The sequence below is a fragment of the Musca vetustissima genome, unplaced genomic scaffold (assembly GCF_032173495.1).
Source record: "Musca vetustissima isolate MV318-11 ecotype Yass unplaced genomic scaffold, APGP_CSIRO_Mvet_v1 utg12113, whole genome shotgun sequence".
Classification (NCBI taxonomy): Eukaryota; Metazoa; Arthropoda; class Insecta; order Diptera; family Muscidae; genus Musca; species Musca vetustissima.
This window is the reverse complement of record NW_026879200.1, coordinates 1921-65651: the sequence shown is the minus strand read 5'-3', so window position 1 is coordinate 65651 and position 63731 is coordinate 1921. Positions and strand designations below refer to the sequence as shown.

General features: G+C 34.9%; 2 protein-coding genes across 2 annotated transcripts; both read left to right on the top strand.

Annotated features, from left to right (window-relative positions):
• Nucleotides 1-4243: 4243 nt before the first annotated feature.
• LOC133323991 (transient receptor potential protein-like) lies at nucleotides 4244-32170 on the top strand. The gene is made up of 15 exons (XM_061532890.1): nucleotides 4244-4377; nucleotides 7682-7922; nucleotides 8019-8161; nucleotides 12630-12831; nucleotides 18889-19065; nucleotides 21585-21819; nucleotides 21890-22042; nucleotides 22103-22248; nucleotides 22313-22680; nucleotides 22742-23099; nucleotides 27403-27628; nucleotides 27779-27935; nucleotides 30703-30863; nucleotides 30939-31102; nucleotides 31547-32170. Exons 1-15 carry the CDS (start codon nucleotides 4244-4246, stop codon nucleotides 32168-32170), a joined length of 3489 nt encoding a protein of 1162 aa, XP_061388874.1.
• Nucleotides 32171-53538: 21368 nt separating this feature from the next.
• LOC133323987 (cardio acceleratory peptide 2b-like) lies at nucleotides 53539-58409 on the top strand. The gene is made up of 3 exons (XM_061532887.1): nucleotides 53539-53563; nucleotides 57286-57462; nucleotides 58180-58409. Exons 1-3 carry the CDS (start codon nucleotides 53539-53541, stop codon nucleotides 58407-58409), a joined length of 432 nt encoding a protein of 143 aa, XP_061388871.1.
• The last annotated feature ends 5322 nt before the right edge of the window (nucleotides 58410-63731 follow it).

Here is a 63731-nt window from a genome sequence, read left to right as displayed (position 1 = left end):
CCATCTATTGTTGCCTAGAAATAACATATCTTTGAATTGTGAAGTGGTTGCTTATTTAGTACTGCAATTTTTCTCTGGATTGACACTACCTCCTGTCACTTATAATATGTATCCAAATTTGATTTTAAATCCAATTATCTGTTGATACGTCAATATTCAATCGAATAGCAAGGCAAACGTGCGGTTATTAAACATTTATGAATTGTTGTGAAACAATGGGGCAAATGTTCCTCCAAAGCTGTTATAAACAAACATTTTTATTCATTTATCTTTCTTTTTTCTGTTGCAACGAACACACACAAAAACATGCAACATTTCCTGAAACGTGCAAAATATCAAAATAGAAACAAGAAAAACACAATTTCTAAGGTTTCGAATCAATCTTTCTGAGGTAGATAGACAATGGTCAGCCAGCCAGTCAGTCCATTGGTCTTTGTACGACATATAAGTTCACGTGTTGCGACTCTTGGCAAGGTAACCCACCAAAGAACACAATACATTCCAACAATGACAAAAAAAAAAATCGTTGATGTTATGTCGAAATTGTAATAGATTAAACGGCAAGAGGTCATTTACAGAAGCTAAACACCCACAAACAGCCAGGTTGGCCACAGAAATGTGACCGGCATTTAATTCGTTCTGAAATGTTTTCATGTTTTTTATTTACACTCTTCGCTGTCTTCTTGTTCAGCGTTTCGTAGTTGTACCTTCAACATTTCCAATGACCGATTTCATAGCTAATGCTAATGTAATTAATGGCATATACCAAGGCGTTATGACCAATTTTGAATAGTTCTTCGCGAACTCTTAAAGAGTAACCATCGTTTGTGGGAAATGCAATTCTAAAGTAAAGAATTTAAAAGAAAGAAAAAAAAACAATTGAAAAAAATAGAAATAGAAAAAAGGATATTGAAAATGAATTTTCAAATCGAGATTGATATAATGACTTTGTAGACATCACACCCTACAAGGATACACCAAGGATATTCCAACCCAACCCCAAATATTTAAAGGTGTCTAATCAAAAGAAGATTACAACATTATTTTAATAAAATTAAAAAAAAAAATACAAACAACAACAAAAAAAGTATAACAAAGAAAAAAATGATTACACAATTGCAAATTTTTTAATGAAACCATAAAAGTGTTCGGTGGAATTTTATTGAAAAAAAAAAAATTGGAATAAATTTATTGGACTGCGAAGAAAAAAAAAATGTGTGGTGTAGAAATTAAAAAAAAAAAAAAAATTTTCATTGCCTAATTCAAGGACCTGTACCCAAGGTCCTTGGGACATGTAAGCAGCGAATTCAAGGACCTCTACTCAAGGTCCAAGCGAATTGAATTGCAGAAAAATTGTTTATACCCATAGCCCTTATGGCCAATGTGCCTAATCGAAAAATCGTGTTTTGACCCTAATTCGTTTTAGGAAATTTGGAGTCTATTTACAAATGTCTGGCTGGAGTGCACGGTAGCTCTTGAAGGGAGCAGCCATCGTTGCATATCATAATTTATCTTACAAATATAGCGGTGCACTTTTTCGGCTGCCTCTCCCATTAGTCGGGGAAGGCAATATCCGGAGCATCCGATTTTAATAAAACCTTGCACATGCGAATTTTGGATCAAATTCGAAGAAAAGAAATAGCGTTGCACTTTTTCTCCCATCCGATTTAAATAAATGGGAACTTTAAAAACCCAAAGAACAATGGGAATTTTAAACCAGTGAGCGGAGCAGTATAGTCGGATGGGGCCGACCATATGATACCCTACACAACATTTACGGAAATCTAACTTTGTGTGGTTCTTTATTCTGAGCTTGGATATTTCGCGATATTTGCAACCTCTTAACCGACTAGAGGTCAGCCAATATTACAAATATCCAGTACAGCCCTTCTAATCACTTGTCCAGATTCCCTGCACCGTGGGTTGTGTTGTGATGATCGGCTTTCAATTGCGGTCTATATTTCTTCTCAAAAAAAAAAAAAAAAAAAAAACACACACACACAGAGACAAAAAAAAATTAATTTTCGGTCCACTGCATCCTAATATTATTATCTGATCATCACCGAAAATTATAGGCCTTATCCTTGATCATACCTAGATCCTCATGGAAATTTTCAAAGCTATTAGCGCAATATTTCCGTCTCTAGTGTGCTAATGTGTCACTAAATAATATCGGAGCACGTAAGCACCTGTAAATATTTAAGTGTAACTTCCATATCCGAGTACATACGACGATATAATTGTTATCAATTTAAAGGTCAACCACTCCTCGGTCAACTTCTCGGGTCTATGTCCTTTAGGACTAAATATATACGTCGTAGAATACAAATTTTGTCATTTTCACAAAAAAGTCAGGGTCTATTTGACCCGCTATATATATTGACCGATCTTTATCAAAACAGACATGCTTACTCTTTGACCCAATCCTCTTCGCCATGTAAAAATTCGGGATGTTTGGGCCATAATTGCGGCCTCTAGAGCGACCAGAAAATCAGAAAAAAAATTAAGTTTTTGGTCCATTTCATCCCCTTAAATGTTAACCGATCTTTACCAGAACCCATCTTCATTGACCAGAACCCATCCTACATGCAAAATTTCGTGAAGATTGGTCCATAACTGTGGCCTGTATCGTGTTTACAAATTATAATGGTCAGACGGACACACATGTGTAGATCGATTCAGCTAGTCGAGATATGACGATCGGTATACTTAAAGGTGGATCTAGGACCAATATTTCGCGGCGTTACAAACTTCTGGGGCTGCACAAAGCTATAATACCCTGACAATGTAGTTGTGTAGGGTAAAAAACCCTAGAACAACTTAAAGGATGGGACCAATCGGTACCTATCCCACAAAGTTGTCGATATTTGTAAATCCAATTTTATGCAAATGGACTGATGATCGTTTAATTAATCTTTAAAATTTGGTTTCAATCGGACACAGCAATATTTAATCTATTGGTGTATATTCAGATCCCAAAATATGATCAATCATTTTATAAGGTCTAAACTTGGCCGATCTTACTATCTTTACTACCCGTAGATTTAGTATAACTATCAGCTATATATGTTCATTATGTCGGATACCTTCCAACACAAATATTAATAAATTATAAAGTTAATAAAAAAAATTCATCCACCTCCATAATAATCTCTCTTTTACTAATTAATTGAATGACATCGGAATCTATTTTCTCTTTCAAAAAAAAAAAAAAAAAAAAAATCAAAGACCTGTCAATGTCTTGCATTTGGGCTGTACATTGAAATATTCTTGCTTATACAGTTCCGATAAACAAATGCTGAACAGAGTTCGGCTAATTTGAAATAGATTCCTTATTTAGACGATCACTTTTCTCTTTCAAAAAAAAAAAAAAAAAAAAATCTTACTCTGACCCCACAGACTTGTCGATGTCTTGCATTTGGTCTGCACATTGGGCTGCTTATACAGTTCCGATAACAAAATGATGAACACTGTTCGGATAATTTGAAAAAGATTCCTTCTTTAGACGATCAATTTTCTCTTAAAAAAAAAAAATCAAATCTTACTCTGACCCCAAAGACTTGTCGATGTCTTGCATTTGGGCTGCACATTGGGCTGCTTATACAGTTCCGATAAACAAAAGCTGAACAGAGTTCGGATAATTTGAAATAGATTCTTTCTTTAGACGATTTTTATAACCTCAGCCTGAGAGCAAAAAAAAAAAATCCATTTCAAAAAATTTAAATTTTGGTATGAAACGGTTAGAGAATCAGATTTCTTAAAAAATTTTACGGACCTTGGTAAAAATTCTGTAAATTTCGAGTGGAAATTAAATTTACCACTATAATGTTGAATGTATATTAATTTCTTTTATGGTCCCTGGCGTATCTTCCAAATGATGTGGCTGTAATTAGAGATTTCGGGTTCTTAATTCATAGTTCCAATCTGTAGGCCCCCAAAAAATATTCACATTTTTAGAATCTTGAATCGTCTCTGGTTGTAATCGGCTAGTGATATATTTTGAATTGAAAATTGTACATCACACTAAGTTTATTGTTCGCAAAAAACACATGTTGTCGGATAAACGACATGAAATGCTTCTTAAATTTTGAATTGATTATTTTTCATGAAAAATAGAAAAAACTGAAATTAATTAAAAAAGCTAAAAGAAAGAGAGGTGATAAGCCTAGTCTTTCGAAATAAAAAAATACAAGCAAAAATAAAATTACCAAAAAATAATACTTAATTAAAACACAATATTAAAATGGCAACCGACGCTGAAAAAGGTGAAAAGGAGGAGCAATACGATATCCAATACGCCGAGGAGTATATTCTAACGGATATCGAAAAATCATTTATATTGGCAGCGGAGCGTGGTGATCTTGCTGGTGTTAGAACGTAAGTAATTTGTGTAACATTCTTTAAAAAATCCACGCCTTATTTGACTATTGAAAAAATATTCTTTAGAAAATCCACGCCTTATTTGACTATTGAAAAAATATTCTTTAAAAAATCCACGCCTTATTTGACTATTGAAAAAATATTCTTTAAAAAATCCACGCCTTATTTGACTATTGAAAAAATATTCTTTAAAAAATCCACGCCTTATTTGAATATTGAAAAAAATATTCTTTAAAAAATCCACGCCTTATTTGACTATTGAAAAAATATTCTTTAAAAAATCCACGCCTTATTTGACTATTGAAAAAATATTCTTTAAAAAATCCACGCCTTATTTGAATATTGAAAAAAATATTCTTTAAAAAATCCACGCCTTATTTGACTATTGAAAAAATATTCTTTAAAAAATCCACGCCTTATTTGACTATTGAAAAAATATTCTTTAAAAAATCCACGCCTTATTTGAATATTGAAAAAAATATTCTTTAAAAAATCCACGCCTTATTTGATTATTGAAAAAATATTCTTTAGAAAATTCACGCCTTATTTGACTATTGAAAAAATATTCTTTAAAAAATCCACGCCTTATTTGAATATTGAAAAAAATATTCTTTAAAAAATCCACGCCTTATTTGACTATTGAAAAAATATTCTTTAAAAAATCCACGCCTTATTTGAATATTGAAAAAAATATTCTTTAAAAAATCCACGCCTTATTTGACTATTGAAAAATATTCTTTAAAAAATCCACGCCTTATTTGACTATTGAAAAAATATTCTTTAAAAAATCCACGCCTTATTTGAATATTGAAAAAAATATTCTTTAAAAAATCCACGCCTTATTTGACTATTGAAAAAATATTCTTTAAAAAATCCACGCCTTATTTGACTATTGAAAAAATATTCTTTAAAAAATCCACGCCTTATTTGACTATTGAAAAAATATTCTTTAAAAAATCCACGCCTTATTTGACTATTGAAAAAAATATTCTTTAAAAAATCCACGCCTTATTTGACTATTGAAAAAATATTCTTTAAAAAATCCACGCCTTATTTGACTATTGAAAAAATATTCTTTAAAAAATCCACGCCTTATTTGACTATTGAAAAAATATTCTTTAAAAACTCCACGCCTTATTTGACTATTGAAAAAATATTCTTTAAAAAATCCACGCCTTATTTGACTATTGAAAAAATATTCTTTAAAAAATCCACGCCTTATTTGACTATTGAAAAAATATTCTTTAAAAAATCCACGCCTTATTTGACTATTGAAAAAATATTCTTTAAAAAATCCACGCCTTATTTGACTATTGAAAAAATATTCTTTAAAAAATCCACGCCTTATTTGACTATTGAAAAAATATTCTTTAAAAAATCCACGCCTTATTTGACTATTGAAAAAATATTCTTTAAAAACTCCACGCCTTATTTGACTATTGAAAAAATATTCTTTAAAAAATCCACGCCTTATTTGACTATTGAAAAAATATTCTTTAAAAAATCCACGCCTTATTTGACTATTGAAAAAATATTCTTTAAAAAATCCACGCCTTATTTGACTATTGAAAAAATATTCTTTAAAAAATCCACGCCTTATTTGACTATTGAAAAAATATTCTTTAAAAAATCCACGCCTTATTTGACTATTGAAAAAATATTCTTTAAAAAATCCACGCCTTATTTGACTATTGAAAAAATATTATTTAAAAAATCCACGCCTTATTTGAATATTGAAAAAAATATTCTTTAAAAAATCCACGCCTTATTTGACTATTGAAAAAATATTCTTTAAAAAATCCACGCCTTATTTGACTATTGAAAAAAATATTCTTTAAAAAATCCACGCCTTATTTGACTATTGAAAAAATATTCTTTAAAAAATCCACGCCTTATTTGACTATTGAAAAAATATTCTTTAAAAAATCCACGCCTTATTTGACTATTGAAAAAATATTCTTTAAAAAATCCACGCCTTATTTGACTATTGAAAAAATATTCTTTAAAAAATCCACGCCTTATTTGACTATTGAAAAAATATTCTTTAAAAAATCCACGCCTTATTTGACTATTGAAAAAATATTCTTTAAAAAATCCACGCCTTATTTGACTATTGAAAAAATATTCTTTAAAAAATCCACGCCTTATTTGACTATTGAAAAAATATTCTTTAAAAAATCCACGCCTTATTTGACTATTGAAAAAATATTCTTTAAAAAATCCACGCCTTATTTGACTATTGAAAAAATATTCTTTAAAAAATCCACGCCTTATTTGACTATTGAAAAAATATTCTTTAAAAAATCCACGCCTTATTTGACTATTGAAAAAATATTCTTTAAAAAATCCACGCCTTATTTGACTATTGAAAAAATATTCTTTAAAAAATCCACGCCTTATTTGACTATTGAAAAAATATTCTTTAAAAAATCCACGCCTTATTTGACTATTGAAAAAATATTCTTTAAAAAATCCACGCCTTATTTGACTATTGAAAAAATATTCTTTAAAAAATCCACGCCTTATTTGACTATTGAAAAAATATTCTTTAAAAAATCCACGCCTTATTTGACTATTGAAAAAATATTCTTTAAAAAATCCACGCCTTATTTGACTATTGAAAAAATATTCTTTAAAAAATCCACGCCTTATTTGAATATTGAAAAAAATATTCTTTAAAAAATCCACGCCTTATTTGACTATTGAAAAAATATTCTTTAAAAAATCCACGCCTTATTTGACTATTGAAAAAATATTCTTTAAAAAATCCACGCCTTATTTGAATATTGAAAAAAATATTCTTTAAAAAATCCACGCCTTATTTGAATATTGAAAAAAATATTCTTTAAAAAATCCACGCCTTATTTGACTATTGAAAAAATATTCTTTAAAAAATCCACGCCTTATTTGACTATTGAAAAAATATTCTTTAAAAAATCCACGCCTTATTTGAATATTGAAAAAAATATTCTTTAAAAAATCCACGCCTTATTTGACTATTGAAAAAATATTCTTTAAAAAATCCACGCCTTATTTGACTATTGAAAAAATATTCTTTAAAAAATCCACGCCTTATTTGAATATTGAAAAAAATATTCTTTAAAAAATCCACGCCTTATTTGATTATTGAAAAAATATTCTTTAGAAAATTCACGCCTTAGGATGGCCCTTGGATTTTTTTTTTTTTTTTGTAAACTCAACGCCTCAAATGGTAGTTATGCCTAAAAGTAGGCAACACTTTTTAATTGTTGTCACCATTTCTTGTTCTATTTATTACATTTATATTTTTAATGCTTTCCAGAATCATTCACGATAACAAAAACAATGCCAAAGAATTCAACATCAATTGCAAGGATCCGATGAATCGTTCGGCTTTGATTTCGGCCATTGAAAATGAAAATTATGATTTAATTATTTTGTTGCTTGAAGAGGGCATAGAAGTGGGGGATGCTTTGCTGCATGCCATTTCGGAAGAGTATGTTGAAGCTGTTGAAGAACTACTGCAATGGGAGGAACAAAATCACAAGGAGGGAACACCCTATGTAAGTAGTAATGCAGTCAGTCATCTATGCAACTACAAAAATATGTGGCAAGTTTATTTATTTTGCACATTTTCTATTTTTTTTTTTGTCAAACAGAGTTGGGAGGCTGTGGATCGTGCCAAATCAACATTTACACCGGACATTACACCCCTCATATTGGCTGCACATCGTAATAACTATGAAATTCTAAAAATTCTATTGGATCGTGGTGCCACCTTACCAATGCCTCATGATGTCAAGTAAGTTTTTTGTGTGTGTGTGTGTGTGTGAGTTCTCGGAATTTAGATGCGACCTAGTAATTTAGCTGGTCCACTAAAGAAATGACACGTCCATGTGATGATATGTATCGAATGAAACTAGTAGAGAAACGTGATAGTCATAGTCAAAGTAGAATATGTGAATGGGTCCATGTGTACGCAGGGCAAATTTTCATGTATACATAGTTTGGACATAAAACTGAAAATTCTTCTGTAAAGATGGTGTCATTTGTTTTGTGACAAAATGCCAGGTGAAATATTTGAATAATCTGTGTATCTGCTAATGGGGTCACGATATGTATCGCTAAAATGTTAACTATTAAAAAGGTCAAATAAGTAATCAAATGTTATTGCGTTGTCAATGAATTGCATTTAATTTAGGTACTATGGGGCGTATAGTTCTTAAAATGTATCTCATACGACCTCTATATCTGATAACATAAAACAAATTAATATGACATTGGTACCCCAAACAACCCACTAGCACTATTCAAAATTTATATTTTAATTAAGTATTCCTCAAATACTATAATGCATTTAAAAGTATTGGAAGAAATCCAAGACTTGAAAAAAATATTAAACATATATAGTCCACCAAAGACTCAAAGTTAAGCCGATTGGGACAAAATTTTGCACAACGTACTAAAGTTACTATAACATAACGTGTGTAAAGTTTTCTTGAAATCTTTTCAGATTTGGATATAGCTCCCAAGGACCCAAAATATGACCGATAGCAACACAATAAAATGAAATTAGTATAACCTATCCTGTGACAAGTTTCTTTGAAATCGATTCATATTTGGATATAGCTTGCATATATTCTAAGCAAATGGTGCACCAAACTCCTCATGTTTGTCAGATTGACATGCAATTTTGCACAACGTACAAAATTGAGCATAGAATGACGTAGTTGCATTTTGTAGAAGTACACACATAGCTCAACGGATGTCCGATTGATTTTTGCTTGAAATGGATTGATCTAAGTCAGTTCATATTTTGATAAAGATAGTATATTTTGGTTCATACAATTTGATGTTAATGGTTCTTCAAAAATGCTATGTCTGTTGGGATGCATCTGTTTAATATACCCATAGTGGTGAAGGGTATTATAAAGTCGACCCCGTCCGATTTTACTAATTTCCTAAATCAGTGTGGAAAGTTTTGTATCTAAATACCTTCCTTAACGCTAAATATTAAATCGGTAGGTGCTTTTATATAGGGGCTAGGCCGATATAGTCATTCTAGAACCTGACATTCTAGTTTTTTATCTCGATATCCTTCAAAGGAAGATTAATTACAACAGATAGAAAAATTGTATAAACGGACCGTTATATGGGGGTTACCAGAAAAAGTGGGCCTTTACTTATAATTTTTTGTGGAGACATTTATTACCTAATAAGAACCCAATCTACCAAATTTCTGCGAATTCGGCTGATAAACGCGCTCAAGAACCCCAAAATACCGAAAATTGGGGGGTACCCTTATATGGGGGCTACCAAAAAAAGTGGATCTATACTTATAATTTTTTATGAAGACATTTAGTACCCAATAACAATCCTATGTACCAAATTTCAGCGAATTCGGCTGAAAAACGCGCTCAAGAACCCCAAAATACCGAAATTTGGCGGGTACCCTTATATGGGAGCTATGCCTAAACGTGGACCGATATATCCCATCTTCGAACTTGACCTGCCTGCAGACAAAAGACAACCCTATGCAAAATTTCAGCACCCTATCTCAATTCCTTCAGAAGATAGCGTGATTACAACAGACGGACGGACGGACATGGCTAGATCGTCTTAGAATTTTACCCTGATAAAGAATATATATACTTTATAGGGTCGGAAATGAATATTTCAATGAGTTACAAACGGAGAGATTTGCCACGTAATAAGCACTCAAAGTACCAAATTCGGTTGAAAAACGCGCTCAAGAACCCCAAAATGCCGAAAATTGGAGCTACTCTTATATGGGGGGGCTATCCAAAAAATGGGACAATATTTTTGTACTCAATAAGAACTCAAAGTAATAAATTTTAGACAATTCGGGGAAAATACGATCAAAACCACGATAATACTGAAAATTTGGGGTGCCTTTGTATTGGGGCTAGCAGAAAAAGTGGACCTATATTTATAATTTTAGTAGAGAAATTTTGGTACCCAATAAGAAACCAATGTACCAAATTTCGGCGAATTCGGCTGAAAACGTGCTCAAGAACCCTAAAATACCCAAAATTGGGTGGCTAGATCGTCTTAGAATTTTACCCTGATCAAGAATATATACAGGGTTGCCCATATTCGACGGACCCATGTTTTTTTTTTAATCAAAGAAAAAAATAAAAATTTGGCGGTTGGCAACCAACTTTTCTGCCGGAATAGCGGCTATTTCTTCACGAATGTTGTCCTTGAGCTCTTCTACGGTCCTTGGCTTGTTAACGTAAACCTTTGACTTCAAATATCTCCACAAGAAGAAGTCAGGCGGCGTCAAATCGGGCGAACGCGGTGGCCTGTCCAAATCACCGCTTTTCGACATCAAACGGCCCGGAAACAAATTCTTCAGAAAATCGATTGTTATGCGAATTGTGTGCGGTGGAGCGCCGTCTTGTTGAAACCAGAACTGCCTCATACGCTTTCGACGAATAATTGGCTTCACAAAATTGGTCATCATGTCGCGATAACGCTCCTGATTGATGGTAACAGCATGGCCATTTTCATTTTGGAAGAAAAACGGCCCAATGACCGTTTTCGCACTAACGCCGCACCAAACTGTGACTTTTTCGTCATGAAAAGGCACTTCTTGAATCTCCTGAGGATTTTCAGTGGTGTAAAAACGGCAATTTTACTTATTTACGGTCCCATTCAATGTGAAATGGGCTTCATCGGACATGATAATTTTGTTCCAAAATTGCTCGTCATCTTCGACCATTTCGATGACTCTTTGGGACCATTTCAATCGGCTTGTCCGCAGGCAACATTCTCTGCGTCAAATGAATTTTGTACGGGAACAAATGTAAATCAATGCGAATAATCCCTTGTAAAGTGGACCGAGCCATGCCCAACTTCTGAGAACGTCGTTTTTGGGATGTTCTTGGGAACCTCTCAACACTGGCTCGTACGGCAGCCTTAGAAGGCGCACTTCTCATATTTTTTAATGTTTTAAAAGCACATTGAGTTTTCACAATTGACCTCTTCTGTTAAATGTAAATTTCAACTATTTCAGAGCGCTCGCGTGGCGTGTATTTGTTCGTTGTAAAAATCTTGGACTGACGCTTCAAACGCGGTATGTCATTAAGCGATGTGACATCTCTGTCAAAAGTTATGGCGTTGCCAGATGGGTCCGCCGAATATGGGCAACCCTGTATACCCTCCATACTATGGCGAAGGGTATAAAAAAGGAACATTTTTTTTCTTTTTGAAAATAGTCCCAATTTAGATTAGGCGAGTTTACTTGCCGCAAGTTTTTATTTGCTAGAGAAAGGGCAAGTGGAATAGAAATGCAAAAAATTGCTCGTACCGACAATTTTCTCGCAATTCGTCTTGTGTATTTTATTTGTAGTGTAATTTCAGAAGAAATAATTCAATTCAGAAAATATATGTTTGCAACCGAATTGTCTTGTATAGACGCATGAAGCAAGTTCAAAAGAGAACGATAAGGATTGCCGCAAGTTAACTCGCTAAATCTAGACAAAAAAACATATTTCTTCAAAAAGTCAAGCCTTGAACAAATTGTTTAATGGAAATCCACGCCTCTAATAAATAATTTTATAATTTTTTTTTTTCTTAATTTTTTTGTCGTCATTAATATAGATTTTTTTATCCTCCAGTTCTCCATATGGAATATTTTCACATATTTGGTAGGAAATACATACACCAGCATTAGTACCAGATTTATTTCCTAACAACAAAAAAGTGAAACGAAACGAATTACAACATCCATTACTTCATCAAAAGAAAAAAAACATTGTAGGTCAGTTCTCTGGTTTGCATTTCTGATAATATTTTGTTAAAATTGGATTATCTGTTGCGGTTCAATGCTATCAACATACATACATATATTGTCATTTTCGACACCAACATCAAATTGCCGCCATTTAGATATAGGGTGAGATATGGAACTTCAGGCTTAAAAAAACACAAAAGACCTTCCAACAAATGTTTGTGGGGGAGGTTAAAATGAAACCACCTAATGGCTATTAGGCTAAGTGAAAAAAACAACAGCAAAAAAAAAATCCATAAAAAGCTAATTTTATCCTTGGTTGTTGTTAAGAAAGTGTAATGGCCTTATGGATGAATATAAATTGGATTAATTTTTTTTTAGACCAAGAATAACTAGAGATTATTTTTTCATGTTTTTATATTTGTTGAAGTTGATGCATATTTTATTATCTTAAAAATATTTCGTGGTATCTTAAATCAAAAAAAATAAAAATGTTTTTGTTTTCTCGTTACAGATGCGGTTGTGATGAGTGTGTCACTTCACAGGAAACCGACTCGTTGCGCCATTCTCAGTCACGTATTAATGCCTATCGTGCCCTATCGGCTAGCTCTTTAATTGCTCTGAGTTCACGTGATCCAGTCCTGACAGCATTCGAATTGGCTTGGGAATTGAAACGTCTACAAACTATGGAATCGGAATTTCGTTCTGAATATGGGGTAAGGAAGAGAGGGAGAGAGAAACAACAACAAACAAATAAAGAGATTACAAAGCGAGATTGAAGCAAAGTTAACCTGTAAGGAAAGTAGTAAAGTCGGACTGGGCCGACTATATGATACCCTTCACCACTTTGGGTACATATGTATCCGAAAAGACGTCGCCTTTTTGAAGGAATTTTGACATGAAATTGAACGAACTTATATATGTGATTTTTATATCTTTCTGGAACCTACGTTGTGTCAATCGGCCTAGCTGTGGATCTTTAGGGCACAATTTACTTAAAATCGGACGAAAATATATATAGGAGGTGTACACATCATTCTAGACGTAATTCAATACGCTATGCCAAAATTCGTGCAAATCAAATAATTTTCAGAGACTTTGGTGCACCATTTACCTAAAATCGGACGAAACTATATATGGGAGCTATATCTAAATCTGTACCGATTTTCACGAATCTTAGCACACATCATTCTAGACCTAATTCAATAGGCTATACCAAAATTCATGCAAATTGAACGATATATAGGGACTTTGGTATACCATTTGCCTTAAATCGGACGAAACTATATATGGGAGCTATATCTAAATCCGGACCGATTTTCACGAAATTTACCACACATCGTTCTAGACTTAGTTAAGTACGCTATGCCAAATTTCGTGCAAATCGATGGATATATAGGGACTTTGGTACACCATTTGCATTAAATCAGACGAAAATATATATTGGAGCTATATCTAAATCTTAACCGATTTACATGAAACTTAGCACACATCATTATATCCTTAATACAGTATGCAATGCCAATTTTCGTGCAAATCGAAATATATATAGGGACTTTGGTACACCATTTACCTTAAATCGGTCGAAACTATATATGGGAGCTATATCTAAATCTGAACCGGTTTTCACGAAACTTAGCACACGTCATTCTAGACCTAATTCAATACGCTGTGCCAAAATTCGTGTAAATCAAATGATTTTCAGGGACTTTGGTGCACCATTTACCTAAAATCGGGCGAAACTATATATGGGAGCTATATCTAAATATGAACCGATTTTCACGAAACTTGGCACACATCATTCTAGACCTAATTCAGTAGGCTGTACCAAATTTCGTGCCAATCGAAAGATATTTAGGGACTTTGGTACCTAATTTACCTTAAATCGGACGAAAATATATATGGGAGCTATATCTAAATCTGGACCGATTTTTCCCAATTTCAATAGGGTTCGTGCTTGGGCCAAACAAATGAGCTGTGCCAAATTTCATCCAATTCGGTTCATAAATGCGACCTGTACTTTGTTTACAATTTAACATGGACAGACGGACGGACGGACATGCGTAAATCGACTCAGAAAGTGATTCTATGCATATTCTCAAAAGGAACCATGGGTCTATATCGATTATTTTTGCCTGTTACAAACATATGCACAATAATACCCTGTACCACAGTGTGGTGAAGGGTATAAAAATCCACTTCTATAGCCAGTTGTCCTGGAATCTGTTCCCCAACCAAATTGTACCAATTTTGGTACCATTTAGTACACATAAGTACGAATTTCCAATCCTGCACTCCAACAGAGAGGGTGAGGGTCACTTTTGGTCCAAATGTGACAGATAAGGCTGGGTTTTTGGAAATTCGTACTAGAACGGTACGAAAAGTACTAAAAAGTACTAAATGTGATACCATTTGTATTTGGCGAACCGGTAAAGCTAGAACTCTGAAATTTGGATTGGTGGTCGCTGATGGAGTATAGGATAGGTGTTGCAAAGGGTTTTTAGAAATTCGAACTATAACTATCCGAAAAGTACTAAAATGTACTTAATTTGGTACAAATTCGTAGCATGTGAATGGATAGAGCTAAAAACTTGAAATGTGGAATGCGAATTAGGGTTGAGATGTAGAGTCTATTTAAGAAGATGGTTTTGAAAGCGTGTACTCATGTGTATGAAAAGTACTATATGGTACTATATTTGGTACAAATTTAATCTATATTAATCTATACTAATAAAAGAGTAAAGTGATTGACTGACTGACTGATTTAACGATTCATCAAACGCCCAGACGAAACCGCTGAAGCTAGAATCTTGAAATTTTAGGTGAGTGTCACTTTTGGTCCAAATGTGACAGATAAGGCTGGGTTTTTGGAAATTCGTACTAGAACGGTACGAAAAGTACTAAAAAGTACTAAATGTGATACCATTTGTATTTGGCGAACCGGTGAAGTTAGAACTCTGAAATTTGGATTGGTGGTCGCTGATGGAGTGTAGGATAGGTGTAGCAAAGGGTTTTTAGAAATTCGAACTATAACTATCCGAAAAGTACTAAAATGTACTTAATTTGGTACAAATTCGTAGCATGTGAATGGATAGAGCTAAAAACTTGAAATGTGGAATGCGAATTAGGGTTGAGATGTAGAGTCTATTTAAGGAGATGGTTTTGAAAGCGTGTACTCATGTGTATGAAAAGTACTATATGTTACTATATTTGGTACAAATTTAATCTGTACTGATAAAAGAGTAAAGTGATTAACTGACTGACTGATTTAACGATTCATAAACGCCCAGACGAAATGGCTGAAGCTAGAATCTTGAAATTTTAGATGAGTGTCACTCATGGTCCAAAGGTGGCAGATAAGGCTGGGTTTTTGGAAATTCGTACTAGAACGGTACGAAAAGTACTAAAAAGTACTAAATGTGATACCATTTGTATATAGCGAACCGGTAAAGCTAGAACTCTGAAATTTGGATTGGTGGTCGCTGATGGAGTGTAGGATAGGTGTAGCAAAGGGTTTTTATAAATTCGAACTATAACTATCCGAAAAGTACTGAAATGTACTAAATTTGGTACAATTTCGTAGCATGTGAATGAATTGAGCTAAAAACTTGAAATTTGGAGTGCAAATTAAGGTTGAGCATTAGGGTCGATATGAGGAGAGTTTGGAAAGCGTGTACTCATGTGTACGAAAAGTACTATATGGTACTATATTTGGTACAAATTTGATTTGGAGGTACAAAACAAGCTGGAATCCTGAAAATTGAAAGTAACATTACCGTCGGAGTATAGGATTGGTATATGTACGCAGTTTTGGAAATTTTTATTTATGTGTACGAAAAGTACTAAATCGTACTATAATTGGTACGATTTGGATTTGGTTGAACCGATAGAGCTGGAACAATGATGTTTGGAGTTAGGATCATTGTAGGGATGTAGGATTAGGGTCAGAATTCAGTTTAACATATTAATACTTATTGGTACTAAATGGTACTAAATTTGGTACATTTTTATTTTATGTGAACCAATAGAGCTAGAATCATGAAATTTGGAGTTAGGATCACTGTTAAAGTGTAAGATTGAAATATGTAGGAAGTTTTAGAAATTTGTACTAATGTGTACTAAATTTGGTACAACGGATAGAGTTAGAATCCTGAAACTTGGATGTAGGATCACTGTGGGTATATAGGAAGTTTTGGAATTGGTACCACTGTGTACAAAATTTGGTACAATTTGAATTGTGGATGAACCTATGGAGTTGAAATCATGAAACTTGGGTTTAGAATCACTGTCGGGGTGTAGGATTGGGGTATTTAGGAAGTTTTGGAAATACATACTACTGTGTACTAAATTTGGTACAATTCAAATTGTTGGTGAACCAATAGAGTTGGAATCCGGAAATTTGAATCTGGAATCATTGTATGCATGCATTTTTGTTGGATGGTTGAACAGGGTACTTATGGAAATAATGTGTGATAAATGGAAAATTTGGATTTGGGTGAACCTTTAGAGCCCGAATCATGAAATTTGGTAATAAATTTAATTTATGGCCGATGTTAATACACGTTTAAATATTTCCTACATTCGCTAAAGAAATTGCGGGCATATGCTAGTTTCAAATATTAGGATTCCAACTTTGTCGGTTCATCTAAATTGTATAAAATTTAGTACCATTTAGTACATTCGCTAAAGAAATTGCGGGCATATGCTAGTTTCAAATATTAGGATTCCATCTAAATTGTATAAAATTCATCTAAATTGTATAAAATTTAGTACCATTTAGTGCCAATAAGTACAAATTTCCTAAACTACATCCATACCCCAATCCCATACTCTGACAGTAGTCTTAATTTCAGGATTTCAGCTATAAGATCACCTAAATCAATATTATATCAAATTCAGTACCATTTAGTTCACCTATGTAGTACAAATTTTCATTATTACCAACATCATTCAATCCAATAGAAATATTATTTCCCAATTTCAGCCCTATCTGTTCACTTTAAATCCAAATTTTATCAAATTTGGTACAATTTTCCAAACCTACATCCATAGCCCAATCCAAAATGCCAACAGTAATCCTAACTTAAAATTGCAGAATTCCAGCTCAAAAGCTTCATACAAAAAAAATTGTACCAAATTTAGTACTATTTAGTACACATATGTACGAATTTCCAAAACTACCTACACACCTCAACTCTACAATACAGTGCAAGTTTTCTGTGTTCCAGCTCTATCGGTTCACTCAAACAAATTGTACCAAATATAGTACCATATAGTACCTTTTGTACACATAAGTAAAACTTTCTAAAACTACCTACATATCCCAATCCTACACTCTTATGGTAATGTTAATTTCAAATTTCGAGATTCCAGCTCCATCCGTTCCTCTAGATTCAAATTGTACCACATTTAGTACTTTTCTTACACATGACTACACACTTCCGAAACCACCTCCTTATATCGAACCTATTTAGTAACATTTAGTACACATATGTACGAATTTCCAAAACTACCTACATACCTCAATTCTACAATGCAGTGCATGTTTTCAGTGTACCATAGAATACCATATAGTACTTTTCGTACACAAAAGTAAAACTTTCCAAAACAACCTACAAATCCCAATCCTACACAAATTTAAGGATTCCTGCTCCATTCGTTCGTCTAAATTCAAATTGTAACAAATTTAGTACTGTTTAGTACTTTTCGTAAACATGAGTAAACACTGACTCCTTCAGGCTAAAACTTATCTGACTCCTTCAGGCTAAAAGTTACCCTCACCCAAAATTTAAAGATTCAAGTTTCAGCTTGCCTGTTCTTCAGTTTGTCTATAAAACGAGTAGGTAACTCATCAGCTAAAGTTATTTCTGGTCTACGGCTCAACAATTTAAGAATTTCTGCGTTCAGCTTACCTATGACGACCATGCTGTCCTTCAGCCTTTCAAAGAAAAAAATCTTACCTTTGAATTTGTATAAGAAACAATTCCTGACATTCGGGTCATCTATAAAGGCCACACAGTCTTGAGAAGTAGACTCCCTGAATATCAACTCGAGTACTGAGGCATTTCTGCCCTCAGTTCTTCTGTAGAAGTCTTCAGCTACAGTGTCTAGTTGACCTTCGGCTCAACTATGTTAAAATTTCCTACCTTCAGCTCGCCTATGACGGCCATTCTGCCCTTTCTACACTCTTTGAGGAAAAAATTCCAACCTTTCTAATATGTAGTGCATGAAAAACGTTCTGGCATTCGAATCATCTGTAAAGTCTACCTAGTCTTCAGATCGTTAAGAGAATCTTCCTGGATTTTAGCTCGTTTACGAAAGTGTCCCTGGCCTCAGTTTATCTATAGAATTTTAACTCTCATTCAAAGACTAACCTTCTGAATGGAGTCTCAATAAATTCAGAATAAATTCCAGGGCTTCAGGAAGTACTATCTCTGACCTTCATAGCGTCCGTAAAAAACTCCATGTCCACTGATTCTCAATATTTTAACTCTTATAGAGAAAGGCGAAGTATTTCAAATCATCTAAGAAAGAATCCCTGCCCCTCAGCAAGTCTGTACGAGATTATTCATTTAAGCTTATCCATGAAAGCCTTTGTGAGCTTCAGCTCCACCCCTTAATCTATAGAAATGAAAGCCTATGAAAGTTTCCGTGGCCTAGAGGACATCTATGAAGGACTCTCTGGACTTCAGATGGCTATGGAGGACTTCCAGTTATGAGAGTGACACTGATACTGATTATTTTTATTTTTTTTTTATTTTTTCTTCTTGCAGGAGATGCGACAAGGTGTACAAGAGTTTGTGACGTCACTGCTGGATCATGTACGAACCTCTACGGAACTGGAAGTAATGTTGAATTTCAATCATGAGCCATCGAATGAAATTTGGTTTCCTGGCAAGAGGCAAACATTGGAAAGATTAAAGTTGGCCATTCGTTTTAAACAAAAAACGGTAAGACGGTATATCGGAAGGAGAAGGGAGAATCACTTAAATGGGTCCTCTATAGATCCGCCAAAGCTACGAAGAATTTTGAGCTGAAGATGGGAATTTATTCGTAGTTTACGTAAAGGGCATTGAATATCTTTGGAGTATTTTTGAAGGATGTGGAAACTTCGATTAGGACCAGCAGATTTTTTAAGACTTGATAAAGATTAGTGATTTGTTTATAAACGATTTGAAGGTCAGATGTGACTTTTCGTAGAGTAGCTGAATGCAAGATAGGCTTTTATGGATAATCTGGGGGGCAATGACTATCTCGTATATAAGCTGAAAGGCAGGCAATCTCTCTAGGCTATTTGAAAACCACTTAGTCTTAATAGACGGACTGAAGAAGAGCATAGAACCCTTCATAGACAAAATAATGTCAAGAAAAATCTTAAATGAGACTACACAATGGGGACTAGAGCCTGTAGAAGTCTCCTATGGATGGGCTGAAAGCACGGGCAATCCTCGTAGATGAGCAAAGGTCATCGAATAAAAGGTTAGGAATTCCCTATAGACAAGTTGAATGGTAGGGATTTTTTTTGCAAACGAGCATTCGGAAATTCTTTTGTAGATAAAGGTCGGAGATTCTTTTGTAGATGAGCTGAATGTCAGTAAATCTTCTTGATAGTTAGAGACTCAAGGCAAAAAAAAATTGTTTTATGTGGGTTGAATATGGAGGGAGTTTCAATAGATTCCAAGGACTATAGGGCATGGAATCTTTTACACAGGATCTAGCAGGCAGGGAATATTCCGTACACAAATTTAAGGGAATCCGACATTGGCGATCAAAAAGGAGTCTCTATAGTCGACCTAAAGGAAGTCTCTTAAGTCGACCTAAAGAATGTCTCTATAGACTGAGCTGAAAGGAGTCCCTCAACACAACCATGATGTAATCTTTATAGACGGCCTGGAGGAAGATTCTGTAGAAAAATAGATGGAAGTCTCTATAGACGAACTAAAGGGAGATGAAGGAAGTCCCCATGGACTAGCTGAATGTAGTCTCTATAGAGTCACTGAAGAAGACATGGACTCAGTCTCTATAGTTAATTTAAAGCGAATCCCTATAAACGACCTTAAGGAAGTACCTAGGGACGTCATGTAGGGAGTCTCTCTAAACGACCTGAAGGGAGTCTCCTCAGACAATCTGAAGGGAGTATCGCTAGACGACCTGAAGGTAGTTGCCCTAAACGACCGGCATGGAGGGAGTTTTTATAGACTAGCTGTGGGTCTATCTCGATGAGCTGAGGATAATCTCTCTCTCTAGACTGGCTGAAGGGCGTCTCTCTAGACGACCTGAAGGATGTTTTTATAGTTTCCCTAAATGAGGTGAAGGGAGTCTCTCTCTCTCTCTCTCTGCTTGTGGGATATTTAAAAATATAATACGGAATGTTAAATAATATCAACTAAACTTAAATTTCGGAACTTTCATATGAGGCTATGTGAAAATATGAACCTATATCGAATATTTGCTGAAATTTATTCTTCATCTTCCAAGGAACAGTAATGCTAAATTACAGCTACTGTAGTGAGAAAAATAAAATACCAAACATGTGGCGGGATGGCTTGTATCGAAAATATTCCGTAAATATATATTGGGCAGAACATCGAGATGGAAACTATGTCAAAGTATGGTCGGTAAATATGTTTTTAACACTCCGACAACCCGAAGGCTACTTTAGTGAAAAAATGTGGTTAAAATACCTTAAATACGGGGTACTCTCATGTACCCGAACATGGACCCATTTCGGAAATAGTCTTCCAGGTGGATTCGTATCATATCTTCAGACATTAAATTTGTATGAAATATTCGGAAATACCTACCAAAAATACGTGATGCCAAATTACAATCATTTCGGTTGGAAAACCCCCATCAATATGCATACAAGGGACGTCCAAAAATGGACATGTCCTCCATGAAGGATATAAAAACAATTGGGCGCCATAACAATAATACCTACATATCTTTGATAATTTGATGATATACTTCCATCATTGAAGGACTCCAAAGGGAGTATTTTCAGACTGCGAAGAGAATATCCACTTTCTTGGAATACCGACTCAAAAGAGAAGGGTTTTTTTTTAACGTGGACCGGGTAGGAGTAGGAATTATTTTTAAAGATTGTGTCATTTTTTATTTTATATGATCGGAAATGATTATTTCAAGGAGTTATTCTCACTGCTATGGTGGCGGTGTAAAAAAGATAGAGCACCATTGTATGACTAATTTTGCTAACTGGTTGGTGTTGGAAGTATGTAAAGGCTCCGAAGAGAGCTTTTACAGACTTCGTAAAAAGCATTCGAAAGAATTGGAAAACTGTATGTAACGACTGTAAGGAATAATTTTTGTTTATGGAAGAGTAAAGACGATTTTTTATCGACGCCGAAGTCAGCAAACAGAGAGCCTTTGTGAACAGAATGAATTTCTCTTATCCTGAGCGGAAGCATTTGTTTTTATTGATAGTCGTGTAACTTTTCCTCTTTTTCAGTTTGTGGCCCATCCCAATGTACAACAGCTGTTGGCCGCCATTTGGTATGAAGGTCTACCCGGTTTCCGTCGCAAACAAACATCCCAGCAAATTGCCGAAGTCATCAAATTGGGTTGCATGTTTCCCATCAACAGTATGAATTATTTAATGTCCCCCGATTCGGATGCTGGTAAATTTATGAAGAAACCATTTGTCAAATTTATATCACACTCTTGTTCGTATATGGTCTTCTTAAGTGAGTATCCGCAATGAGGATATTTGGGATGAAAAAAAAAACTTATAATCGGAATAATATTCCATTTTAGCGCTTTTGGGTGCCGCTTCTCTACGTATTGTCCAAATCATGTTCGAATTAATTGCATTCCCTTGGATGTTGGCAATGCTGGAGGATTGGCGAAAACATGAACGTGGCTCCCTACCCGGTCCCATTGAATTGGGTATTATTATGTATATTAGCAGTAAGTATTGGGTAGCCACCTCCTTGATAACATTTCTAACATATCCACTTTTGTCGGCAGGTTTAATTTTTGGCGAATTGAAATCTCTATATTCTGATGGTATTTTCGAGTATATACAAGATCTTTGGAATATTGTGGACTTTATATCGAACATGTTCTATGTTACGTGGATTCTTTGTAGGGCCACGGCATGGATTGTAGTACATGTACGTATGTCAAAATTCCACAACCTAAAAAATTCCTAATTTTCCCATACGTTTTTTTTTGTAGCGTGATCTTTGGTACCGGAATATAGATCCATTTTTCCCACGAGAACATTGGCATCCCTTCGATCCTATGCTGTTGTCTGAAGGTGCCTTTGCCGCTGGCATGGTATTTTCCTATTTGAAATTGGTACACATATTCTCCATAAATCCACATTTGGGTCCGCTGCAAGTATCTCTCGGACGTATGATTATCGATATCATCAAGTTCTTCTTCATTTATACTTTGGTTCTGTTCGCCTTTGGTTGCGGTCTCAATCAGTTACTATGGTACTATGCCGAATTAGAACAGCATAAATGTTATCATCTACATCCAGATGTGGCCGATTTTGATGATCAAGAAAAGGCCTGCACCATATGGAGACGTTTTTCAAAGTAAGATCCCTCTCGAAGTTACGACTGTAAAATTTATACTGAATATATTTTTCGTTTTCAGTCTCTTTGAAACATCGCAGTCTCTGTTTTGGGCCTCTTTCGGTTTGGTCGATTTGGTATCCTTTGATTTGGCCGGCATTAAAAGTTTCACTCGCTTTTGGGCCCTACTCATGTTCGGCTCTTATTCGGTAATCAACATCATTGTCTTGCTCAACATGCTGATTGCCATGATGTCCAATTCCTATCAAATTATTTCGGAACGTGCCGATGTTGAATGGAAATTTGCCCGCTCCCAGCTATGGATGAGTTATTTTGAAGATGGTGGCACCGTGCCACCACCATTTAATATGATGCCATCGGTCAAGCTGATGAAGAAGGCATTCGGTAAGGTGTCACGCAAACGTTCGAAGAGTTTTATGGTAAGTTGGAGGATTGAATGTTTATATTAAAAAAAATTGTTATGGAATATCGAAATTAATTGGGCGCCATCTCTATATCATTTTTATGTACATTAGTTATGACTGAACGAGTATTGCAGTTTAGTGTTACCAGAAATAATTGGGCGCCATATTTTGTCGCTCAGTCGTCGGCAGTGCAGTTGTAATTTCATAAATAATGCTAGATAGAACATAGACGTTAAACTGACCCGGAGAAATTACTCCACCTTGGGTAACTCTGTGTTCGATTTTACTGGTCTTCGACTTTCTGTTTCTAAATATCCAACGTTTAAAACACAGTCGAAGGTTGGTCTTCTCTATGTCCTATGCCTTCGATAGGTAAAGAGTTGCCATACTGTTCCAACCCACCTCCTGTTCTGATTAAGTCCTCTAGTAATATGTGAGTCTTCTAGTATGTCCTGAAAAATTGTTCTCGTCGATAGGAGGAATAGAGCCTCAAATATGTTTGCCGCTCGCGACAGATGTGAAATCGACCTTTAGGATACAAATCTGCTGACGTTCTTACCAGTTTTCGGTATCGGGACCACCCTGCCTACATTTCGGGTCTCATGACCTATATGGGTGGCTAACGGCAATATCAGATTTGATGTTTAGTATGCTCGGTCCCAACGCTTTGGATGAATTATCGTTTTAGATGACGTCTGCAACATCTTTCCTCGGTTGCGACGGCTCCCATATGGCATTCGCCTCTTGGACCCTTTCAGGATGATGTGTAAACTGCCGGTTAAAATAAAACACACCTCTTCGGATATGTTACGCTTATATCGACCTCGAGACTGACAGCCGTCATTCGAAAGTAACTTAACCTTTCTCCACAATTTACTTGTTCCGATCACAATATTTTTTATGGTCGCATAATAACCTCTTAAATAAAGCTATCATACCTTCAAAATAAAGCTATCATACCTTGGGTCGACTTCATTTGCCAATACCCCCACCTCTGCTGGTATGATTGATCTTACTTCGCGTATTCGTCCAGCCAAATTTTTCGGAAATTCCTCTCAGCTACCCGATGATCTGAGGGGATGAACTGTTCCCTCAAGAGTAATTCGAAAACCATCTGAAACCTTGATACGATACAAGTGGCCATGATGATACGAGTGACCAAGTTCAGCTTATCGACCAAACTTTCTTCGTTTATCTGCTCCGCTCCTGTGATCGCCGGGTACCTCTTCTAAGACGGAATTGTCGCCGTTTGCATCTCGGCAAACCATTTTCCATTGGTTGTTAATCATTTCATCGACCCGAGGATCTGAGGGGATGAGATTCCCTCTGAAGCTGTGATTGGAAAAAAAACCTCTGAAACCTTGCCGATAGGCTTTCCTATAGTTTTGGAAAGAACAGTATTCCAATATTATGAAACCGGGTGTTGATGATAGGGAAGTCGTGTGATCCCAGGAAACTGACCGGTTGCCATGTTCAGCTTATCGACCACACTTTCTTCGTTTGTCGGCTCCGCTCCTGTGATCGCCGGCTACCTCTTCTAAGACGGAATTGTCGCCGTTTGCATCTCGGCAAACCATTTTCCATTGGTTGTTAATCATTTCATCGACCCGAGGATCTGAGGGGATGATCATCCCTCTGAAGCAGTGATTGGAAAAAAACTCTGAAACTTTCCGATATTATGAAACCGGGTGTGGATGATGGGGACGTCGTATGATCCCAGGAAAATGACGGATTGCCATGTTCAGCTTATCGACCACATCTTCTTCGTTTGTCTGCTCTGTTCCTGTGATCGCTGGCTTCATCCAAGCCGGAATACTCGGAATTGTAGCCTTTTGCATCTTGGCAAACCATTTTCCGTTGTTTGTTCATCATTTCTTCGACCTGAAGATCGATTTTCTGAAACGTCAACTTCTTCTCGGAAGCATCATCATTCTTCGACGGCTTACTCTTCCGGCATTGAAGTGCATAATCCTTTATTGGCTTTTCTGTTTTCGTGTCTCTTATCCACTCTCAAGCCTGACCCCAAAAATTCATTTGAGCGACCCAATGATCTGAGGGGATGTACAGCTTACTGAATGTTTCTGTAAAGTACGGCGTTCAGATATTATGAAGTCGGGTAGCCTATTAACGTAGACGATTATATTGAGGTGGTCTATTCCACCGTGTTGTCCCTTACCTGTTCCGCTTTTTCCTCCTAATCTATGGAACGCGAAAACAAGCAGAACGATAAAAGAAAGATATTCCAATGAACTCTTTAGGATTCGGCAGCAGGTGACGATGGGTACCATTCGAACTATACAAGACTTGTGTTCAGATGCTGATTAGTATAATTTGGCTAGAGGAATACATGCCCAATGACTGGTGTTCAGATGCTGATTAATTCAATTCGGCATGCTGTGTCCCGTGCACAAAGACTACAGAGGAATAAGTCTTCTTCCCATCGCATATAGAGTTCTATCGAGCTTGCTGTGTGAACGACTGAAGCCAATCAATAACAATTTTGGACCATACCAATGCGGCTTCAGACCTGGTAAATTCAATATAGACCAGATTTTCACACTGCGCTAAATCCTGGAAAAGATCCACGAAAAATACATTGACGCATTCTACATTTTCATCGACTACAAAGCCGCATTCGACAGCCCTATCCGCTCAGAGGTATTTAAAGCCATGTCTGCGTTTGGCATTCCTGCAAAATTAATACGGTTATAAAATATACCTTTAACTGGCACAAGGTCAACAGTTAAAGTTTGAAAGGACCTTTCTTAGCCCTTCGATACCAAACGAGGATTCAGAAAAGGTGACAGTTTTCGTGTAACCTTTTTAATATCCTTCTGGAAAAGGTCATACGAGATGCAAATGTGAACAGAAATGGCATTCTGTACACAATCGAAATGCACCGATGACATCGACATAATAGGTCTAACATTGAGAGCGCTAACCTTTGCCACCTTTGAACAAATTTAGAAGAAGTATGCCAAAGTGGGCTTGGCTGTAAATGGCGAAAAAACCAAGCTGATGGTATCAACGCGCAAGACGTCCAGTAGACTCGGACCAACTGTGGACATTGAGAACTACAGTTTCGAGGTATTCGAAGATTTTATATACCATGGTTCCGCCATAAACAAAAATACTGACACCAGTTTTGAAATTCGGAGAAGTATAGTATTGGCCAATAGATGATATGGTCTAAGTAAGAAATTTCGAAACAAGGCCACCTTCCCTTGGGCCAACATCACATTCTACAAAATGGTGGTACTACCCGTGATGTTATATGGATCTGATGCATGGGTACTTGCACAGGCAGATGAGGCAGCTCTTGGAGTGTTTGAGAGAAAACGTCTCCAAAAGATCTATGGACCGATCTGCATCGATGGTGAATATCGTTGACGAGCATTGTCAGACATATCGAGCTGCAGCGACTACGTGGGCTAGGTCATTTTGTGAGAAAAGGTATATAAAAGCGAGCCAACTGATGGCTCACGCAGAAGAGGAAGACCACGAATTCGATGGAAAAATCAAATGGAAGAGAACATTTCGAAACATGGTCTTTCAAATTTGGAAGAGCTGAGCGCAAGACCGTCGCGCCTGTAATTCTTTTTAAAGCTTGGGTTGTGGAACAAATGTTCTGTATGCAAGTAAAATAATCTAGGAGTCGGAACTGTATGGAGCAAATGAACTAGTTCCTTTCTAAAAAATGCACGAGAATGATCGATCGCGCTTCGTAATAGATTAAAATCTTCACTTGATATTTTATGGACACTTTATTAAATAATGTTAGGTTCCAACGAAATAAAAATTAAATATGCCGATTTTGTTAACTAAGCATAGATTGGGTGTTCTCCTAAATATCCCACTTCTCCTCCCATTAGGTCATGCTTAGTTCCACAACAAAATACTGCCACAAAGGTATTTACATTGTAGTTATGTTCATACGAACAGCAAATAAATGATAATGTTTTCCGTTCTGCTTCTCCCGTAATGAAATACTGGGCGTCAGAATAGCTATGTCTCCGGAACTAAACAGAAACGTATTGTTTGTAAATAATTTTAAAAGGGATTATCGTTAATAAATTGAGGACATTTATTGTAATAAAGCAAAAACTCAGCACGATGTGAAGCTGTTGGTAAACAATCTAACACTACGGGACAATAGACGTCATTGGCAAATGCTGGGGGAATGATGTGCGAATGCAAATCTTTGCATTTGTGATGTCTTATCTTTGATGCTTGGGGTGGACAGGATGATTGTCTGATGACAGCTTTTTTTTTTTTTAATTGTTCTAACCTCTCACCCTCTTCTCTTTTTTTCTTACAGCGCAAATCAATGGAAAAGGCATTGGCTCTGCACGAAAAGGTAATGAAACTATTAATACGACGTTATGTCACTGCCGAACAGCGACGTCGTGATGATTTCGGTATTACCGAAGATGACATCATTGAAGTGCGTCAGGACATTAGTTCATTGCGTTTCGAATTATTGGAGATTTTCCAGAATAACAACTATAATGTACCGGATATTGAGAAGAAGACAGCAGCAGCAGGTGAGTTTGTTTTAGAAATGCACACCAATACAGGCAGAAATACACATAGACACAAACACACACACACAGTGGTCATGTGGCCTTGTGCTAATTTAAATGAAAAAAATTATTGAAAATTTGTGTAATTAAATTTCCTTTGTTTGATTTCAGCTGGCACCAAAAAGGGCAAAGTAATGGAACGACGTATTCTCAAAGATTTCCAAATTGGCTTTGTTGAAAATCTTAAAGAAGAAATGGCTGCCGAGGGTGGTGTCGATATATTCTCATCCTTGGCCAAGGCTATGGGTAAAAAGAAATCACAAAAGGGGTAAGAATTGAAAAGTTATTTAAAAAATGCTTTATAAATGATACCCATAATCAAATTCCGAAATATGCAAAATCGAATTCCCGAATTTGATAGGAAGATGATAGGAAGATTTGACAATGAGAATTTGAACTTTTTATCCAAACTTCCTAAAATACCGAATAATGAGGGAAAGCGTTATAAGGGGACTATCCGAAAAGTTGACCGATATATCACATATACCCAAGGAGTAATGTCAATGTATGTTCAAAGCTCTATATTAAATACTGCGAGCACTATCGTGATTTCAACAGACGTTCGAACGAAAATACAGACGGGCATGGCTGAAACGACATAGAATTTTATTCTGATAAGAAATTTAGAATAAAAACCAGTGAGCGGAGCAGTATAGTCGGACGGGGCCGACCATATGATACCCTACACAATTATCACGAAAAGCAAACTTTCTGTGGTTCTATATTCTCAGCCTGGGCCATATTTCGTGATATTTGTACACATTTTACCGATTACAGATCAACAACTCCACGTTCTAACCCTGTCATATTTTCCAATTTTTTTCTTGAAGTGATGTTTACGCCATAAAATAAAAAATTGGTCACCGGTCATCAGTATTTGATCAGATCCCCTTCACCTTGTAAAATATGTGATGTTCTGCATATAATAATTGCCTCTAGAGCGACTAGAAAATCTGAAAAAAATTAATGTTTTCGGTTCATTACACCCCCTGAATGAAATCTCAACTTCACCGAAAACTATAGGCGTCGTCCTTGACCATAACTGGAACCTCATGTACAATTTCAAAGCGATCAGCGCGACATTTCCGTCCTCTAATGGAGTAATAGTAATACTATGCACATAGTCACCTTTACCGAATTACGTATAACTCCCACATCAGAGTGTCATACAGCCATATAATTGGTATCAATTTGAAGGTCAACAACTCCTTTTGGATATACTATCAACTTCTTAGGTATATGTCCTTCAGGAGCAAGTATATATGCCCCAAAATAAAAATTTTGTAATTTTTCACACAAAAGTCAGGGTCCATTTGACCCGCTAAATATTGACCGATCTTGATCAAAAAAGGCATGCTCATTTTTTGGCCCGCTCCCCTTCTCCATGTAAAATTTCACGATGTTCGGACCATAATTGCGGACTCTGGAGCGACCAGAAAAACCGACATAAGTAGTTGGTCCATTTCATCCTCTAAATATTAACCGATCTTTACCAAAAACAATCGGGGTCTTCATTGGCCAGAACCCATCCTACATGCAAAATTTCGTGAAGATGGGTCCATAACTGTGGCCTGTATCGTGTTTACAAATTATAATGGACAGACGGACGGACGGACACACATGTCTAGATCGACTCAGCTACTCAAGATATGACGATCGGTATATTTAAAGGTGGGTCTAGGACCAATATTTCGCGGCGTTAGAAACTCTTGGGGCTGCACAAAGCTATAATACCCTGACAACATAGTTGTGTAGGGTATAATGATTGGGCGCCATATTTGGTTGCTTGCAATAATGAAGTAAAAACCTTCAATAAACGTTAGGTCCCCTTTAATGATCATAATATGACTATATTCCTCCCATAATTTTAAAAGACAAAAATTCGACATTCCAATGTTTTGATTGTCCTTTTCCATTTTTTTGGTTCGTATCTCAGAAATCCTTGTGTTTGCGAACACTATGTTAATATTGATAATTTTTGGTAGGAAGACTTGCTACCCAATAAAAATCCAAAATACAAAAATCGAGCCACTTTGGTCGAAAAACTTACCCAAACTCTACATAATACCGAAATTGGGAAGAATCGTTATATGGGGTCTAAAGGAATCAATTGTAATCCACAATAGATTCCTTTTTGGAAGGAAAATATATTTAAAAAATCCACGCTTATTGGTCGGTTAGTTCTTGAAAAATATTATTTAAAAAATCCACGCATGTTGGTCGGTTGGTCCTTGAAAGTTGATTATTTACAAAATCCACACTTATTGAAAAAATATTATTTGAAAAATCCAGGCTCATTGGTTGGATGGTCCTTGAAATAAAAATTATTTAAAAAATCCACGCTTATTGGTCCTTGAAAAATATTATTTTAAAAATTTACGCTTATTGGTCGGTTGGTCCTTGAAAAATATTATTTAAAAAAATCCACACCTAGTGGTACGTTGGTCCTTGAAAAATATTATTTAAAAAATCCAAGCTTATGAGTTGATTGGCCTTTAAAAAATATTATTTAAAAAATCCACACTTATTGGTCGGTTGGTCCTTGAAAAATATTATTTGGGAAATCTACGCTAATTGGACGATTGGTCCTTTAAAATATTTTTTAAAAAATCCACGCTTATTGGTCGGTTGGTCCTTGAAAAATATGATTTAAAAAACCCACGCCTAGTGGTCGCTGGGTCCTTGAAAAATATTATTTAAAAAATCCAAGGTTATTGGTCAGTTGGCCTTGAAAAATATTATTTAAAAAAAATCCAATCATATTGGTTCTTGTAAAATATTGTATGGTCGGTTGGTCCTTGAAAAATATTATTTGGGAAATCTACGCTAATTGGACGATTGGTCCTTGAAAATATTTTTTAAAAAATCCACGCTTATTGGTCGAATTATTCTTAAACAATATAATTTAAAATAAAAATCATTGGGCGCCATATTTGGTTGTTTGCAAAAAGTAAAAAAAAAACATTGAAACACCTAATTTTTTGTTAATAATTTCCGCTAATCGTTTAGTTTTTCTCTTCTTCTTCTCTTGACAGCGAAAAAGATTGGAATGCTATTGCTCGCAAAAATACAATGAGTTCAAATCCGATTGGCAGCAAACGTTCATCATTGCAACGCCATTCGCAGCGTAGCTTGAGACGCCGCATTATTGATGATGCCAATGAGGGCTTGCGTATGAATCAAAATCAATTGTTGGGTATGTAAAGCTTCGAATCCGGTATTGGGGTTTCGATTTTATTAATTTGTTTTTTGTTATTGTCCCGCTCATTAGCCTACAAACCCGAACTGGGTGATGTCACACGTGCAACACGTGTTGCCTATGTTAAATTCATGAAGAAGAAGATGGAACACGATGAACAGACAGCACCACCAGAACCGGAACCAGCTGCGGCCGCAGCCGGTAATGATACAAGGAAGACAATGAAACGTGTACAGGTGAGAGACACTGGAACTCAAATCTATTATATAAAACTCAGAATCTTCATAGAGATAACCTTATCTCCCTTTTGAGACATTTCATAGTGTCTAAAGTATACTGGAAATAACAAAAAGCAATCTGTCCACTTTTGCGGACATATTAATCTGATCCTTGGCCAAGAGAAAACATTTAAGAACTTCTGGAAAGGTTTCCTATAGAGGTCTACATTAATTTTTCTTCAATAAAGAAAACTCCCTAGTATCAGCTACTCAAAATCCATAGATGAAAAATATAATTAAAAACCCATGCAAAAACAAAATCCGATGCTATAGTCTCTAGGAAGAAAAAAATCTTTTTAAAAAAATCCACTCTTCGATTCCAGATATTCGAAAAAAAAACTTTAAAAATCCAATAATCTTAAATTTTTCAAAATTTAAATTTTCCATTTGCTTCATTTTTAGACCCGTAAGGAAGAAAACAAACCCAAAGAAGATGGTAAACCAGCTGCCCCAGCCGCCAAACCAGGAGATACGAAACCCGGAGCACCTAAGCCACCAGCCAATGGTCCGGCACCAGCTGCCAAACCGAATGCTGCTGATGCCGCCAAACCAGCCGTGGCCAAACCCGGTGAAGCCAACAAACCTCCAGCAGCGGCCGCTAAAAAAGATGAAGCTGCCAAAACGGATGCTGCAAAACCACCAGCAGCCGGTGCAGCTGCTGCTAATAAGGCTGCCGCCCCTGCTGCACCCGGTAAACCCGACGCCAATGCAAAACCACCACCAGGTGATGCGGCCAAAGCAGCTGCAGGTGCTGCCACCAAAGCTGCCGATGGTGCTGGGGATAAACCAGCAGCTGATGCCAAAAAGCCCGATGAGAAAAAGCCAGACGACAAGAAGCCCGATGACAAGAAACCCGATGATAAGAAACCCGACGGCCAGAAAGCCGATGCTAAGAAACCAGACGAAAAGAAACCCGATGATAAGAAACCTAAGACAAATATTAAAGTGGGTCAGAGTAGTGCTGCTGCCGGTGGTGATCGTGGCAAGTCCACGGTAACTGGTCGCATGATATCCGGTTGGCTTTAAATGAGGACAACATAGAAAATGAAATCAAAGAAAGAAGAAGAAGCTAATTGCCATTAAAAAAAATTGGATACAGTTATTCTATTCTATTTGATGTAACAGCATTACACTTTGAGACTAAAGACAAATAATTGATATTTTTTAAATAAAAAAAAAATAATTAATTAACTACAATTAAAATGCAAAAAATAAATTATAAAATATAAATAATAATTATATAAATGGAAATGTGTATAGTATTTTATAACGGGTATTTTGGGTGGTGGATATGTAAGTCAAGTAAAAAACGTCATTAAGTTTGGCCGGAGCGAACTTTTTATATGCCATTAGGTGGAGGATACATCGAAACTTAGAGTCAATCCCTTTCTGGGGAAAATATTGATTAAATGGGAACTTTGACCTTCTGGGAATTTTGTACCATGGACATTTTGAAACCCACTGTGTACAAGAAATTCTTGAGTAGGAGGGTGATTTACTACTTTATATGAATATCAAGCGGAACCATTATAAAATAATGAATTTTTTCATTACATCGGAAGTTTTGCATAGTTTAAGTGAGGTTGGATGTACCACAGACTGATGAAAGGTATAATATAGAAAAAATGCCTTTTTTGAAACATTAATAAAATTGTGCAACAAAATTTTAAGGCTGAAAAAATTTTGGGGTAGACTTGGTAAAGATAATAGGTGTACAAAGTTTGGTGCAAATCGGATGGTTCGTTCTCATGATATTAGGTTGGAGAAACAGAAATTCATTATTTTTTGGCAGATGGTTGTACTGATTTCAGATTTATGCTCGTTAAAAATTATCGGATATGCTCGCTAAATTGTGAAAATCGGCTACTAGGGTTTTTTTGCAAATAGAGAGCAGGACTTCTATGAGAGAGGCATTATGAAGTTACCTTTGATATGGCAACAAATCATACAACAAAACGGTACATATTTTACCCAAACCTGACATTCCGAAGCATGTTAAATAAAGTCCTATAATTTATATAAAAATAATGGATTTCTTTTTCCTCAACCTAATATTATATAATTCTTTTTTTACCATTTTGTGTGGGAGGTATCAGAAGGAGTAGACAGATATTCCCCATCTTCGAACCAAATTATGTTTTCCCGGAGTAAACATTTGTATCATGTGTAACCAGTGTATCACCTGTGATGATCAGTTTATAATAATGACCTCTAGAGGGGCTAGAAAAGATACATCAATAAAGTATTCAGTCAATCTGATCATCTTGTCCTCACAATATCCGCCCTCTTGTGTGGTAATGGTAATACTAAACAATATCAGAATATGTAGACCACTGTAAATATTTACGTATGTAGACCACCAAATAGTTACGTAGATCCGAAAAGGTAAACCACACCTCTGGGTCAATTTGACCCGCAAAATATTGACCAATTATCATGAAAATGGTCTTCCTTATTCCAGGTGATCAGGTGTCCATTGTCCGTGTATTATTTCCTGATGTTAGCGTTATAATTGTGACCTCTAGAACGACCAGAAAAGCTCCCAACCGAACCTACATTTAAAACTTTATAACGATTAGTCCATAACTGCGGTCTCTACCTTGTTTAGAAATTGTAATGGGTTGACGGACGGACTTCCATATTTAGATCAACTCAGCTAGTGATATATTTTGACTCGGTACACTAAAAGGTGGACGTAATACCTAAAATCGATCGGAACCCTTAATTTAATTCCAAAAATCCTAAAGAGCAGAGCCTTACCCGAAATTTGGGCCACTGTTAATCTGCTTTTTCTACCCAATGAGAATCGTAAATATTAAAATAACGGCAATGTTGTTGAAACCTCTGCTCAAACCCCACAAAATATCGAAAATTGTTATGACCGTACCGGATATATCGAAATTTGAATGCTACCCTAATGCCCATTGAACATAACATCGGAAAAACATTGCTTATTTAGTGAACCATTTGCATAAAATCGGACGAAAATATATAAGGGAGCTATATCTAAATCAAAACCGATTTCCACAAAACTAGGATTAATACGATACGATGTGCGATTCTAGGATAAATAAAATACGATATGCAAAATTTCGGACGAGCATAGTCAAAATCTATACCAAATTTCATTTCATTTGCATGATAAATGTGACCTGAACTTTGTTTACAATAATATATGGACAGGTAGACCTGTACCACGGTGTCGGAAGGGTTGTTGAGTTGTTTTTCCATCTCCAATAATCCGGAATGCAAATTACAGTCTCATCGGAGGGAAAGGTTGACCCTCAAGAATTTAAAATAACGGCCACTTCAGTGGGAAAATGACGCTACAAATTTTAAAACATTGAAAACAAGTAGGGACTGTAATATGGGGGCTATGTCAAAACATGAACCTATATCGAAAATTTTCTTCACCCTCCATGAACCCAATTTCGACCAAATACCCAGCTTTTGTTCAATTTTGACGAAATTTTGACCTGCATACCAGATTCACTGTAGAATATTTTTTTTTTTTTTCTGAAATCAGTTCAGTTATATATTGCACCCATATAATTTTTTAATCCAATTTAATATAAATTGTGCAGCAAAAACCCTGCATTTGTCCGAATGAGACTAAATTTTGCAAAGCGTACAGTATAGAGTCTAGAATGATGTGTATGTTTTGTTGAAATCGGTTTAGATTCAAATGTAGTTCTCGTATATGCGTTCGTTCTATTTGATGTAAATGTCGAACCAAGTACTATTTGTTTGTCCTATTGAGACCAAATTTTGCATAGCGTATTTAAATTCAGTAGAAAATGACGTGTGTTTGGATTTAAATATAGCTTCCATATATTTCAAGTTCTTTTCCGATTGCAATGAAATTGTGTAGAGCGTAGCTAATTGCGCCCACAATGAAGTGTAATAAGATTTGTTTAAATCGTTTGATACATACTTTCGCCCAATTTCATCTAAATTGTGCACCAAATATGTAACGTTTGTTCGGTGTACACGAAATTTTTGCACTGCATATCGGAATATGTTAAGACTTATTTAGTGATATCTTCCATATATCTTTTAGACATGATATCATATCTAAATAATTTCTTTTTTTGTCGATTTGATTTAAATGGGTTTACAAAGTACCAACGTTTCTTCGATTGCGATGAAATTTTTCACATCGTACCAAAAGCTTATAATAAAATGTATTTTTTAATCGATTCCGATTTGAGATTTTAAAATTCATATTTTTTTGAAACTATAGATATTTTCTTCCCATTTTATAAAACTATTGTTTAATTTAGATGAAATTGTTCACAACTTTCTAAATGAAAACTGGTATTGAGTAAATTGGAATATATTCACTTCAAACATGAGGCGTATACGTTTCATTTACGATGTCCAAAAAGTATACGACCTATTTACTCCACACCAATAAAAATTGTTGTTAATATTTGAAGAAAGATTAATATAAACTACAGTCGAATTCGGATAAGCGAACGCCGGTTTATCGAAAAAAATCGGTTAATTGAAACTAAAAATTTTAAACTAACATTTCGGATGAATTTTCAAACACTTTGCTTCGCTTAAAAGAAAAACCGGTTAATTGAAAATCTGTATAAGAGAAAAAATTTTTGTTGGAAAAACACAAATATATATGAAACGAACACCGTTTAAGAGAAAAAATATCATTTTTGTATTGGCGACGAATTTCATTAAACTTTTTATGGGCAGCCCTAAAATTATATTGCACATTTTTCCAACCATTCAAGCCATGGTACAATTATAAAAGGTAACAGCAAATCCCAGCTGATTTGATTCCAACGTAATACTAGTGTCAATATGAATTTGACAAATTATGTTTTTAAAAATCACCCAACAGGAAAATTGGGAACGCATACCATTTGTAATTGTTCTTTATTAAATGTGGTCCCGTATTCAATTTACTCAATCTGCCTGCTGGGAAAGTTTGGGGAAGCAAATCTTTCTTCATGGAATAACTCGCAATTCCCTGCATTTTTATATGTTTTACACATATAAGTGGCAATGGCTCAATTATAGGAAAGATGTGGAAGCGATAGAAATATAAATTTGATAGATTTTCATTCATGTTCTTCAATTTTTATTTTGAGGATTCGAAAATATTTAATTTTCAAAATAAAAATAATTTGTTTGTTTACATTTTTCTGTCAAATGAGTTGACACTAGTAGAACTTACAACAACAAATTTCTATGTGGTTGTTGTATCGTTTTTTGTACAACAACACTTGCTGTTACCTTTTTTTATTATACCATGCATTCAAGCTAATGTCTACGAAAAATATGTTCAATTCATTTTATAATATTTTATTCATTTTATAATATGATTTATAAATTTCACGATTTTTTAGATATTGATTGAAAACTTCGTTTAAGCACAACGACTTTCGCTTATCTGAAGTTCCCTTAAATGAAAATCCTGCTTAAGAGAAAAACATTTTCTGAAATTAGCCGTTTTCGCTTAACCGAAAACGAAAAATTGTGTATATCTTCGTTACTTAAATATTTATAACACACGCCGAACATTGACTGACCATTCACATTTTCGTTACGAATCAAATAAAGCAACACGTGTTTGTGTGGTCCTTGCCAGCAATGGACTGTCCTCTTTGTCAAATAAAAAAGAAGCAACATGTTGCAAACAAGAACAGTTAATAACAAAAACCAAAAAAAAGTTTTGCAACAAAAACATTTTTCATTCATCCATGCAACACCTGTTGCTGCTCGAATGGTGACTACAAACCGACACACACACAAACACAAACAACAATACTTAGCAACATTTATGGGAAACGCTTGCGCATTGTTTTTCTGTCCTGTAGGTCTCCCAATTGTATGGTGGTGTTGTTGTTGTTTATTTGCATTCAAATGAAATGCCGTAATTAATTCAATTTTTTATTCATCTTAAAATAACAAACCGCCAAATTGAGATTGTTTTTATAACGTATTTTCCTTTTCGTTTTCCCTTTTTTCATATTGCAATAAACATTAGCTGAGAAACGTTAAATGCTCCCTTTGCGAAAAAATTCGCAATAATTGATTATTGAGAAAACAATAACCAAACAACAACAAAAATACTAATGAAGCATTGAAACCTTTACAACAACTACAATTTGTAAACAAGACAAAAAAGGGATATCTTACAATGTCAGATTACGTGTTGAGTGTGTGTGTGTGTGGGGTGCAGATTCTATTGTTTGGCCCTACAACATAACATGTTGGCCAAGTCAAAATGTGGCATCTCATTATCCCAAATATGTTTGTACATTTGTTGGCCAGTTTTATATGGTTGTTTCTTGTGACATAGTTCGTCAGAGTGCATTTACGTAGTAGTAGGGTTGCCGTTGATGTTAATATTTGCGAGTATGTGGGGATAATAGACACTGATTCTATGCAGAATAGAGTATAATATATACTATTTTGCTTATAAACGTATAAACAAGTGGTGATACTAAGACTTTTATATGGAAACTAGCAAAGTGCCCGCTACTTCGTATGCGGAAAGGGAATACAAAAAATATTTCATATGGAATCGTGAATACTGTAAATTTGTTGTAATATAGTTTGAGATCTCGAACTTCATACACATAAACACTTTTTTCCGAAATCTCTGTCACTTCCATTAAAAATCCAGTTAAAAATCAGTAAGGAAAGTAGTAAAGTACCCCATGCCCCCGGGCAGGCCCCCTTCGTACGTCCAAATTGTACTAAACTTAGTACCATTTGGTATACATAATCATGCATTTTCCCGCTCACACAAAACGAATTCTACCCTATTTAGTACTATTTAGTGCTTCTCGTATCCAAAAGTACGAAATTCCAATACCACCTTAATCCTGTGATTTGCATTCCAAATTTAAATCCATTCCATCTCTATCCATTCACTCTGATCTAAACTGTACCAAATTTAGTACTATTTAGTACACCTAATGACAAAACTACCGACATATTTCAATCCTGCACATTAATTAAAAATTTAAAATTCTCAACCCTATCCATTGGTACCATTTAGTACTTTTTGTTTCTATAACTAAGAATTTCCTATACTACGTCTATTCTACACATCAAAAGCAATTTTAATTCCAAAATTCTGGAGTCCAACTCTATCCATTCACACTTAATCAATTTGTACCAAATATAGTACCACTTAGTACACATAAGTACTATGCTTCCATACCTTAACTCTATATCTAGTGCGTTTAGTACTTTTCGTACACACATCCGTTTAAGCAAAATCCAAATTGTACTATATTTAGTACCATTTAGAACTTTTCGTACCAATTTTTAAAAAAAACATAACCACGAAAATCTTAAACCATTTCCATACATCAACACCACTTCCCAACCTGCATTCCATATAAAATTTCAAGATTTTAGCTATATATGTTCAATATATATACAATTAGAACAACATTTAGTACTTTTAGTACACTTATAGGTCGAATTTCCAAAAACCCTTTTGTACAGCTTTCTAACTTTCTATCAGTGACCTACATTCCAAATGTCAGAATTCTAGCTCTTCGCGTTCGCCTAATACAAAGGGTACCATATTTAGTATATTTCAGTACCCTTCTAGTTCGAATTTCCAAAAACCCAGCCTTATCTCACGCCTACACACCAACAACAACCTACACTCAAAATTTCAAGCTTCTAGCCTCAGCCGTTTCGTGTGGGCGATGATCTATTTATATATCGATTTTATCTAAGTCTAAGCCGATTTGGACAAAACTCAATAAACCTAAAGGAGGAAACATTTTATTGTAAAACCAGTGAGCGGAGCAGTATAGTCGGACGGGGCCGACCATACGATACCCTACACAGCTACCACGGAACTCAAATTTTCTGCGGAGCCTGGACAATATTTCGTGATATTTGCACCCTCTTGCCCGATTAGAGGTAAACAGCACCTCTTCCTCACACTAAACATATTTTCCGAATATTACGAGTATTCAGTACAGCTATTGTCCACATTCCCTTCACCGTGGGTTGTGTTGTGATGTTCGCCTTTCATTTGTGGTCTATATATCAACTCGAAAATAACACAAAAAATTAAGTTTCCGGTCCACTTCATTCCAAAATTATTATCTGTTAATCACCGAAAATTATAGGCGTTGTCCTTGACCATAACTGGAACCTCATGGAACATTTCAAAGCAATCAGCGCTATAGTTCCGCTCTCTAGAGTGATAATGGGTTACTAAATAATATACGAATACGGAGATACCTGTAAATATTTAGGTGTAACTCCCACATCCGAGCACATACAACAATATAATTGGATATAATATAAACTTCTCGGGTCTATGTCCTTCAGGGGTAAATATATACGCTGTAGAATACAAATTTTGTCATTTTCACACAAAAGTCAGGGTCCATTTGACCCGCTAAATATTGTCCGATCTTTTTAAAAACATGCATGCTTATTCTTTGGCCTGATCCCCTTCTCCATGGAAAATTTCACTATGTTCGGGCCATTATTGCGGCCTCTGGAGCGACCAGAAAAACCGACAAAAATTTAGTATTTGGTCCATTTCATCCCCTAAATATTAACCGATCTTTCCAGAACCCATCGTACATGCAAAATTTCGTTAAGATTGGTCCATAACTGTGGCCTGTATCGTGTTTACAAATTATAATGGACAGACGGACGGACACACATGTCTAGATCGACTCAGCTAGTCGAGATATGACGATCGGTATACTTAAAGGTGGGTCTAGGACCAATATTTCGCGGCGTTACAAACTTTTGGGTCTGCACAAAGCTATAATACCCTTACAACATAGTTGTGTAGGGTATAAAAATCCTCGTATGTGTTTTCACCTTAATTCTACACTTTTAGGTACGGACCAGGAAAAAACTTGTATATTTAAATAGGGGCAATTTGAAATTTTATATCAACATTTTATATTTGGAAAATATTATATAACATTGCCAAGTGCCAAGATATTATTACTAGTAACTTGAAGATATTCATCAAACATTTCGTGTAGTCAGGGACCATAGCTCTACAAAACATGTTCAAAAATAATCTATAATAATTTTTTAAAATAATTGTCCGCCATTTTTGAAACACCCTATTGAATTTGTATGTTTCTCTCGAAGAATCGTAATCAGCCTCCTCGAAATCCTTACATGCAACAATTATTTCATAAACCCTCTGCTCTAACTATAACCAAAAAATTAGATCTCTGCCCCATATTTCGCTGTGAAAAATATTATTGAAATCGGGTTATTTGAAGCACTATTTACAAAAAATCGGACGCAAATATATATCGAAGTTATATTTTATTCTGAGCCGATACAAACAAAACTTAACACACGTCATTCTAGGCTCAATTTGGAACTCGGACAAACTTTGGTTATTTGGTACGCCATTTACAAAAAAATCGGAAAATATATATATGGGAGCTATAACTAAGTACTAATCGATTACAAAAAAAAATACACGTCATTTTAGTCTCAATTTGAAAAGCCGTATAAAATTTTGTGGCAATCTATTAAACTTTGTTTGTTTTGATATCAAAAATATATATCGCTGTACGAAATTTCATTCCAGTCGGAAAAAATTGGAGTATTTGATGCACCATTTACATCTAAATTTAAATCGATTTTAATAAAACTTAACGGACGTCATTCTAAGCACAAATTGGTACTCTGTGCAAAATTTCGTATTAATCGAACAAATATTGTCGCTTTGGCGCACCATTCCGATCAAAGTAGTCGAATATATATATATATATATATGTAGATGTATCTAAATCTGAACCAATTTTCACCAGTTTAAATAGCGTTCGCCCTTGGGCGAATTAAATGAGTTGTACCAAAATTCCATTGTCATTCGGATCATAAATGTGTCCTGTACTTTGTTTACAATAATAGATGGACAAAAATGCGGACATGCATGCACTGACCAATATAGAGATTCTCTGAATATTCTCAAAATTAAATTTAACTATGGGTCTATTCCACTAACATATTCACAAAGACATAACACCATGTATCAAAATATAACAATTTCTGAGTTCTTTTCATCCTCCTATAACCCGAAACGCCAAATTTCAGCCAGTGGGATTCCACTTCAATCGACAAGTTCGGTATGATACTCTACACAACTACCGCAAACCTCTAAGTTTCAGCGGATCTATATTCCGACACTGAGAACATTTCGCTATATTTGCACTCTCTTGACTGAGTAGGGATCAACAGCTCCTCAGCGGCATCTTTTCCGAATTATGTTTTTCCGGTGTAAAAATCTACACCATAGGACTCAATTTGTATACCCTACACAACTATGTTGTCAGGGTATTATAGCTTTGTGCAGCCCCAAGAGTTTGTAACGCCGCGAAATATTGGTCTTAGACCCACCTTTAAGTATACCGATCGTCATATCTCGTCTAGCTGAGTCGTCCGTCTGTCCATTATAAATTATAACACGATACAGGCCACAGTTATGGACCAATCTTCACGAAATTTTGCATGTAGGATGGGTTCTGGCCAATGAAGACCCCTATTGTTCTTGGAAAAAATCGGTTCATATTAAGGGGATGAAATGGACCAAACACTTTATTTTTGTCTGATTTTCTGGTCGCTCCAGAGGCCGCAATTATGGCCCAAACATCGCGAATTTTTACATGGAGAAGGGGATCGGGCCAAAGAATAAGCATGCCTGCTTTGATAAAGATCGGTGAAAATCTAGCGGATCAAATGGACCCTAATTTGTGTGTGAAAAATGACAAAAATTATATTCTATAGCGTATATATTTAACCCTGAAGGAAATAGACCCGAGAAGTTGATGGTATATCCAAGAGGAGTGGTTGACCTTTAAATTGGTACCAATTATATTGTCGTATGTACTCGAATGTAGGAATTACACTTAAATTTTTTCGGGTGCTTACGTATTCAGATATTATTTAGTAAACCATTACTACACTAGAGGGCGAAAATATAGCGCTGATCGCTTTGAAATTTTCCATGAGAATCCAGGTATCGTCAAGGATAACGCCTATAATTTTCAGTGATAATCAATAATAATGTTGGGATGAAGTGAACCGAAAACTTAATTTGTTGTGTTTTTTCGAGTCGATCTATAGGCCAGAAGCCGAACATAACAACACAATCCACGGTGAAGCTAATCTGGAATTAAAAGAGCTGTATATTAGTAATATTTGTTGATCTCTAGTCGGTCAAGAGGGTGCAAATATCGCGAAATATTGCCCAAGCTCAGAATATGGAACCATACAAAGTTACTTTTTCGTGGAAGTTGTGTAGGGTATCCTATGGTCGGCCCCGTCCGACTATACTGCTCCGCTCACTGGTTTATTTTACATTTTTGTTCTTGATCATAATCGGAACCCTAAGCAAAATTGCCTGGCCATCCGCCATCTAGTGTGGTAATACTAAACGATACCGAGTACATACATCTATATATATATATATATATATATATATTTAAAGGCCAGCCACTTCTCTTGGATACACTATTAACATCTAGGGTCTATATCCTTCAGGTATTTTGTAATTAGTCCATAACTGTAGCCTGTATTGTATTTTCAAATGGACTCAGCTAGTGGAGCTTTAATACCCTTACAACATAGTTGTGTAGGGTATAAATATTACAAAATACGTTGTGAGTAATTCTTCATTTTTTTTTTCAAATTTCTGATGAAAATGATGTATTCAAAATTGTATAACAAAATTTATCGTTTCCCGTACTGCAATAATCTACTAATTTCTCAACCGTCGAGGCTATAATTTGAGGTCGTTCCGGAACGAACTTGACTTTCTCAGCCTCCACGTGTCAGTATTTGCCTGCAGGCCGTATGATTGTAGCCTTACCATTGGGCGAAGATACAAAGACTCCTCCATATGCGAAAAATTGCTGTTCACGATCGCTGAATGCAGGTGGTCCCACTTCCTTTTCCAATCAGAGAGTCAATGACACCAATAGTTTGAAGCAGTGTAGTGTAATCATCTATCTTCACCACCACCTGGGGATGAGCTCACTAGGATTTTTGGATTTCATTTTAATTAAGAACAATATTACCTTGTTGTTTTTGTTGTTCATACTGCACCCTTGGCTCGTCCGCCATCTAGTGTGGTAATACTAAACGATACCGAGTACATACATCTATATATATATATATATATATATTTAAAGGCCAGCCACTTCTCTTGGATACACTATTAACATCTAGGGTCTATATCCTTCAGGTATTTTGTAATTAGTCCATAACTGTAGCCTGTATTGTATTTTCAAATGGACTCAGCTAGTGGAGCTTTAATACCCTTACAACATAGTTGTGTAGGGTATAAATATTACAAAATACGTTGTGAGTAATTCTTCATTTTTTTTTTCAAATTTCTGATGAAAATGATGTATTCAAAATTGTATAACAAAATTTATCGTTTCCCGTACTGCAATAATCTACTAATTTCTCAACCGTCGAGGCTATAATTTGAGGTCGTTCCGGAACGAACTTGACTTTCTCAGCCTCCACGTGTCAGTATTTGCCTGCAGGCCGTATGATTGTAGCCTTACCATTGGGCGAAGATACAAAGACTCCTCCATATGCGAAAAATTGCTGTTCACGATCGCTGAATGCAGGTGGTCCCACTTCCTTTTCCAATCAGAGAGTCAATGACACCAATAGTTTGAAGCAGTGTAGTGTAATCATCTATCTTCACCACCACCTGGGGATGAGCTCACTAGGATTTTTGGATTTCATTTTAATTAAGAACAATATTACCTTGTTGTTTTTGTTGTTCATACTGCACCCTTGGCTCGTTGGCAACTCTAATATTAATTCGCATGTTTAACAGATAGGCTTACCCCTAGCAAAACAAAACATGATTTCATTCATACATATATTTTTTAGCAAAAGACACAGTAGACAACAACATACATATTTGCTAAACATGAATCTGTGATTGTTGTAATGTGAACCCCTCTCTGAACACTCGCCTCCCCCAAATAATAGGAATCCCGAACCCCAACGAAACGACTAGTGAATGAAATGCTACAACCATCATCTGTATTTCAATTTCTTTTTTTTTTTTTTTTTTTTTTTTTGGGCAACACCATGGAAAATGTCTTTCCAATTGGTAGTTTGCATTACAGTTTTGCATATTGTTGTTGCCGTTGGTGCTGTTGTTGTTATTTATCCTAAATGTTTGGGGGGTTGTTTGTTTGTGTGTGAGTGTAACTGTCCCTCTTTGATAACATGTTGATAGATATGGAGTATGAGAATGATGCCGTGCGTGGTTGGATAGATGATGTTAATGATGCTGGCTGTTGCTGCTGCTGATGATGATAATGGTGGAGGTGGTGCTGCTGCCGCTTAGGGCCATACCTTTTGTCTTTTGCTTATTTTTTCCGTATAAAAGGACATTTTTGAAACAATACTCAAGCATAATTTGTTCGAACGTTACAAACGACACAACACAAGCAACCTCAAACGAAAACCAAGAAAAAAAACACAAAACGAAAACCTCCAACAAAAATTAACAACAACAATTGCTCCTGGACAAATTCATCGCCAGCAAATTATCGAAATAAAAGAATAACATTCATTGATCCTTTGTTGCTAAGATTATTTTCTATATTTTTGTTTCTTTGTGTGCGATATTCAAAGACCCGATTTAAGTAATTTTTCTAACAACAACAATTGAACGCAAGGATTATCTTCTTTTTTTTAAGTGTTTCAAAGTTATTAGTGAAACAAAACTAAAACCCCGTTATCCTTTTAGAAGTGTTAGTTAATAAGTAGTGTTCGGAAAAAAGCTAAAATAATTCCCAAAATGATGAAATCATTGAGCTGTGTCGATCTTATTTTCTGTTTCGTTTTGTTAATGGCAATTGTTGGCTATTCAAAAGCTGGTAAGTGAAAAAATTTAAAAAAAAATGTGTTGAAATTTAAACTTAATTTAAAATTTTAATTACGAATTATTAAAAAAAAAGAAAATAATAAAATGTAATGAACATGAAATTCAAAATAATTTTGAAATATTGTATAATAAAGAATTTATAAAAAGGATTTAAATTTTCCGAAAACAGACGAAAAATCCAATAAAACATCAATGTTAAAAAATCTTTCCCCTAATTGGGAGATACAGACTTGTAGTTCTTATATGGCATTGTTCAATGAGAATTAATAGTCAAAATTTCATGAATATGAACACGGTATTCAGGTCGATTTTTATAATCCCCCTTTTGATGAAACTATAAAGTCCGATCAGTTTGAGTTTTATACCCTCCACATTTAGAAAACCATAAACCATTTCAAATTGATTAACATTTTGGAAAACGACTGAACTTTAAACTCAAAATAATGTTGAAATCTTGACACAAAAAGTGAAATAAAAAGTCAAGTTTGCTTGAGGATAACGTTATCCCAATCGGGCGCTACAGTAAAATTTATATATATTTAAAATGAATATGTGTTCTAAAGTAGCATTTTACAAACAGTATCGAATTTTCAGAAAAGATTTGAAAATAAGTTTGAAATATTGACTAAGTAAGAATATAAATTAAAACCTAGTAAAATATTCAACTTGAGGATAATTTTTAACCACAAAAAAAGTAAAGGCTTCAGCAAAAAAGTATACAATTGTGCGCCACAAGGTGTATATACAGTGGCGACACGTTAAATAGCACAGTTATTATGCACATTTTCACAGACATTTCTTTTCTTCATTTTATTCATATATTTATATTCTGTTGACATTTATTTGTTTAATAACATGTTGTTGTTAATTTGTAATGTTTGAATTGCAAAAAAATAAGTATTTTTTATGGGAATGAATGGCATTCAATATTTCTCGCTATATTTGCGGATATTTTAAATAGCACACGTCATAAAATATTTAAAAACATTACATATTTGGATTAAAATAAACTTTTAATTAGCTTTAAAGTTGATTTTTACCATCTAATTTATTATTAAGAATATATAATATCGCTATTCCCACAAATTACGGCGTTTCTAAAATCATTCTATGATTTGTCCTTCAAAATCATCAGAACGACCTGATTTTTTCCAATTATTAAAAAAATGTATAGTTCGAGAATAGCAGTTTATAATGCAATTACACATGATAAAATAAACTCAATATTTCCAAACCATCATACGAAACAGACTCAGAATAAAGTCCCAAACGACAGATCTATTAATAGTTAATATGAGAAAATGTGGTCCTGTTCCAAATACACCAAAGATATGAAAAAAAAATCCACAACAACATATCCACAGGCATAATACAAAACTGATTACGAGAAAATAAGTTGTTTGGGCACAAAGCCAGGCGTAAACCAGTGAGCGGAGCAGTATAGTCGGACGACCATATGATACCCTACACAACTTCCACGAAAAAGTAACTTTGTATGGTTCTATATTCTGAGCTTGGGCAATATTTCGCGATATTTGCACCCTCTTGACCCACTGGAGATCAACAAATATTACTAATATTCAGATTCCAGATCCAGATTCCCTTCACCGTGGATTGTGTTGTTATGTTCGGCTTCTGGCCTATAGATCGACTCGAAAAAACACAACAAATTAAGTTTTCGGTCCACTTCATCCCAAAATTATTATTGATTATCACTGAAAATTATAGGCGTTATCCTTGATGATACCTGGATCCTCATGGAAAATTTCAAAGCGATCAGCGCTATATTTCCCTCTAGTGCAGTAATGGTTTACTAAATAATATCTGAATACGTAAGCACCTGAAAAAATTTAAGTGTAACTCCTACATCCAAGTACATACGACAATATAATTGGTATCAATTTAAAGGTCAACCACTCCTTTTGGAAATACCATCAACCTCTCCGGTCTATTTCCTTCAGGGTTAAATATATACTCTATAGAATACAATTTTTGTCTTTTTTACACACAAATTAGGGTCCATTTGACCCACTAAATTTTGACTGATCTTTATTTTTGGCCCGATCCGCTTCTCCATGTAAAAATTCGCAATGTTTGGGCCATAATTGCGGCCTCTGGAGCGACCAGAAAATCAGACAAAAATAAAGTGTTTGGTCCATTTCATCCCCTTAATATGAACCGATCTTTTCCAAAAGTAGGTAGGGGTCTTCATTGGCCAGAGCCCATCCTACATGCAAAATTTCGTGAAGATTGGTCCATAACTGTGGCCTGTATCGTGTTTACAAATTATAAAGGACAGACGGACGGACGGACGGACACACATGTCTAGATCGACTCAGCTAGACGAGATATGACGATCGATATACTTAAAGGTGGGTCTAGGACCAATATTTCGCGGGATTACAAACTCTTGGGCTGCACAAAGCTATAATACCCTGACAACATAGTTGTGTAGGGTATAACTATATGTGTCCGAAATAATCCGAGGTAATTTTGCCAAGACCCATTTATAACCAGTAAGGAAAGTAGTAAAGTCGGGCAGCGCCGACTGTAAGATACCCTTCACCACTTTGGGTATATTCACAAATGAATCCTAACATTGTAAATCAATTTAAAGCAAATATCAATCGGACACCCGTTGATTATTTGGATAAATATCTGATAAACATGAGAAGTTTGGTGCGCCATTTACTTAAAATCGAATCGAATATATATATATATATATATATATATGTATAAACCTATTTCATCGAAACTTGTTACAGGTTAGGTTATACAAATTTCAGTATGTTTTGTGCATATTTGGAGTTCTTGGTGCATCATTTACTTAAAATCGGGAGAAAATATATATGTTAGCTCTATCCAAATTTGAACCGATTTCAACCAAACTTTCCACATGCTATGTTATATTAACTTCAGTATGTTGTTGCAAAATGTTATGTTAATCGGCCTAACGTTGGGTCTTTGGTGTACCATTTAACTAAAATCGGACGAAACTATATACGGGAGCTATATCTAAATCGGAAAAGATTCCTACAAAATATTGCAAACGTTAGGCAATATAAATTTGAGTACGTTGTGCAAAATTTTGTACCAAACGGCGTAACTTTGGGTCTTTCGTGCACCTTTTACTTAAAATCGAATGAAACTATATCTAAGAGCTATATCTAAATCTAAACCGATGTCAACAAAACTTGCCAGACATTATGATATAGTATCTTCAGTACGTTGTGCAAAATTTTGTGCCAATCGGGCCCACTTGGGGAGTTTAGTGTAGAATTTATATTTATCTTCTAGGTTATACTAACTTCAGAACGTTGTGCAAAATTTTGTGTAAAATCTGACGAAAATATATATGTACAAGCTATATCTAAATCTGAACCAATTTCAAAGAGATCATTCTAGATCATTCTAGACTTTATCCAGTACGCTATGCCAAATTTCTTGCATATAGAAATATATATGTGGACTTTGGTGCACCATTTACATTAAATAGGACGAAAATATATATGGGAGCTATATATAAATCTGCACCGATTTTCAGAAATCTTAAAACACATCATTCTAGACCTAATTCATTACCACATGCAAATTTTCGTGCAAATCGAAAGATATATAGGGACTTTGGTATACCATTTACATTAAATCGAACGAAAATATATATGGGAGCTATATCTAAATCTGAACCGATTTCCACGAAACTTAACACACATCATTCTGGATTTTATTAAGTACACTATGCCAAATTTCGTGCAAATTGAAAGATATATAGGGACTTTGGTGCACCATTTACCTTAAATCGGACGAAAATATATATGGGAGCTATATCCAAATCTGAACCGATTTTCGCGAAACTTAACACACATCATTCTAGACCTAATTCACTACCACATGCAAAATTTCGTGCAAATCGAAAAATATATAGGGACTTTGGTACACCATTTACATTAAATCGGACGAAAATATATATGGGAGCTATATCTAAATCTGAACCGATTTCCACGAAACTTAACACACATCATTCTAGACTTTATTCATTACGCTGTACCAAATTTCGTGCAAATCGAAAGATATATAGGGACCGTTTACATTAAATCGGACAAATATATATATATACAGTGGCTCCATCGAATAATCGGACAAGTGGTTGTCAGATATAATAACGCTTTACATTTCAAAAAAATTGTCTAAATGTGTAGTTTTTTCGCTTTTATTTACACATTACTTACTTATATTTCTGAACAATACAAAAAACAACAACTTTCCTAGTGATAACAGTAAATTTCGCCAGAAAAACAAAATTAATTCAATTTATTGTGTTCAACGCAAAATCGGACAAAGCAAAGTATCAATGGTAAAAAATGCAAAAAATCGAGAAACTAATATTTAGTTGCATATTCTTTGTTGTCCAGAACGGCCTGTAAACGCTTCGGTATTGATTTGACCAAATTCTGACATACCTCCGGCTCTATGGAGTTCCACGATTCCAGTAAAGCCTCCTTAAGCTGTACTAAGGAGTTAAATTTTTTTTCATACACTCTCCTAGCTAATTCTTCCCAAAGATGCTCAATTACGTTAAGGTCTGGGCTCTGTGCAGGTGTTTGTATATGTTTGGGGCAGTTATGGATCAACCAAAGCTTTGCTACACCTGATGTGTGCTTGGTATCGTTGTCTTGATAAAAGGCAAAGTTGTTCGCGATACCCAATTTGTCTGCACTTTGCTTTACATTTTGTTTTAAAATGTTGAGGTAGACAAATTTGTCCATTTTACCATCAATAAAATGCAAATTACCTACTCCCGCACTCGACATGCAGCCCCAAACCATAACGGAACCTCCTCCGTGCTTAACAGTGGCTTTTGTATTCTCATTATTATAGTCAGCATTTGGCTTACGCCACACATACATCTTCCCATCTGATCCGTGCAAATTAAATTTGCTTTCGTCAGTAAACAGAACCTTAATATAATGAAAACTATCAATAGAAATTTATTTTAAGATGATCTATCATCAAATTACCTGCTTCCAATAATCGTCTGGTTTTAGTAAAAACTCCTTGGCATATTTTATACTACAGTTTTTATTTTTAAGGCTAATAAATGGCTTTTTTCTTGCAACTCTCCCATAATAATTATATTTATGCAATGTATTGCGAATAGTATTTAGGCACACATCTTTTCCAGTGCGAGTTTTTAAATTATTTTAAGTTCTTTTGCGGTTTAAAATGAATATTGTTTTATTTCTTTTAATATCGAACGCTCTTCTCGCTCATTTAATATCTTCCCTTGACCTTCTCTGCTTTTATTGGTCAATCGGAACTCATCACGGAACCTCTTTATAATGTCGTGGACAGTAGATTTACTCATTCCTACCAATTCGGCAATTTCTCTTACTGTTTTATCTTCATAACTCAATTTATATATTAATTGCCTGATTTCCACACTGGATTATTTCCCTTTTGGAGCCATTTACATTTATTTTTATTTAGTATTACCACTTTCTTGGTCTAAATGCAATTTACGAATGAATATGACAAACAAAATACCGATTTGAAGTTAATATTTGCATAATAACGGGACTTTAAACATTGATACTTTGCTTTGTCCGATTTTGCGTTGAACACAATAAATTGAGTTAATTTTGTTTTTCTGACGAAATTTACTGTTATCACTAGGAAAGTTGTTGTTTTTTGTATTGTTCAGAAATATAAGTAAGTAATGTGTAAATAAAAGCGAAAAAACTACACATTTAGACAATTTTTTTGAAATGTAAAGCGTTATTATATCTGACAACCACTTGTCCGATTATTCGATGGAGCCACTGTATATAGCTCCCATATATATATATATATATATATATATATGGGAGCTATATCTAAATCTGAACCGATTTTTCCCAATTTCAATAGGGTTCGTCCTTGGGCCGAATAAGAGACCTATGCCAAATTTCATCCAATTCGGATCATAAATGCGACCTGTACTTTGTTTACAATATAACATCGACAAACAGGCGGACGGACATGCATAAATCGACTTAGAAAGTGATTCTATGCATATTCTCAAAAGTAACCATGTCTCGTTTCCTTTTGCCTGTTACAAACATATGCACAAAGACATAATACCCTGTACCACAGTGTGGTGAAGGGTATAAAAAGATTAACGCAACCAACATGAGGATAAATTTAATGATGATGCGTAAAACTCCAACATTCGAGTACATCCAACAATATAATTGGTATCAATTTAAAGATCAACCACTCCTCTTGGATATATAATACTATCAACTTTATGGGTCTATGTCCTTCAGGAGTAAATATAAACGACCCAGAATACAAATTTTGTAATTTTTCACACAAAAGTCTGGGTCCATTTGACCCGCTAAAGATTGACCGATCTTCATCACAACTGTCATGCTTATTCTTTGGCCAATCCCATCTCTTCCTGATGTTAAATTTCATGGGTGTTATGGGTTCATTATTGTGGCCTCTAGAGCGACCAGAAAAACAGACAAAAATAAAGTTTTTGGTCCATCTCTTATTCCGTCCAATGTTCGACCAATCATATTAAAACTTACCGATTTACCATTAAATGGATTGTTTCTTCAAGAGTTGTTGAGATATTCACGTGACATTTTGAAGGGGCATTTCTGAATTAGTGTAGGTTCGATTTAAATTGAAACCCCAAGTTCATTTTTTTTTTAATTTTAATTGTTTTTAAATTTTCAAGGGACATTCCTGAATTAGTGTATATTCGAATTAAATAGAAAACCAAATTCAAAACCAACTAGAAATTTGAAGAAATTTGTTGAAGTATACATTTTTCATTAACTTCTCACTCTTTTTACCACAATGATTGCAAGGCAATCAGCAATTATCAGCATATGTTAGTAGCAATTCTTCGTCTAGTGGTCCAGGGATGTCAAGTGTTCGAATAAAATACCGAACGATACGATAGCAGAGAAATACATCTGTGGATTACACCTTGATTAACATCAGATCAAGGTTTAGGGATTGGTGACAGGCTTTCGGGAAATACCCGATGTTGAGGCATTGATGATATAATATCGCAGAGAAGACAATGATACCTTCGACTGCTTTATTCATGGGGGTATTGGGAATCATGTTCTATTTGTACTTATCCATTCTTCTTTCTACACTGCTTTCAAAACGTCCCGCAAACTACTTCGGTAGACTTAACATAGTGGCTATAACATGGTCGTGCCATGTCTCGTTATCTTTCCAAGGAGACTCATGGTTGATTCAAGTCGCATTCCATTCGAATTCGCTGCAAAAATCGTCAATTAATCTAAAAAGAAAAATAACTTTAACTGCTGTTGTTGCGAGTGAATGAAAGTGTGTATTTGAATTTCAGATTGGTGACTGTCCTCCATATAGTCGATTAATATTTCGTCCTTTTACGATTAATACAAAATTCATTTCGCCTACTAAGAAACAAATTTCACATTTCATTATTTTCCATGAATATCACCATTGTTCATGTATCCCTGTCAACTGGCACACCACAACATCATCGCCTAATTCCACACAGTTTAACACTTTTTTCTCTCCTCCTCCTTTAGATACAATTTCATTTTGTCCAGTTTAATTCCATTGCTGTCATTCATTGTTCACGGCTGCACTTTAATTAGTTCAGGTAAATATGCGAGGCCATATTTACCGTTAGATGCACAATGTGCAAGGATCTATCTTTGCACTAATGTGTTTGTTCACTTGTCCTGTGTGTGTGGCTGTTTGTCTGTCAAGCAAAACAAAATAGTTAATGCCTTGAAGCAGTGAATGTATCAATTACTCTTTGCTGTAGTTCCTGCGAACAAGATGGACAATAACAAGAACAATGTTGATGACGATGCCGCTGTTGCTGCACCTCTATGACGAAATATGCCAACGAGCTTAGAAACATTTATTCTAATCTTCTTAAATATACATTACGTGTCATTTTAGTCAATTATTGGGTTTCTTTATTAGTACCAGGGATCATTGAAAAAATATTAGGTGGCGATGCTGACAATGATGATAGATTTGAGGGTGAAGGAAAGGTTGCTATTTTCATGTTAAGAAGAAGGAGATATTATGAGCTTGTTTATAGCGAATCGAAAGTATTCTGACTCAATATTCCATAGAATTTATTTGTTATATTTGTGGAGGAGATATTCAGATTTTTTAATTTAATAATACTAGGACCTGAAACATCCTTTGCATTTAAGAGAAATTTGCTACCTATCTAATGGTATGGTGAACGCCCACGTATCCTTTTAGAAGTTATGGCCAATACAATATGACATTGTGGCCAATGAGAATATCGTACGGTTTTCCCCTATTTTTTATTTAATAGGAGGAGAAAAATATACGTCCCTGTAGTACTAGGACGTGCAAAAACATAAAATGATTTTTTCGCTTAATATCCACTTCGAAAGTTCCTCAAAATTGTTGGTGTCTCTTGATTGGCTTTCAAGTTAGATTTACATTGACATCTATGGCGCCTAAACAGTCAGATAAGGGTAATTATTTTCGAACTTCTTCATTAACATAAGGTTAAATATAAAGAACATAAAAGTTCCGTTCCAGAAACTGCAAGAATCTGGAAATGTTACAAGTTTTGCAACTTTTGACCCGAAACCAGTTCCTGAACTCACAAAACTAGAAAAACTTTAAACCAAATTTAAGAGAACACAAAGCAAAATGGCATTCTCTTTGTAAACATTTTACTCGAGAAATTTGGCCGAGTAAAAATGGTAACTAGGAAAGCCAACTTCTGATTGGATGTTGTGTTGATTTTGAAGTATTGCCACCTAATTTTGACATTTTTACTAGATTTTCATTCCAAAACTTTTAGTGTTATTTTTTACTCTGAGAGAGATTTTGACTTTATTCCCTTTTAATAGATTTACTATTACAAAGGCACTGAAACAGACCAAAAATTATTCTATCGATGAATGTCCAATTGGAAATTCCCTCAGAAATGTTGTCCTCTCTTTGCAAAGTTTCTCCGTTAGTAATACAGAAGAAAGTAATCTTTCTTTCCCATTTTTTTATTCCAACTATTTCGGAAATTTGTGTCGCGGCACAACTGTTTTCATGTCAATACACGACGTATTGAAGGTTCAAGACCAGGGATGGTCCTTGCGACGAATTTTTAGGTTATCGACTGTCAAAAAGGTGTAAACGTCGAAAACGTCATATACCTGTATAAAATGTAATAAATGTAGTAAACGTCATTTATTTGAATATCATTACCATATATAGGTATTTTGTAGAATATATATCATTTTTATATATATCTGACTATTCCTTATTGGAACTGATAAACAATTCCAAACTTTTTAGAGAAGAAAATTTTGAAATTTGATATGGATTTGAGTAAAGCATACGTAATTTCATAATTCATTAAAGGAAGCAGCTATTTTGTCAAAAACCTAATGGTTTTGAGTAGGTTTCCGGCGTTTCTGACGCATGTATTATACGTCGGATATGTAGGTCATTTACGTCACTGTTTCTGACGGACCATCTCTCTTCAAGTCAATGGGGCAATCTCTTGCGTCTTGAGGACCTATATACTCTCTAATGTCTATATCTATTGTCTTTAAGGGATCCTAGTTTATACGATAGCTATACACTCACAGAGAAACGTGTAAAAATTTGGAATGAATTGGGTTATTAGTTTTTGAGTTATCGTGCCCGCCATTCGTTTAGAGAAAAACGCGTTTAAAGTTTGAGAAATTCTTCAGCCGTCACTTGATGCTGACAAAATAAATCTGCTATATCTTCAAGAGTTATTGAGATGTTCACTTGAAATTTTGTAGGGACATTCTTGAAGTAGTGCAGATTCGAATTAAGTCAAAAACCTTTTTAACCCCGAGAATCGGGGCGGTCCCCTTAAGGACATTTATTGTTGCCGAGGTCCTAAAGATATTTCATTCAAATTATGAAGAAAAGCAAAAGTCGACTTTGCGATCTTCTCAAAGGTCAAAAGTCGACTTCGACTTTTCAATACAACAAGTCGATTAATCGATTAGTCGAAATTCGATTTACTTATGCCAATTTTAAATTCAAACGATTCCAATTTCAAACGATTCAAACAATTTCAAGTGATCCAATATTAATAATGATTGAACATTTCATTCAGCCACGTAGTAACAATTTTGTTATTCACATCGAGGCGTCCAAACCCTCACAAACTTAAGGTTAGATCTTATGAACATATGAACTTAATCATTCGATTAATATCCTATTCGAAAATTCCTCCGCAATGTTGGTCTCACTTGATTAATTTTCAGAGTCATCATCGACATCGATGGCGCCCTGTCTAAATCGACATTCGTAGAATTGTTTTCTGTTCAAGAATAAAATCCCTTAATGTGACCTTCAGTAAATATATTGAATTTTTTCAAAAAGAAAATTAAAATTTTAATTTGTCCCTCTGGTGGAGGATATTTAAAACACTTCTAAATTCGTACACATAAATACATATGTACTCATTGACATTCTGGCCACTTTGACTTACCACAAAAGTCTTCATATTTATTAGCATTTCCCATTCCATTCCAAAATTAATTTACATAACCTCACAAATATGTTCATGCTCAAGATGCTACAGGGACAGCTTAATATCAATTCCAACAAAATATAGACAAATCGCTGTGTTTGTTTCAACATTTATCGCCCCTGAGGAGTTATTGATTGTCATGGTTTAATAGTCAGTCCATCAACAACAAGTCAAAGCAACATGTTGTGGTGAAGACTGTGGTGGTGACAAAATTTATGGCAGGTCATCATGTGAATTTGCTTTTGGTGGCAGATGGATGGATTACAATGATGTAAATATGGACAGAGGACATGATTTTATTTGGACATAATACGGATTTGTTGTTGATGCTTTTTTGATAAAGTGTAGAGATCAACACCTATTATTGGTTGCCATTAGAAGTTAAAACCAAAGAATAATTTTGTCTAGCAAACAAAGGATATGTCAAGAAAAAGAGGAGAAAAGAATTAATGGCATATACACAGGTCATATGAATATTTTTTAACTACAAATATAATCTTCAACCTGGCTGAATACGATTTTCTTTACAGATTTTTTCCTCAACCTGGAATATATATAGAAAATTCATTCTTCAACCTTACTGAATATGATATTCATGAGAAAATTTTTTATTAAGTTTGGCTTAATATTTTTTCCATAAATACGTGATTCAGCCTAGCTGAATATCATATTCATAAGAAAATTTCCTTTTCAGGCAGACTGAATATTACTTCCTGTAGATAATTTCCTATTTAGCATGGCTGAATATACTTTTCATAAGAAATTTTTTATACAGCTTGGCTGAATATGCTTTTTTATAGAGAAGTTGCTATTCAGCCGGGAGAAATATGATTTTCAATGATAATTTTTCCTGCTTAGCCTAGTCGAATTCAGCTATGCTGAAAATAATTTTCATTCAAAAGTTCCCTATTCAGCGGGGCGAAATACAATTTTTCATATAAAATTCCCTATTCAGCCAGGCTAAATATGATTTTCATAAGAAATTTTAATATTCAGCCGGGCGGAATTTAATTTTCCCAGGAAAATTTACTATTCAGCCTGGCTGGATATGATTTTCATTCAAAAATTTACTATTCAGACGGGTGGAATATACTTTTCCGTAGAATATTTACTATTCAGCCAGGCTGAATATGATTTACATGAGAATTTTTCATACTTAGCCTGGCTGAATATGATTTTCATTCCAAAAAATCCCTATTCAGTTGTGCGGAATATAATTTTAACTGGAAAATTTACTATTCAGCTTGGCTGAATATAAATTTCTTACGAAAATTTTCTACTCAGCCTGGCTAAATAATGTTTTCTTTGGAAAATTTCCATTGGAGTTTGATTTTCTATACAGCAAATTGCCCATTTGGTCTTGCAAACAAAATTCCAAGAATTACACGAATTCGATTAAGAACTCCCATCATTGTTTTGCTTGGTTTTGTTTTTCTGGCAATGAAAAATATAGGAAGTTAACATGACAATTCACTTCCCATTCCATCGTAATGCCTTATACTTGAACATTGCGAATTGAATTTGAATATTTGATTTTAGATTTTTGTTTTTTATTTATCTTACAACACATTCTACACAAATATACATTCATACATATGTACATCTTTATATTTGCTTGTGTTTTTTTTTTAATATGTTTCTGTTTTTCTTTTCCATTTACTTCCCCCCCCAAAATAGAATTGGAACAAACAAAAAATCGACGAGCTGGTGGCACATCAGGCCTATATGCTTTTCCACGTGTTGGACGCAGTGATCCCAGCCTAACGATGGGTAATGTTCATAATTCGGAAGCGGAAACTGCTGCAGCGGCAGCATTTGATGCTCTCTATGCGGGTTCATTCGAAGACTATGAAGGTGAGTGAACGGGGGAATATTGATTTTTCTATAAATGATAGAGTATAAAGTGGGTGATTTAATGCCGGAAGAAGGTATTGACTTAAAGTTATGCACTTGTCCATAGAAGAATTGGAAGGATTCTATGGACTATAGAAGGACTACAGTAGGCCTATTATGTAACTTTTTAACAATATTCGACATCCTTTTTTTTACAACAATTTAATTTGTTTGTTTTGTTGTTTTTACAATAACAAAAGAAAATTAAACAATATCGAATGTTGTTAAAAGTTACAGAATAGGAAGATCTACAGATTTCCTTTTGTCTGTAGAGGACCTACAGGTCTTCTATTATCTATAGAAGACCTACGGGTCTTCTTTTGTCAATTGAAGACCAGAGGTCTTCTATTATCTTCTATTGTCTATAGAAGGCCCAGGTCTTCTTTTGGCTATAGAAGGAGACCTACATGTCTTCTATTGTCTATAGAAGACCTACAGTTCATCTATTGTCTATAGAAGACCTACAGGTCTTCTATTGTCAATTTTAGACCTACAGGTCTTCTGTTGTCTATAGAAGACCTACAGGACTTATTTTGCATACAGATGATCTACATGTCTTCTATTGTCCAATGAAGGCATACAGGTCTTCCTGTATGGAAGAGGCTAAATTTTTTTTATTTTTCCCGACGTTTTTTTTTTAAATATTTCCTAATATTTATTTTTATTTTTAACCCACAGAATTTCCCAAATCTGATCTAAAACGTGCCAGCCTTTTCAATGCTCCACGTGTTGGTCGCATGGATCCCGAAGTACGCAAATGGGCACGATTTTTGGCTATGCAACAATCTTTGGATAAGAGAGCTGGTCCTAGTGCCACAACTGGTGTTTGGTTTGGACCCCGCTTGGGTAAACGTAGTGTAGATGCCCAAAATATTGATAGCTCCAAGGGACAAAAGGAAGCATATTAAAATGGCGCCCAATAAAAAAAAGTTTTAAAGGAAGTAACTTTTAAAAACAAATTAACGATGACGACCCCCGGCAAAATTCACCAAATGGCTATGAGCGAAATGAAAACACACATAAATACATATTTACACAATATACAATACATTATATACAAAATTAAACAAATACACACAAAACACTAATATATATTTTTGTTGGAATATAAAGACTACTGAATCAAAAACAAATATTTAAAACCAAATTAAAGAAAAACAACAACAACTGAAGACGTGCATTCGTAATTTGCAAAGAGATCAATTTTTGAATTTTATTAGCAATTATTTATGAATATTATTATTACTGTTAGCCTTATTATTGACCCGCGCATTATATATTAAACACAAATCTAATTCCCTACGTATATATAACGGCAAGCGATTATTTAGAGTTTAGTCTTAAAAACCTTTAGCCTTAGTCTTTCGAGTTGATGTTTCCTCCTACAAACATAAACAAACACATGGGCTGGTGTGGGCTCTCATTTGATATCACAAAAAACAAGGACTGCCTTGAGCCGCCTTAAAATATGGTATCCAATGAAAGTCCTTACAAAAAACGTTTTTTTTATTCTAACTCTCAGCAAACATCAACTCAGCTATTAAGTAAAAAAAACATAAACAACCAATCTGAAATATTGAATTGTAAATATTATGGCTAAATTTGATATAGATGTATTCAAACGTATGTACTAAGTCATATTGTTACTAATCTTATACGTATACATATATAAATTTTACTATTTCAAAAACAAAACAAAAAATGCCACACATTAGTAAAAAAAGAAATCAAAACTGAAAACAAAAAATCAATAAAAAGAAATATACGATAAATCGCAAACTGAACTAACAAAAATAATTTCTTTTATTTGAATTTTTCAAGTTTATTTGGTGAATTACAAAAATGCAACACTGGTAGTGGCTTCAAATGTCAAATAGAAAACAAGTGAAAAAGCGTTAAGTAACCGGGCCGAACTTTGGATACCCTCCACCATAGATATACTGACAGGTACTTGAAATAAAAGTATAGGGAACATACCAAAAAGTGTACCTATACCGACATATATATATATATATATATATATATAAGGGTAATTATCCAACCTTATGTTCTAGTTTTTTTCGTATCTTCCGCAGATGAAATGATTACAACGGAGTCTTAGAACCAAACCCAAACACGGAACAATTCACATAACTATTTTAATATAAAACCAGTAAGGAAAGTAGTAAAGTCGGACTGGGCCGACTATATGATACCCTACACCACTTTGGGTATATTTTACATATGTATCCTAACAGACGACGCGTTTTGTTATAAATCTATATCTTAACCGATTTCAGGGAAACTTGCCAGAGACAAATTTATATAACATCAGTACGTTGTGTCAATCGGCCTAGCTATGGATCTTTTCACGAAGCTTAGTATCATCATTCTAGACTTAATTCAGTACCCTATACAAAAATACGTGCAAATCGAAATATATATAGGATCTTTATTGCACCAATTACCTTAAATCGGATGAAAATACATATGGGAGCTATATCTAAATCTGACCGATTTTCACGAAACTTGGCACACATCATTCTAGACCTTATTCATTATGCTGTGTCAAATTTCGTGCAAGTCGAAAGATTTCCAAGGACATTAGTGGACTATTTACCTAAAATCGGGCGAAGCTATATATGGGAGCTATATCTAAATCTGAACCGATTTTCTCAAAACTTGTCACACATCATTCTAGACTTAATTCAGTACGCTATGCCAAAATTCGTGCAAATCAAAAGATTTCCAGGGACTTTAGATGACTATTTACCTAAAATCGGACGAAGCTATATATGGGAGCTATATCTAAATCTGAACCGATTTTCACGAAACTTTGCACATATCATTCTATACTTAATTTAATACGTTGTGCCAAATTTCGTGCAAATCGAAATATATAAAGGGACTTTGGTTCACCATTTACCTTAAATCGGACGAAGATATATATGGGATCTAATCTAAATCTGAACCGATTTTTGCGAAACTTTGCAGACATCATTCATGACCTTATTCAATACATCCAATTCGGATCATAAATGCGACCTGTACTTTGTTTACAATTTAACATGGACAGACGGACGGGCAGACGGACGGACGGACATGCATAAATCGACTTGGAAAGTGATTCCAATCCTATTCTCAAAAGGAACCATGGGTCTATCTCGATTATTTTTGCCTGTTACAAACATATGCACAAAGACATAATACACTGTAGCACAGTGCGGTGAAGGGTATAAAAAGGGGGCTATTTGGGGACTACCCCAAAAAAGGGGCGAATATTAAAAATGTTTGGTAGGGAGATTTGTTACCATCAGTGTTGCCAATTTAGCACTTTTAGTGCTAGATTTAGCACTTTTTAAACTCGATTAGCACCAAAAAAATTGGTCTAGCACCTAGCATCATTTTTAGCATTTTTTATTTTTTTCTGGATATTTTCAAAAATTTCAGCCTATTTGGTTTTATACCAAAAAATTTGCCGTTTTTCGATTCCATATAGAAATTGTTTTATGTTTCACGCTAGGCTTTTAAAACTTTAAAATTATAGGACGGAAATTTTATATGGAGTATATGATCAAATATAGAAATTGTCCGTATAAATATTTTTTACCCTAACAAAAACCAGAGAATACGGCAACATCCCTCAAAATACCGAAAACAGATCGGTACTTTAAGCCAGCCTCAGAAGCCTACGCGCAATGTGATATTACAATCAATTCTATTAAAAAACGTCCCCGACCGCTTTCTGGAGGCTACTCCGAAACGGCCCAATATTGATAATTCTTGGTATGGAGATTTCCTGCCTAATGAGAATCCAAAATATCAAATTGAAACCACTTCGGTTGAATAATGTGCCTAAAGTCACCAAACCAACGAATAATGGAGGTACCGCTCTATACCAAAACGTGGACACATATTGATAATGTTTGGTAGGCAGATTTTTTATACCCTCAGCCTTATGGCTAATGAGGGTATATACACTTTGATACGGTGAAAATGTGCCTCATCGAAATATTGGTTTTAGACCCTATGTTTCTTTGGACCAAATCCGTTTCAGAAAATTTGGAGTCGATTTACGAATGTCCGTCCGTCTGTCTATCTGTCTGGCTGGTGCGCACTATAACACTCGAAGGGAGTAATCGATTTCATCCAAAATTTGAATTTAATATTTCTTCCAAACATAGTTTAAGTTCGAAGATGGTGAATATCGTCGGTTAGTAAATCCAATATCAGGGTAATGGAATGTCCGATTTGAACCAAACTCTTCATCTATCCTAGGTCAAGTAGGAAGATGGGACCCTTTGTCCACTCTTTCTGGTATCTCCCCCACAAATGGTCAAAATTTTCAATATTTGTAAATCCAATATCAGGCGATCGGAATGTCATATATGAACCAAACTTTGCACATACCATTATTTTTACGAATTTTAGATTATTTCCAAAGATGGTCAACATTTTTTAATATTTATAAATGCAATATTATTACCAAGTAGTAGTGGACCAAGTAGTTTATACAATTTTATCAACATTAAATCCGAAACCTCTGATAAAAACATATTTCTTATATATCTTATATAAAGTCTGTGTGTAATTCCGAAGACCTCCGCAAACCACACTTTTTTACTTGTTTCCAATGAAAATCCAAAATATCAAATTATTGCTAAATCGGTTGGGGCTACCCCAAAAAGGACATTGCGAGCTATATATTTCCAGGTTTTGCAAGCAAATCTCAAGAAATACAGATTTCATTATTAGCTTTAAGCGAAAGTCCTTCTTTAAACTTTTTAGCACTTTTATTTGGCACTTTTCAAAAATTTTTAGCACTTTCTAGCATTTTTCTAAACAAAATCTAGCATTTTTTAATGGCAAAGTTTTGGCAACACTGGTTACCATATACGACTACAAAATACCAAATTGCAGCGAATTCGGTTGAAAATCGCGCTCAAGAACCCTAAAGTACTGAAAATTGGGGGTACCCTTATATGGTTAATTTCCGAAAAAATGGACCAATTTTTACAAATTTTTTGTGGAGAGATTTGGTACCTATTAATAACTCAAAATACTAAATTACAGCCAATTCGGTGGTAAAATAGAATCAAAATCCCCAAAATACTGAAAATTAGTAGGTACCGTTCTATGGGGGCTACCAGAATAAGTGGACCTATATTTATAATTGTTTGTGGAGAAATTTCATTTCATTTCAGCGTATTTGGTTGAAAAATGCGCTCAAGAACAAAATGCCGAAAATTGGAGGTACTGTTATATGCGAGCTAGCCTAAACGTGGATCAATATATCCTATAGCTCTTCTATAAGAAGACCTATAGCTCTTCTATAAGAAGACCTATAGCTCTTCTATAAGAAGACCTATAGCTCTTCTATAAGAAGTCCTATAGCTCTTCTATAAGAAGACCTATAGCTCTTCGATAAGAAGACCTATAGCTCTTCTATAAGAAGACCTATAGCTCTTCTATAAGAAGACCTATAGCTCTTCTATAAGAAGACCTATAGCTCTTCTATAAGAAGACCTATAGATCTTCTATAAGAAGACCTATAGATCTTCTATAAGAAGACCTATAGCTCTTCTATAAGAAGACCTATAGCTCTTCTATAAGAAGACCTATAGCTCTTCTATAAGAAGACCTATAGCTCTTCTATAAGAAGACCTATAGCTCTTCTATAAGAAGACCTATAGCTCTTCTATAAGAAGACCTATAGCTCTTCTATAAGAAGACCTATAGCTCTTCTATAAGAAGACCTATAGCTCTTCTATAAGAAGACCTATAGCTCTTCTATAAGAAGACCTATAGCTCTTCTATAAGAAGACCTATAGCTCTTCTATAAGAAGACCTATAGCTCTTCTATAAGAAGACCTATAGCTCTTCTATAAGAAGACCTATAGCTCTTCTATAAGAGGACCTATAGCTCTTCTATAAGAAGACCTATAGCTCTTCTATAAGAAGACCTATAGCTCTTCTATAAGAAGACCTATAGCTCTTCTATAAGAAGACCTATAGCTCTTCTATAAGAAGACCTATAGCTCTTCTATAAGAAGACCTATAGCTCTTCTATAAGAAGACCTATAGCTCTTCTATAAGAAGACCTATAGCTCTTCTATAAGAAGACCTATAGCTCTTCTATAAGAAGACCTATAGCTCTTCTATAAGAAGACCTATAGCTCTTCTATAGCTCTTCTATAAGAAGACCTATAGCTCTTCTATAAGAAGACCTATAGCTCTTCTATAAGAAGACC

Excerpts from the sequence above, each read along its gene's own strand:
- LOC133323991 (XM_061532890.1), top strand. The coding sequence starts at position 4,244 with ATGGCAACCGACGCTGAAAAAGGTGAAAAGGAGGAGCAATACGATATC. Across the intron at positions 19,066-21,584 it reads TTCGTTTTAAACAAAAAACG|TTTGTGGCCCATCCCAATGT; the intron begins GTAAGACGGTAT and ends CCTCTTTTTCAG. Across the intron at positions 22,681-22,741 it reads ATATGGAGACGTTTTTCAAA|TCTCTTTGAAACATCGCAGT; the intron begins GTAAGATCCCTC and ends TTTCGTTTTCAG.
- LOC133323987 (XM_061532887.1), top strand. The coding sequence starts at position 53,539 with ATGGCGCCTAAACAGTCAGATAAGG. Across the intron at positions 53,564-57,285 it reads GCCTAAACAGTCAGATAAGG|AATTGGAACAAACAAAAAAT; the intron begins GTAATTATTTTC and ends CCCCCAAAATAG. Across the intron at positions 57,463-58,179 it reads TTCATTCGAAGACTATGAAG|AATTTCCCAAATCTGATCTA; the intron begins GTGAGTGAACGG and ends TTTAACCCACAG.